Source organism: Bufo bufo, chromosome 2 (genome assembly GCF_905171765.1).
Source record: "Bufo bufo chromosome 2, aBufBuf1.1, whole genome shotgun sequence".
NCBI classification, from domain to species: domain Eukaryota; kingdom Metazoa; phylum Chordata; class Amphibia; order Anura; family Bufonidae; genus Bufo; species Bufo bufo.
Genome location: NC_053390.1, coordinates 536881176 through 536941226, shown reverse-complemented (window position 1 = coordinate 536941226; position 60051 = coordinate 536881176). Strand labels below are relative to the sequence as shown.

The window sequence follows — 60051 nt, the reverse complement described above, 5'->3', positions numbered from 1 at the left end:
TGGACTAAGGTGAGTTAAATTATTTTTTTATTTTTTTTAAACCTTCCAGCGCTGTTTTACTATGCATTCTTTATTTAGAATGCTATTATTTTCCCTTATAACCATGTTATAAGGCAAAATAATAATGATCGGGTCTTCATCCCGATCGTCTCCTAGCAACCGTGCGTGAAAATCGCACCGCATCCGCACTTGCTTGCGGATGCTTGCGATTTTCACGCAACCCCATTCACTTCTATGGGGCCTGCGTTGCGTGAAAAACACTGAATATAGAGCATGCTGCGATTTTAACACAACGCACTAGTGATGCGTGAAAATCACCGCTCATCTGAACAGCCCCATTGAAATGAATGGGTCGGGATTCAGTGCGGGTGCAATACGTTCACCTACCGCATTGCCTAAGGCCCCTTTCACACGGGCGAGATTTCCGCGCGGGTGCAATGCGTGACGTGAACGCATAGCACCCGCACTGAATCCTGACCTATTCATTTCAATGAGTCTGTGTACATGAGCGTTGTTTTTCACGCATCAGTTCTGCGTTGTGTGAAAAACGCAGCATGTTCTATATTCTGCGTTTTTCACGCAGCCCTGGCCCTATAGAAGTGAATGGGGCTTCAGTGAAAAACGCATTGCATCCGCAAGCAAGTGCGGGTGCGATGCGTTTTTCACTGATGGTTGCTAAGAGATGTTGTTTGTAAACCTTCCGTTTTTTTATCACGCGCGTGAAAAACGCATCAAAACGCATTGCACCCGCGCGGAAAAAACTGAACAACTGAATGTAATCGCAGACAAAACTGACTGAACTTACTTGCAAAGTGGTGCGAGTTTCACTGAACGCACCCTGAACGCATCCGGCCCCAATCCACAATGCCCGTGTGAAAGGGGCCTAAAGGAAAGGGCCGGATGCGTTCAGGGTGCGTTCAGTGAAACTCGCACCACTTTGCAAGTAAGTTCAGTTAGTTTTGTCTGCGATTGCATTCAGTTGTTCAATTTTTTCCACGCGGGTGCAATGCGTTTTTCACGCAGCCCCATTCACTTCTATGGGGCCAGGGCAGCCAGGGCTGCGTGAAAAACGCAGAATATAGAACATGCTGCGATTTTTACGCAAATGCAGAACTGATGCGTGAAAAACAACGCTCATGTACACAGACCCATTGAAATCAATGGGTCAGGATTCAGTGCGGGTGCTATGCGTTCACGTCACGCATTGCACCCGCGCGGAAAACTCGCTCGTGTGAAAGAGGCCTAGGGTCCCTTTCACACGAGCGAGTTTTCCGCGCGGGTGCAATGCGTGACGTGAACGCATAGCACCCGCACTGAATCCTGACCAATTCATTTCTATGGTGCTTTGTACATGAGCGTTGTTTTTCACGCATCAGTTCTGCGTTGCATGAAAATCGCAGCATGTAAACATTCAGTTTTTTATCACGCGCGTGAAAAACGCATCAAAACACATTGCACCCGCGCGGAAAAAACTGAACAACTAAACGCAACCGCAGACAAAACTGATTGGACTTGCGTTTCACTGAACGCACTCTGAACGCATCCTGCCCCAATCCGCAACGCCCGTGTGAAACCAGCCTAAGGCCTCTTTCACACGGGCGTCGTGGGAAAATGTGCAATTTTTGCTAAGCGTTTTAATGCGTTTTGCAAGTGATTGAGAAAAATCGGCATGTTTGGTACCCAGACCCGAACCTGGACTTCGTCACAGAAGTTCGGGTTTGGGTTAGGTGTTGTGTAGATTTTTCTATTTTCCCTTATAACATGGTTCTTAATACAGAATGCTTAGTAAAATAGGGATGGAGGGGTTAAAAAATAAAAATAAAAAATGTAACTCACCTCATCCACTTTTTCGCGCTGCCTGGCTCGTCTTCTGTCTTCTTCTTTGATGACCTGGGAGGAAAAGGACCTTTGGTGACGTCACTGCGCTCATCACATGGTCCATCACATGATCCATCACTATATAATAACATTTTTCCTGTTGCTTTTAATATAAAATTCTGACAAAAATGCTGTGCCAGCCTCATGCGAGCTGATATCATGAATGACCTTAGAAGCAAATAACCACAAAGAACAAGATCGGTACTACACCATCCACACACCACAATCTGCTTACATTCTTAGACTTGTAGTCCGCCAGATATAATTCAGGTGGTGGCTTTATACTGATTCAGAATAGCACATATACAAAGGAATCCAAATTAGGCCTCATGCACACGAACGTATTTTGTTTCCGTGTCCGTTCCGTTTTTTTGCACATAGGATGCAGACCCATTCTTTTTAATGGGTCCGCAAAAAATGCGGATAGCACACTGTGTGCTGTCTGCATCAGTATGTCCGTTCCGTAGCCCCGCAAAAAAAAAAATAGAACATGTCCCATGTACTAACATTGTTACAATGGATCCGCAAAAAAAAACATGTCATCCGTTTTTTTTTTTGCGGACCTCCAATTTGTAGACCGCAAAACACATACGGTCATGTGCATGTAGCCTAAAGGAAAGGAATATCCGTATAGTACTCACCATTGAAATCACAGAGATATCTTTATGGAATCAAATCCAGTGTAATACATACACATTGGTGCAGGATAGTAGGTTCCTTCTCATGGATATGCACAACTGTGTCAAAATCTGCCATGTGAACGGGCCTTTACAGTTGAAGGTGGGACATACTCCAGCAGTCCCAGGACCACGCGACAGCTGCCAAAATCCAGGACTGTCCCACCAGATCCAGGACTGTTGGGTGGTATGACATATACAGTATCCTGATGAGACCTGTTCCTTATGGATGATGGTGGTAATGATGGCATTACTCATGCTGGAGACATGCGGTGAAGTTCTTAGTAGGTTTGTCCTCCCTCAGTCCTCTGTCTTATGATGAACCTGTAGCTCAGACTTGTTGGTAGGAGAAATGCACTTTTCTCCTATACTGCTGCAGACTGTGAGTTCAATGTGTGCTGTGACTTTCAAAATGGCAGCGTCCGGTGATGTCATGTGAGATACATTGTAGCATGGCCTATCCCATTTTTCTAGGTTGCACTGAAAAGCACACAATACAATAATACATAATGCATAATACAAAATCACCATGCTGAAAACCATAATCAGTATTTATAGGAACAAACTGCAACCAGTAAAACCCTACAAAAACTTCAGGTACTAACAAGTGGCTTTACCACAGAATCTGAGCCCAGCCGCAGAAGATGCGCAGTCACATGAAGGCTTACACAGGGATCTGTGGTTAGCTGATCAACACAGCATCCTATATATGTATCAGATTGTTTCTAACAGATTCTGACTTACCATAAAATGTACTTTTATTAGTGGCGTAGCTAGAAATGACTGGGCCCCACAGCAAATTTTTGAATGGGGCCCCCCTCCCCCAGTAATTTTTTCGCAACCCCTTCCCTTCATGCCGCCCCCATTCCTGTGGCTAGTAAAGATCGCTCTCTCAGACCAGGCCCGGCAGCTGTTCCATCCGTTTTCTACACTGTCTATACTGTCACTGTATATAATTTCATTGTGTAATACTGGGCGCTGACAAAATCCTTTAGTCCTCCTCCTCCTGGATGGGCCCCTTCTGGGTCAGGGCCCCAAAGCAGCCGCTTCCCCTATAGCTACGCCCCTGATTTTTATGTTACATCAGCCTTTACTTCTAATGGTCTTTTGTGTCAGTTTTCACTAAAAATTTTCTATTCTATTCATGAACAAGAAACCTAAATTCCATAGAATAGTGCATGAAAAGGCGAACCCTCCAGAAGACCATTTTTTCACTGCAATTTTGGATAGTCGTCTGAAAGGTTTTACTGCATTTGCTTAACACAGGTAGACAGTGCAGCCAATTGTTATCCCCCTGACCCCCCCCGCCTGATACTGTAGACTACCTACTACCTATTCAGTTCACTGGAGATGGGCGGCTCCAGCCTGCAGGCTTGGGGTGTCTCCATGGAGACAAGGAAGCGTCCAAGCCAGGCCAACAGCACACAATAGAGTGGGGGCTGGGGATATCGTGTGTCATCATACCCAGCGTAGAATCCTGGATGTGAGCTGGTTACGGAGTGGGCCCAGCACAGGTGATGTTCTGCTCCTTGTTTTATAGAGATGATGATATGGACCAAGGTGGACCTATGCAGTGAAGCCTACAGGAGATGTGCAGTGAACGCCACCAGGAGATCTTCCCCCTGTAGTTTGATGGACCTGCATCTTTCCTGGTTGTGGTAGGAGGAATGAGCTTCTTTCTATTGCAGCAATGCACTTTTGTGTTATACAGCAGCCCACGGTACAGCAGTGATCTCCAACTTGTGTCTTTCCATGTGTTGCATAATTACACCTGGCAGTGGAAGGCTGGGAGTTGTAGTTGTACACATTGTACTGTTCAGCGTTAGACCACTGTCCTCCAGTCCCTCCAGCAGTTCATGTTTACATGAACTGAAGTGGAGACACTGGGATTTACAGGTATCTACTGTTACCGACATAAGTGCAAAATATCCCAAAGTGGGAATAACGTATCAGTCTTGTGCTGCCATGATCATAGTATTGCACCATTCACCCCAAATCACAGTTTAAAGGGGTTTTCACGAAATGAATGATTGATTACCTGCCCACAGGGTAACTCCCCGTCGATCAGTGCCGCGCATTGTTAGTAGCTGTGCTTTGTACGTAAATGTGACTGAGCTGCACAAAAAAAACAGAAGAGGACGAAGTGCTGACCTGTAATCCGTGACCCCTACCATATGCTCTTCGGTGGATGTTCCATGAGCATACCCCCATGATCAGAGGAGCAGTATAGGTCATCGATATTTAATTCCTGGAAATAGCTTTCAAATAATAAGGTTTGGACAGGTCACACACAATACTGCCAACTACGTATCAGCTCAGTTATTCCCACCGATTGCTCGTCATCACTACTTTTTAATGTAATCATTGATACATGAACCCCATTGTTTCATCCAAAACAAAAATTTTAAATGCCTTAGTTCATTTTTGAAACATAAAATCACATACATCTTTTAACATTCCAATGACTAAATAGAGCATTTTTTTTACTAAACTAAGGAACAGTGTTATATTCCTAAGGCTACTTTCACACTAGCGGCACGGACCTTCAGCAGGCTGTTCCGTCGGGTGAACAGCCTGTCGGATCCGCCCTGTCGCTAGTGACCGTGTGCCTCCGGACTGCCGCTCCGTCCTCATTGACTATAATGGGGGCAGGGCGGAGTTCCGGCAAAGAACGGCAGCGCACAGCGAGAGGCTGCTGGAATAAAACTACGACATGTCCGACATTTATTCTGCTGCCGTGCCTAGCCGGAACTCCGCCCCTGCTCCCATTATAGTCAATGGGGACGGAGGGGCAGTCCGGGGGCACACGGTCACCAGCGGCAGGACGGATCCAACAGACTGTGAAAGTAGCCTAATAGTGTAGCAGTAAATATCTTACTGGTCGACAGCCACTACTGAACTGGACCCCCTTAATGACAGAGAAGAGCCACTAACATGGAGCAGCTCCTGCTCTTTGGTGACCTAGCATTACATGGTTGACTACTCATTTTAATTCTCAGCACATAATATTATATTTTTCCTGTAGCTACCTGTTTCTGAAGCTGCATCTGTGATGCCTTAAGGCCTCATGCACATGACTGTAGTTATAGCCCATTGTGGACCCATACATTTCTATGCAGACAGTACTCAGAAATCATTTGTGTGGTCGGTCCGCAAATTATAGAACATGTCCTATTCTTTTCCATTTTAGCATTTTTTAACAGGGACTGAGGAAAGCATGGGATGCACACGGCCCGTATCCGTATTGCCATATATCCGTAATGCTTGTATCTGCATTGTTTCTGGGCAGCATAGCACTGTTTAGACAGTCTGTGTATGCTAATATCATTTAATCCAAGTCCTCCACATTGTGCATTTCCTATTTCTATGCAACTGTATATGTTCATGTAATGTGCCTGGTTCACCAGTAGGTGGCAGCAAGCATGGCAGAGCTACAGTTAGAGAGAATGGAACCCTTCTTTCCATTCTAACCCTCTCTCTAAGGAAGGGTGGAGACTAGTTAGTTAGGTCAGTCCTAGCTTACCCCAAGCTAGGTAAAGGTGTGCAGGGCCATGTCTCTTCGTGGCGTACCCAAGCCCAAAGCAAGCCAGCCAGAGCACCCTAAGCTCAGCTGGACATGGAGGCAGAAGCTTGAAGCCTCAGAAGCCAGAAAGAAAGTTCCCTGATATAACTTGAGACAGACTACAGAAGGAAAGTGCAGCATACAGCTAAAGCAAAGTTATTCAGTCAGCCTGTCAGTACAGCAGAGCCAGAGAGCAACCGATGTAGCAGAGTTGAGTTTGTTTGCCTTCCAGAGTTGATGCTCAAGCCTGCTGGGACCAAGATAAAGTCTGTAAACCATTTAGAGAAATGTTAAAATGGATGGATGAGAGGGGCACACCGACAACTAGAATCACAATGCAGACCAGCCAGTATGTGAATAAGCTATTTATTAGCAACTTAATAAAATGAAGTAAAATAAAATGAGGATCCTCAAAAATCAATCATTTAAAACATACACTTTGTAAAACATATAAAACCAAGGTAGTAGTATCGTAGGATACAACAATGGCACTGATGGATAATAATCTTAGCTGATTGTAGCAGGTTTTTCTAGGAAACAATTCAGGTACGCAGGTCTATTGCGCAATGTCTCTCTTGTTACTTAAAGTTCCGGCTAAGCCGATATTTATAAGTACATGTAAAGTCTTTGTGGTGTTAAGTCTTCACAGCATATAACAAAGATTCTGCTGCTAAACTGTACTGTATATGGACAAACTACTCACAGTTTCGGTGTAATGAGGCGGCCGAACACTTGTGCTTAGCGTGGCGTCCCACGTGGTACAGCACCGATGGTATGGTTTTGGATCCGCTTTTTTATACTGATGAGTAGATCTCCAGAGCAATGCAAACACTAGGTATAGGCGCCGGGGTCAAGTGTTTGTCAAGACCCAATAAGTTATTCGGCGTTGCTGTGTGTCTTTTATCCAAACACAAGAAATCATATGTTTTCTTCCTGTGCGCTGTGTGGAAGCGCTTCTGAAGATTCAAAGACGGTGCGCAGATGATAGCCTGCGGTAGTCTCGAGGAAAGAAAGAAACCGCAGGCTATCATCTGCGCACCGTCTTTGAATCTTCAGAAGCGCTTCCACACAGCGCACAGGAAGAAAACATATGATTTCTTGTGTTTGGATAAAAGACACACAGCAACGCCGAATAACTTATTGGGTCTTGACAAACACTTGACCCCGGCGCCTATACCTAGTGTTTGCATTGCTCTGGAGATCTACTCATCAGTATAAAAAAGCGGATCCAAAACCATACCATCGGTGCTGTACCACGTGGGACGCCACGCTAAGCACAAGTGTTCGGCCGCCTCATTACACCGAAACTGTGAGTAGTTTGTCCATATACAGTACAGTTTAGCAGCAGAATCTTTGTTATATGCTGTGAAGACTTAACACCACAAAGACTTTACATGTACTTATAAATATCGGCTTAGCCGGAACTTTAAGTAACAAGAGAGACATTGCGCAATAGACCTGCGTACCTGAATTGTTTCCTAGAAAAACCTGCTACAATCAGCTAAGATTATTATCCATCAGTGCCATTGTTGTATCCTACGATACTACTACCTTGGTTTTATATGTTTTACAAAGTGTATGTTTTAAATGATTGATTTTTGAGGATCCTCATTTTATTTTACTTCATTTTATTGAGTTGCTAATAAATAGCTTATTCACATACTGGCTGGTCTGCATTGTGATTCTAGTTGTCGGTGTGCCCCTCTCATCCATCCATTTTAACAATCAAGCCATTTTAAAAGATTGGGGATATCTTTTTTAGGGGGAGCACCCATTCCATGCTAATAGAGGGTGAGCCAATCCAATCAACCAAATCCATTTAGAGAAATGTTTATGCAAAGTAAAGCTGCTTTTCAACTTCATCACAAGGTCTGGACTCAATTTATTCTTCATCCCACCATTCAACTACCCCCTTTGTCTGCCTCAGAGCCAACGCCTGGGGTTCCAGTGTATCCAGGTAGGAGCACCGTGACACATGCACAAAACATTAAGGGACATCATAGGCCACCCTATATCACTCGGCCAGTCCTACACCTGGGTATCACCAACCACAAACACCATTTCTTAAAGGGACTCTGCCCCGTTGTTGCTTCTTTGCAACTGGCATCACGAAACACTCATCTCACCTCAAAGGGACCCCTTGCGGACTGCGTCTTTGTTGCACAATCATTTCACCTGATGAATGAGTGTTTCACTCGTTTATCAGGTAATCTGTGGCACCTTCACACGGGCAGATTGTTGGAAACAAAAATTTGCAGGAACGTTTGTTCCAGATAATCTGCCCAATTATCTGGGCATCTAAATCCACCTTAATGGCAGGGCTTTCAACTGGCACTGTTCAGCAGGATAGTGCTCCCCCACACATAGGAATGTCTCCACAAGATTGTAACACTTCCTTGGCCTGCCTGGTGGCAAGATTTATCGCCAATCAAGCATTTATGCTGTGATACCAGCTTGAGCAATCCACAGGATGTACAGGCCCAGCTGCAACATCTGTGGACAAATGTACTGCAGGAGACCATTCAGAACCTGTATGCCTCCATGCCTAACTGTATCTCATCTTGTATCCAGGCTAGAGGTGACCTAACAGGGTACTAGAACCTCCTTTCAATGGTACAGTTCTCCCCAATAAACATATACTTCTGCTCTAATACTGTAATCATTCCAATCACACATAAAGTTGAATTCAATTCCTTCAACTCCTTCTTGGTGTCACGTCAGACCATTAAAAACCATTTACATCAGCGTGGTCTGCATGCTAGATGACTTGCAAGGGTACCAGACCACACCACCAAGCACAGGCATCATTGTCTTACATAGGCCAGGGAGCATCTACTCTGGAGGAGGGACCAGTGGACCTCAGTGCTGTCAACTAAAGAAACTTGATTCACGCTGAGCAGAAATGATGGCCGCTAACGATGCTGGAGACATCAAGGAGAGCGCTGTGCATCAGCTGCAGACGAGCCTTTGGTGGTGGTGGTGGTGTTACAGTGTGGGCAGGTGTGTCTAGTCAATACAGAACTGCCCTACACTACGTGAATGGTACACTGTCGAGCCCATTCTACTTGAATAACATCATTAATCCAGTCATTGTGCCTCTGCATGAACAACACAGGCCTAATTTCATCTTCATGGATGCAGGGATCTCAAGTCTCCCTGAAGTTCAGGGAGTCTCCCGCTATAATAGCGGCTCCCTGACACCCACATGTGAAACAATATAACCCTGAAAGTTTTACTGATAGCAGAGCAGAGAGATAAGAGAAGTGACAGGACAGAGTTTAGATTACAGGTTGAATTAACCCTTTAGGGTCAAATTGGCTTCTCAAGGAGATATATATGTTAAAGGCATTTTCTTCTGTCTCATTCAGTAGCTATAGAACTATTGAGAGAGATGTATTTTTTTTAAATACATTTACACATTTAACCCTCCATTTTAATTATATTATTTACCCCAGTGTTAAATCCTCCTCCCCCCCCCCTTCCCCCCGGATGCTTGTTTTTTTCCTACAGTGGGGTAGATAATTACACACTTGCTTCTTGTCAGCTCAGCGAATGAACCGAAGATTCGATTCATGAATCGGTTCATTTGAATGAACTGATTCAAATGAACCGATTCATGTGAAAGATCCGAACTTCCCATCTCGAGTTTACTCGCAGTAAACCTTTCCGGCAACCTGTAGCAGTGTCCCCTTCTTGGCGCGTGCGCACAGTGCAAGAAGAAGCCGATGCCAGCAGTCCGCAACGGCGCATCAGGCTGAGCCTGTGCGCACGCGCGGGATCTCAAAGCGGGAGGAGGGGGAGGGAGGGAGAGGCGGCGCTGGGCACGAACGGCGATGCGTGCGGCCGGGCACCATGCATCCACAGACCTCCCCTGCTTGGGCACCTTAATTCAATGATTGACAGGTTAGTAAAACCTGTTTTTCCGCAGAATAAAGTCACAAATAGCTTCTATAAGGCCACCTTAGAAATCAGAATGCTACCCTGGACATGAGCAGATGTTTAGCTCACAGGGCTTATAGGTGGTGACAGAATCCCTTTAATCTCATACAGGGTAATGAGCCCCGTCCTCCACACCATAGAGCAAAGTGTGCAGATACTGATTATGTTTGGAAAATGTAATAAAAAGTTCGTGAAAGAAAAAAAAAAGAAAACCTCCCTGAAATGAGAAGTGCACCTCCCTGAAATGAGTTTTTGCAGGTTGGGATGTCTGTGGATGACAATGCACCAGCTCATCGAGACTGGGGTACCTCAAATGGAGTGGCCTTCACTTTCCCCAGACCTGAATCCCATTGAAAACCTATGGGATCAGCTGAGTCGCCGTGTAGAGGTTCCTAACTCTGTACCCCAGAACCTCAATGACCTGAGGGTTGCCCTTCAAGAAGAGTGGGATGCCATGCCTCAGCAGACACTAAGTCAATTTGTGAACAGCATTAAACGTCGTTGTCAAGCTGTAATTAAAGCTCAAGGCCACATGACAAGTTATTGAGACATTGACATTTTTTGTGGGGGTATACGCACCACTGTTGTTGGCTTTTGTTTCAATAAATTGTTTGAGATGAGGAAATCACCATTGCATGCTTCTACTTAAATGCCCTACTTTCATGATATAATATCACTGTAGGGTGGACTTTTTAAGTTTTCCATAAATTTCACCCGAAAGCCAAATATCCCTAACTTTTTATGAGTAGTGTATGTAGGTTATGGGACTTAATACATGCACAAATAATAAAACAGAATAAAAAAAAGAGAATTTTTTTTTTTTAGCATGAATAGGGCCTTACACCTTATTCACATGTTTGTGTTCATGATGAAATCTGTGATAATAATAATAATAATAAAACTATATAGCATAGCGCCAACATATTCCGCAGCGCTTTACAGTTCAGGGGTTCATGTAATAACAGCCATAAATAACATAGTAATTAACATGTCAATAATTACAAGAGGAATGAGGGCCCTGCTTGCAAGAGCTTGCAATCTATGAGGAGATAGGGGTGACACAAAAGGTACAAGATGGTCAATGATTCATCTGTGTTTGGCCTGTGGCCATCCGTGTTTGGTCTGTGTGTTCCTTTTTTGCTCTCAGTGTGTCCTCCACGTTTCACAGACACTGCGCAGCTGAAAATTTATTTTCAGAGCCTCTCCTCTTAATGGTCCATGAAACACGGATGGCATCTGACTTGCTTCCATGTTTTTCACAGACCCATAGTCTATGATGGGCGTGATGGATCCATAAACACAGACAAAATAGGGCATGCTTCCATGTTAAAACACGGATGTGTGAGTATACATATTAAAATGTGGGTACTTGTGTAGTGCGTGGAGAACACACGTCTGTGAATCACTGACATATGAATAAGGACCTCGCACCTTTACTGACGAGTCTGCTTTAGTAACTACTTACATTCTCAATGTGATAACAATTGTTATGTTCTGCCATTCCTCTATTATTCACGCTAGAAGTTTACAAATACATTTCCAGTAGTATGCAGTAAAAGTACTGCTGGGTATTACCAGTAGCTGGTGTGTCTGTCTGTCTGATCAGTGCTGCTGGTGTCAGACACATCCCCAACTGGTAACACCCAACTGTACCTTTAGTGCAAGCTCCTGATCATTCATTCATAAACTTCTAGTAAACATAACAGAGGAATGGTACATCATAGAGACATAAGAATAGATGCTTCAGAATTGCTATTACATGGGGAATGCAAGTAGTTAATACAACAGACATGTCAGGATGGTGACAGCTACTCCTTAGTGTCATGTCATCCGTGATGTAACCTGTCATCAGTTTTATTCAGCATATTTATTCTCTTTCAGATGTTACCAGGACAATGGCTGGCAAGAATCTTCTAACCTTAAGGTACAGTACAAAAAAAAAAAAACATTATTAGTGGCAAAAGGACATGAGCAAAAAAATAGTTATTTTTACAGAAACCTATAAATGGTTATTAGTGATAGAAATGTCATCTTTTGTGCACCATAATATTTCCTATCTATAATGCAGTATCAAAATTATCTGAAAAAATGAGGATAGCATTAATTTATAGCATTAGCTTTTCTCCCCAACAAGTTGTAGAATGGTATTTATGTAGTTTAGTTATATCTAGGGTGACATTTTTGGTCTATGAGTGGTCCAAGGTTGGGGTTGGATTATTATTCATGCTGTACAGTAGAGTGTGATCCAGTGATCCTTTCAATACTGATATACATGTGTTGTAGCCAGGGGCGTAACTACCATAGAGGCAGACCATTCGACTGCTATGGGGCCCAGGGCAAGAGGGGGCCCAGTTAGGATCATCCCCTCTTCTACTGGGCGTGAAAACTTGGTCAGCACTCTACCCTCTAAAGGAACAACTTTTAGCAAATGAAGCAGTGGAAAAATGGCCAAAGAGTCATTGAAAAGGGTTTAGACAGAAACCTTTCTGTTCTGTGGGGGGCCTGGTTTGATCCTTGCTATGGGGCCCTTACTTCTCTCTGTACTCCACTGGTTGTAGCTCTGTGCTGTATGCTTGGATTTAAGAACACTCAGATATACTGGACTATTTAAAATGTGGGCTTCTTTATAGTTTAAACCAGATCTTTTGATTTCATTTACATTAGTCGAGATACTTAGGTTCAGATTGGAACAGGCATGATCCTATGTTAAATCTTCTGATGTAGATCCAGTTCCATCACTCCTTTCATTCCAGGTCCAAATCATATGACACCATACCTGATTCCAGTATGTGTAGTATCATACCTGACTACATAGACACAGACCAAAACATTGATTTTTTTTTAGTTTGTAGATTGAACATTAATTTGTACTTAATTCCCTTAATTTCTTAGGGCTGAGTTGGATGAGCAAACAAAAGAGATCCAGAAATTACAAAAAGAAGTGGAAAGGGCCACACAGAACACTATAAATCAGCTGTCAATATCTTACCGGGAGCAATGCTGTAAGCCTAGCACTGCCAATAACCATAAGGCGCCTAGAGGTATGTTACGTGTCTACACTGAAAATAAGCACTATGTTGACTTCACTATATATATGTAGTGAGACAACTTTTGTTTTCTTCACTTAGAATCAACTAGATCAAGTTCGGCAAGATGCAATCCAAGTTTGCTCTCATCAGTCCCACTTCAGGCTTTACTATTACAAACTTCCCCAAGCGCTGGACAAAGTGTGGACCTAGAGGAGTCTAGCTTACCAGGGAAATGTAGCCTCATGCAGGGTACATGGGATGGAACTCGCTGTCCTGTTAATATACACAGTGACAAGACGCAACGAAGGCTCGAACAAGTAAGTATGACTGTATCAGCAGCATCAGTCACTCTCTTACATCCTCATGCATTTTAGAATAAGGTGTGAAAATATTTAAAGGGATTTTCTTCAATTTGAATATTGATGGCCAATCCTCAGGAGGGGCTGAGTAGTTTTGGCATCAGAGTTCCTGCAGAACAGCTGAACAGTGGGGGGTTCACGTTGTTAGATCCCACCCACAGTGGATCTGCCCTTATACATCCACTCCAAATAGCGCAGATTTGCTGCCAGATTTCACCTTTAACATTGCAAAAGGTGAAATCTATGATAAGTTTCGCAACATCTATTGACATGCTGCTGATTTAAAATCCACACCGCATGTCAAATTATATTAATTCCAGTGTGGGCAATTTCCGCAGCGTGTGGATGAGATTTGTGAAAATCTCAACCACTTGACTGCTTCTGTAAATTCAGCGGATTTTCTGTGTGCAATTCCACATGTGACCGTAGCATTAGGATCACAATAAGCAGATCACAAATCATCCCCATTGCTGGCGGGATACCCTGTGATCAGCTGTAATCTGTGGAGAAACCTTACATTAACTTTTGAAGTTTCCCTGCATGACCACCACAAGGAGCACACTGCCCATTCACATCAATTATCTGTCCGTGTAATAAAGGAGAGTAAAGTCCTCAAGAGTAAAGGCCCTTTTACACGGGTAGATAATTGATTCGATCGTTTGAAGGACACCCCTTCAGATGCACAGAGTACAGCGTAAAAATTTGTGAGTTAGATCTTAATATGACAGACATGAGGTAGTTAAACAAAAAACCGCGACCCCAGTCACAGTGATGTATGGGTTTTGTGAAGTCAGACTAAAGTTCCTACATATCTTTTTTATGTTCCTCTTAGAGCAACCAAATTCAAGGCCTGCAACAACCTCATGAAATGCAGTCAACCAGTGGGGTACATTTGAAAATCCAGAAACTGATGAGAGAGAGAATAGCAGAGGTGGATATGAGGTACGTGTGATTACTACTTTTAGGATATATATTCTAGCATGTACAAATTATTGGCAGATCTATTAAAAAGATGGTGGGTGTATAAACATCCTCTATACAGCCCTCACACCTGATAAATGGGCTGAAAGGGAACAGGGCTTTCCACTACAGAAAGGAACGGCATATGGCTAGTACATGCTATCACCTTCTGATTGATGGGGATCAAAATGCTGGGACTTCAGGGCTCCACTTCTAACTAGGTCCTGATGCTCTTTCACAATATTTTTCTGCACATTTATGCTTCTGGCCACCCATTGTGGCGGGAACTATGTTACAACAGAGGTCGATTCCTGGGCCGCAGGTGGGTGGGAGCACCACTGTGCAGGGAATAAGCCAAGGGGACTTCAGGTCCTTTGTATTCAGACTTGTTGGGGTTCCCACACAGATCAGAATGTAAGCCTAGTGATATGCCATAAAATTATAAGTTGGGAATACTTCTTTAGGCCTCTTGTACACGAACGTGTGCGCCCTGTGGCCGTGCTGCGGCCCGCAAATTGCGGGCCACAATGCACGAACACCCATCGCGGGGCAGCCGCAGCGGATCGCGGACCCATTCACTTTAATGGGTCCGCGATCCACCCATTCCGAAAAAAGATAGGACGGGTTCTATATTTTTGCGGAACAGAAGTATGGGACGAAACCCCACGGAAGCACTCTGTAGTGCTTCCATAGGGTTCCGTTCCGTGCTTCCGTACTGCACCATTCCGCATCTGCGGACCCATTCAAGTGAATGGGTCCGCATCCATGATGTGGAATGCCCACGGAACGGCGCCCGTGTATTGCGGATCCGCAAATGCGGTCCTCAATACGGCAACGGGACACCTACGGTCGTGTGCAGGAGGCCTTAACATGTACTCTATGCATGTCCACTCAAATAACAATCTCTGGTCAATAAGAAATGGCAATATAATCCACCCAATTGGGCGTGTATGCAGTAGGTTGTAATAAACGCTAAAATGCAAGCATCATGGTGGTAGCCCATTCCACAGAGGCTTGTCCCCTTGATTGTCTAGAGAGATTTTGTTAAAGAAGACCCACGGGTTAGATCAGTGGCTACATAAAGGTAACAATGTGGATTCTTGTTGGCCCACTGCTGCTCACATGGAGGCGTTGAATTGAGCTTATTTAGAATGAGCCATGTTCTCACAACTGCACTTGGAAAGTAGCTCTCTCCAGTGCTACACTATTAGGGCTGATGCACACGGCCGTTGTGCGGCTGTTCCGTGCATTGGGGACCGCAATTTGCAGTCCCCAATGCACGGGCAATGTCCGTGCAGCGGCCGGGACGGATCCAGACCAATTCAACATGAATAGGTCCGTGATCTGTCCGCACCACAAAAAAAAATAGAACATGGTCTTTTTTTTTTGCGGTGCGGAGACACGGCCAGAAACACTACGGAAGCACTCCATAGTGCTCCCGTGGGGTTCCAATTCGTGCTTCCGTTCCGCATCTCCGTGATTGCGGACCCATTCAAGTGAATGTGTCCGCATCCGTGATGCGGAGTGCACACGGGCCGGTGAAATACGGCCACGGGCACACAATGAGCTCCAAGTATTAGCTCCCCAGTTGGTGCGAAATAGCAGGATGACAGGACATGCTGGGAGTTGAAGTTATGCAACAGCTGAAGTATCACATATTAAAGACCACTGCTACAGAGCATGAGATGGTCAGCCTGCCAACTGAAGCATCTGTGGTAAAAAAAAAAATTAACAACCATTCTAAGCAAGTAACACCCTCATGACATTTGGTACTTTTATTACTATTATTAAAATTATGTTTTATTTTAGACATTTTTTAAAATAATTTATGGTGATGTTTTAAAAGTTCCCATACCACTACTTACTGCATAAAAAAAATAAATCATAGTTCGTAAAACCAATCAATCAAAATGCTTGCATATTATGCAATATCTTCTAAGCACCAACTGCTACAGCAGTGCTGTATAGTTAGTAGTGGCTTCCCCTGGTGATAACAGCTGATCTCTGAGGATGAACAATCACCTGATCGCTCTATAGCTTGTCTTTGGGGGACAATCTCTTTTTTCAGAGAATATGTCTGTTAGGCAGAGTTCACACGACCGTATGGCTTTTTCATTGTTTTGCGGTCCGTTTTTCACAGATCTGTTGTTCCAGTTTTTGTTTTTTTTTCCGCTGTGTTGGCGTTTTTCCATTCCGTTTTTCCGTTCCATTTTTCCGTTCCATTTTTCCATATGGCATATACAGTATACAGTAATTACATAGAAAAAATTGGGCTGGCCATAAAATTTTTAAATGATGGTTCCGCAAAAACGGAACGGATACGGAAGACAACGGATGCATTTCCGCATGTGTTCTGTTATTTTTGCGGACCCATTGACTTGAATGCCACGGAACGTGATTTGCGGTCAATAATAGGACATGCTCTATCTTTCAACGGAACGGAGAAACGGAAATAAGGAAACGGAATGCATACTGAGTACATTCAGTTTTTTGGGCGGAACCATTGAAAAGAATGGTTCTGTATACGGAACGCAAAAAACGGCCCGTAAACGGGGGAAAAAAACGGTCAAGTGAAAGAGGCCTTAGGCAGAGTTCACACTTCAGTTATTTGGTCAGTTATTTCCATCAGTTATTGTAAGCCAAAACCAGTAGTGAAGCCTACTTAGAGATCAGGCATAATGGAAAGCTCTGCACCTGTTCTGTTTTTGACCCACACCTGGCTTTGGCTCACAATAACTGATGAAAATAACTAACCAAATAACTTAAGTGGGAACTCAGCCTTAGTCCTTGAAAGAAATTAAAGTGTATTCTTTACTGCAAAATCTAGTAGGAGAATTATATAATTGTATAAATATTTCATGCAGACCAAAATGCTTAATTAGTCAAGAAGAAGGAAATAAACTAGACACCAAAGTGCAAGAACTAGAGACTACTAATGTGGTTCAGGAGGAGATGCTGAAACAGGCACGAATTTACACTGAACTTTTGAAAGAGAAATTACAGAAGCAGGATCAAATACTCCAGGACACCAAAAAAGCCATCTTAATTTACAATGAGCATTCTAACAAGAAAGTAGAAGTCAACTTTGACCTCAGCAACCTTGGGAAAATTGTGGTCCAAACACTTCAAGAGCTTTCTGACGAGGTGTCTTTTTTCAAAGGAAAATTTCAGCCTGTAAGTAAACTTTGGTTATTTTCTGGTTTCTTGTTTTTTATAACTTAAATTGTGTTTCGTACAGATGAAAAATCAATGACATGAACATAGACCTCCATTTTGACCAAATATTTTTTGTCTTGGGATCTTTTGCAGAGTCTGAGTAGACAATTTACTGTAGGATCAGTGACATGTAGTGCTGAGACAACACTGCTGTAAATTTGGACATGCCCCTTTTCATATGGCCCAGTGCCCCCATAATAGTGATAGCAGGCAATGTTATTTATTTTATTTGATCCACAGTCTTCTCCATACTTTACTGTGCTGATCCTTCCCTTTGCCCTGCTTAGTTCTAGAGTGTATATTCTCCTCTAGGGATTGTGTGAACTGGTCAAAATTCACATCAATGCTCATTTTACAAGAAAAAGATGACGACAGGCACACTGAACCTATGAGGAGCAAGCTTTGTCTTCAGGTTTGTGTAGAAGGCAGCAGGAAAATAGCTTGGTGGCCTTACATCAAGATCTAGTGGTACCCACTTTGAAGGCCACTGGTAGACAGTGATCGACTATTTGACCACCACTAATATAGACCATAATCACTTCTTTGTACAAAAGAACACATTATATCATAGTGGTGGAGATTTTTCTTTTTCTTTAATCATCTGAACAATTGGAAGATGTGTTTTAGGCCAATCTAAAGTTTTAATTTCATGACCTTCACGCTATATACAATCTGTATGTCACAGGCAGAAGATCAGCTTCATTTGCTGAAAGGCAACTTAAAAGAAAAAGAGGCTTGTATGAAAAAGTTTCAAGAAAGGTGAGTAAGGTAAAGTAAGTCTTTAGCTTTACAAGGGTTTGTATAAAATTAGAAATACATAACTGTTTTCTTCCAGAAACAGGGCCACTCTTGGGTATGGGCTTTGTCTTGGTAATGCATTGTAACCCTAATATTTTTTGTCTAAAGACACCCCTTTAGATATTTAAGTAGCTAAAAAGTCTATAAATTCTATTCTATTTAGCGAAAGGTAAATATTGTGTTTCAACCCTTTTGGAGCTAAAAGTGTTAAAGGGGTTGGCCCAGCTCAGATTTTGATGGCATATCACTAGGATATGCTTTCAAAGTCAGAATGGTGCAGGTCCCACCTCTGAATTGGGCCCGAAGTGAAGGAGAGCACACCGCACATGCGAAGGTGCTCTCCATACGCTGCTATGGGAGTTCCGAAAATAGCCGAGCAAGCATGCTTGGCTATTTTCGGAAGTCCCATGGCATAAATGGAGAGTGCGCTGTGAATGTATGACCACCTCTCTATTCACCTCTATGGGACTGATAGAAATAGCCTAGCTGGCTCTCAGCTTTTTTTGGAACTCCCATAACAGTGAATTGATTGTGGCCGCGCTTGCTTGGTGTGCACTCCACTTCGGTGGGCCCATTCCGGAGATGAAGGTACTAGTTCGTCCTAGAGATATGCCATCAATATCTGAGATGAGACAACCCCTTTATTAATTGATGACCTATCCTTAAGATAGCAAATCAGCCGATCATACACAGGCAAAGCAGCTCACCCATAGTGGTAGCTGTGTCTGGTACTGTAGGTTCCCCCATTTAGTCCCACACCAGGCACAGACACTACAGTCGTGGCCAAAAGTTTTGAGAATGACACAAATATTAGTTTTCACAAAGTTTGCTGCTAAACTGCTTTTAGATCTTTGTTTCCGTTGTTTCTGTGATGCAGTGAAATATAATTACATGCACTTCATACGTTTCAAAGGCTTTTATTGATAATTACATGACATTTATGCAAAGAGTCAGTATTTGCAGTGTTGGCCCTTCTTTTTCAGGACCTCTGCAATCCGACTGGGCATGCTCTCAATCAACTTCTGGGCCAATTCCTGACTGATAGCAACCCATTCATTCATAATCACTTCTTGGAGTTTGTCAGAATTAGTGGGTTTTTGTTTGTCCACCCGCCTCTTGAGGATTGACCACAAGTTCTCAATGGGATTAAGATCTGGGGAGTTTCCAGGCCATGGACCCAAAATGTAAACGTTTTGGTCCCCGAGCCACTTAGTTATCACTTTTGCCTTATGGCACGGTGCTCCATCGTGCTGGAAAATGCATTGTTCTTCACCAAACTGTTGTTGGATTGTTGGAAGAAGTTGCTGTTGGAGGGTGTTTTGGTACCATTCTTTATTCATGGCTGTGTTTTTGGGCAAAATTGTGAGTGAGCCCACTCCCTTGGATGAGAAGCAACCCCACACATGAATGGTCTCAGGATGCTTTACTGTTGGCATGACACAGGACTGATGGTAGCGCTCACCTTTTCTTCTCCGGACAAGCCTTTTTCCAGATGCCCCAAACAATCGGAAAGAGGCTTCATCAGAGAATATGACTTTGCCCCAGTTCTCAGCAGTCCATTCACCATTCTTTCTGCAGAAGATCAATCTGTCCCTGATGTTTTTTTTGGAGAGAAGTGGCTTCTTTGCTGCACTTCTTGACACCAGGCCATATTCCAAAAGTCTTCGCCTCACTGTGCGTGCAGATGCGCTCACACCTGCCTGCTGCCATTCCTGAGCAAGCTCTGCACTGGTGGCACTCCGATCCCGCAGCTGAATCCTCTTTAGGAGACGATCCTGGTGCTTGCTGGACTTTCTTGGACGCCCTGAAGCCTTCTTAACAAGAATTGAACCTCTTTCCTTGAAGTTCTTGATGATCCTATAAATTGTTGATTGAGGTGCAATCTTAGTAGCCACAATATCCTTGCCTGTGAAGCCATTTTTATGCAACTCAATGATGGCTGCACGCGTTTCTTTGCAGGTCACCATGGTTAACAATGGAAGAACAATGATTTCAAGCATCACCCTCCTTTTAACATGTCAAGTCTGCCATTTTAACCCAATCAGCCTGACATAATGATCTCCAGCCTTGTGCTCGTCAACATTCTCACCTGAGTTAACAAGACGATTACTGAAATGATCTCAGCAGGTCCTTTAATGACAGCAATGAAATGCAGTGGAAAGGTTTTTTTGGGATTAAGTTAATTTTCATGGCAAAGAAGGACTATGCAATTCATCTGATCACTCTTCATAACATTCTGGAGTATATGCAAATTGCTATTATAAAAACTTAAGCAGCAACTTTTCCAATTTCCAATATTTATGTAATTCTCAAAACTTTTGGCCACGACTGTAGTATGTATAAGCTTCTTTGCCTGCGTAAACAATGATGGTTCCTACAAGCTCCATGGTTCTTTCACTGTGCTGATCCCAGTGGTCAACCATCACCCCCCCCCGTCCCTCATCATTAAGCAATGTTAACCTATACCAAGAATAATTGATCAATGTTTAAGTGCTGGAAGACTCTTTTAATTGAGTAGGATACACTGCTCTAGTCTTGTTTATTAGCTATTTTCCTTAATTTTAGGATACACAAATCTGTCTTGTGCTGGATACTGAAGATAATCTTATATACACCAGACTCATACTGTCTCATAAATAATTATTTTACAGTTTGCATTCTAAATTTGAGATAAATTTCTTTTGAGTTAGAATCTAAATATTTCCTTATTTTCTTTTCTTTGGATCAGCTATGACAATCTAGTCAATGAACATGAACAGGAGAGGGCGCTGTTGGAAGTTGAAATGAATTCTGTCACAGGCCATGCAAAGAGTATCCAGACTCGCTTGGAATCATCTCAGTAAGTTTAGGTTTCCCGTCTTATACATGAAATGAATTTAGCATCATCATTTATGTAAAATGTTCAATACAAAGGCGGGCTATACTATTGTCAGCACAAAATGGGGCATAAGTATCTGATTGCAGGGTGCCTCCACAGATCCTGAGAATAGGCATCTCGTTTCCTTGTATGAATGGAGCAGCAGGTCATGCTTGCAAGCTACCACTCTATTCATTCTCTATAGGACTGCCAGTCCTAGCATTCGACTATTTCCGGAAGTCCCATATAAAATTAACAGGTCATAACTTGCTGCTGCATTAAAACAAGGACCCCCGATTATCAGGATGATTGGGGGTCCCAGTGGTCAGACCCCCAACAATCAGATTCTTATCCCTTATCCCGTGGATAGAAATAAATTAAACTTTTGGTAAAATGTCTTTAAGTTGACAGTGATGCTTCTGGCCACCTGTGCAGAGAACTACCTCACAACCCCTTTCACTTGAAAGAACCTATGTTGCAGTTATGTGCTCATCTTGTTATAGTTTAAATAGTTTAATATGGTTATAGTTTAAATATGGTCTAAGCTCGAATATTCCTGCATTTCTTGCTGAATCAATGTCTGATTTTCATTCTGCAGTCTTTACTTCAAGCATTTTACAGGAATTTGACATATTTTTTTTCCCACTTTGGGACTTGAACTTTTGGGGGTCTAATCCTTTACAATGCATTCCAATACTTCTGTATTGGAATGCATTGGCTGTATGAGTAATACTGTGTGTATTACTCATACAGCTTCCGGCCTGTGAGATCCAGGGGGTCCCCCCCACAGCCCCATGGGGACCCGATGGCACTACCACCACCGCAACTTAGAAAAGCCGCAAACCGCAGGTCTGAATTTAGCCGAGGTGCCTGCTCAATGATTTGAGCAGGCACCGGGTTCCGATCACCGTCCGCCAGGCGGTGGTGATCGGAACAACTCATGACGGTACCGATACGTCATGGGTCCCTAAGGGGTTAAGAAAATGAAAATACTTATTATAAATATATTCCCAAATATCTTTTATTATTTATTATGGCTTGTTTTCTCTGGGGAGCAATCATTAGGGGAAATAAAATGGCCACTGTCCTATTATTACACACAAAACCTGTTCTGATCACACAGGAGAACAAGTTACTCCACAGCGCTGGGGTAAAGAGCTGCCTCATCCTCCTCTCTACTCTGCTTGTCAGGGATTATGATCCTGAATACAGATGATAAGATCTTCACCTGAATGTCTGTAGGAATGGAGATCATGATGAGACATGAAGTACAGAGAGAACAGATAAGACAGACTGTGGTAATGTGGGGCTGTGGTAATGGAGACTGCCTACAAGTCCTGCTGCTCATTACCTCCACCTCCTCGCTGTACTTCATGTCTCTTTATCAAATCCATCCCTACAGAGATTCAGCTGAAGATCCTATAAAGTAATATTTAAGCATTTTAATTTTCTAAATTCCCGGAGAACCTTTTAAGGATGATGATTGGCTGCAGCAGTCATGTGCGCACATGACCGCTGTTGTTTCTAAACAAACAGTGGCTGGAGAACTGGAGGAATGCCACAGAGAACAGTGCTGAGAAATGGTTTAATATGTAAGGCTACTTTCACACTTGCGGCGCCGGAACTGCCTGCCGGATTAGTCAATCTGCATGCAAACGGACTGCATTTGTAGACGGATCCGGATGCAGATCCGTCTTACAAATGCATTGCAAGAACGGATCCGTCTCTCCGCATGTCATCCGGAGAAACGGTTCCGTTATATATTGTTTTCAAATTTTTACCGGTCTGTGCATTCCGGCAACTGATCCAGAATTTTGGACGTAGAGAATACCGCAGCATGCTGCGGTATTTCCTCCGTCCAAAACGCCGTTCAGTGACTGAACTCAAGACATCCTGATGCATCCTGAACGGATTTCTCTCCATTCAGAATACATGGGGATAAAACTGATCAGTTCTTTTCCGGTATTGAGCCCCTAGGACGGAACTCAGTGCTGGAAAAGAAAAACCGCTAGTGTGAAAGTATCCTAATGTAGGGGTTGCTCAAGATTTTTAATTATCTTATTCAACCCATTTAATATGGGGTGGACATTACCTGTAAATGTTATATTGTTAGATTTACATTGATAATTATTCTGACAGGACTTTTCAAGTTAGTAAATTGCTGTTTTGTTTTTTCCTTTCAGGGTTCAGAATGCAAAGCATGTGGAACATATAGCCGATCTTCAATCAAAAATATCCCAGCTACAAAGTGACCTGCGAAATTGTAAAAAAACTTACAAAGACAAGGTAAGAAAATATAATACTGTACTAAATAGTAATACAGAGACCCTGTCAAAAGACAACTATGGAAAATCCAACAACTTCACTGGATATCTCGTAAACTGTGTACTTAAAGGGGTTATCCCTTGAATAATGTAAAAAAGGAAAATCAGACATCATATAGTACATGACAATCTCTTTCTAAGGGCTCTTTCACACTTGCGTTGTCCGGATCCGGCGTGTACTCCATTTGCCGGAATTACACGCCGGATCCGGAAAAACGCAAGTGAACTGAAAGCATTTGAAGACGGATCCGTCTTCAAAATGCGTTCTGCGTTACTATGGCAGCCAGGACGCTATTAAAGTCCTGGCTGCCGTAGTAGTAGTGGGGAGCAGGGGAGCAGTATACTTACCGTCCGTGCGGCTCCCGGGGCGCTCCAGAATGATGTCAGGGCGCCCCATGCGCATGGATGACGTGATCCATGCGACACGTCATCCATGAGCGTGGGGCGCCCTGACGTCACTCTGGAGCGCCCCGGGAGCCGCACGGACGGTAAGTATACTGCTCCCCCGCTCCCCACTACACTTTACCATGGCTGCCAGGACTTTAGCGTCTTGGCAGCCATGGTAACCATTCAGAAAAAGCTAAACGTCGGATCCGGTAATGCGCCGAAACGACGTTTAGCTTAAGGCCGGATCCGGATTAATGCCTTTCAATGGGCATTAATTCCGGATCCGGCCTTGCGGCAAGTGTTCAGGATTTTTGGCCGGAGCAAAAAGCGCAGCATGCTGCAGTATTTTCTCTGGCCAAAAAACGTTCCGGTCCGGAACTGAAGACATCCTGATGCATCCTGAACGGATTTCTCTCCATTCAGAATGCATTAGGATAAAACTGATCAGGATTCTTCCGGCATAGAGCCCCGACGACGGAACTCTATGCCGGAAGAAAAGAACGCAAGTGTGAAAGAGCCCTAACAAAGCTAGAACCAGCCCTGTACCTCACATGGCTCCAGAGATCTCCACATATAGCAAGCTGACAGCTCAAGGGGAGTGTCTTTTCTGCTGCAGCTCAGGGGGCATGTCCATGCTCTGCCTATCACAGCTCAGGAGTCAGTTGAAGGATGAAACTGAGCATGTGCGGCCATCTCTGTGAGCAGGACAAAGAAATAAGAAACTAAAATAGTTCCGGAGCCCAGCACCGCCTACCAGTTAATTTAATCACTGCACTTGCCCTGACGTCATTCCTTCCAAGCGCCGTAATCTCGCGTGCGCAGGGAGCCGGCGCATGCACAGTTGGATCGATGAAGCCTGTGCCAGTAGTCTGCACGGGCGCAGACTACTGTGTACACTGCACCTGCGCGAGATTACGGCGCTTGGAAGGAATGACGTCAGGGCAAGTGCAGTGAATAAATTAACTGGTAGGCGGTGCTGGGCTCCAGAACGATGGGCGCGGCCGGGCTTCAACGGATCGTGGGACAACCCTTTGGGCTCCTTATCAAGGTAATTTACATAGCAATAAAATCGCTTTTTTGACGAATAAAAGACACACAGAGCAGTAAGAGTGGGATCATTTAATACAAAACAAGGAGACTGATGGGCACATATGAATATCTCTGTAGGGTAAATCCTGGTGACAGAATCCCTTTAACTTTGTGGTGATTAATAAAGATTGCTATATTTTTAGATATTTGATGTGCGATCTGTTTCTATAGTCCTTCCTGCTTTTTTGTGGTAGCATCATTATTATTATGGACTAGAGGCTGATATTTTAGTGTGCTCCCCTTTTTTTATATTAATCCTCACTATTCATGACTTCCGGGCTTCCCTGAGGCTGATTGTCAGCTTTTAGGATGTGCACAGTATAAGCAGATTCCTCTTAATGTTATGACCGCTCAGTATATATATGTATATAAGGACAGCACTTGTCTTGTTAATTCTACATTTGCTAAATGTCAGTTAAGAGTCTTATATGTCATCTGATAACATTACAAAAATGATCTCACTTGCCATATATACTAGTGTCTGCCCTTTTCTCTATCTTGGCCTGAGACCAAAACTCTAGTTCCATCAGGCCAGCGCTATGTTTAGTCTGGTTGCATCACTTTACTAGGGTATTGCAAGTTTCTTTTTTTAAAAGGGTCAATAAGAACCCTGTGACCCTTACAACATTTCTTGCAATCACTACTAAATTATTTGTCTTTCAATTAGGTTTAGCCCTTTTTTTATTTACACTGTTCACTCTTTTGAACCTTTGATTCTGACTAAAGGGGGGAATTTATCATGAAGGGAATATTTCAAGTTAGGTTTGCTTGAGTCTGCATTAATGTGCTTTATGCCAAATTTATCAAATGTTGCATGTTATTTGATAAATTTGCCTCATCCTTAGGGCCCTTTCAACCAAGCGTGTCCCTTGTGGGAATCACGCTCCATGTGAAAGATGGATTGTGCGTTCTGAACTTAAAGAAGTGCAGGGCATTATCATAATTGATAATGCTGTGTGCCTCTGCCTGACCTTTCTGTTACAGAATCATACTGACATAAAGGTCAGGCATAGGCATACAGCATTATCAATCATGATAATGCCCTGCACTTCTGTGAGTTCAGAACGCACAATCCCTCTTCCACACGGAGCGTGATTTCAGCAAGGAACACGCTCGTGTGAAAGAGCCCTTAAACATAACACTTTTGTCTAGAAAAGCTCCTCCGGTTTTCTTACTCCACCATCTTACTGGCATGAAATTGCTTATTTTTAGTGATTTTTTTAAATCTGGAGTGAAACTCATTACCTTGGCTAACCACCCCCACTTTTCCACCCATATTTCAAATCTGGAGTTAGTGGTATAAAAATTAAAAAAAGTCGCAAACTTTTTGAGCAAGTAAAAGATCCAAAAGCCCCATTTTTAAATTTTTTGATAGTAGAATTCTGGAGTGAAGGCATGGTAACTCAGGGTCTTAATCTGATATATATCGTGACTGATATTAGCTGCCTGTGTCTCTATAAGTAGATGTAATTCTACTGTAGCTAGATTTTATTTTTTTATTTTAATGAATATTAATTGTATTTCTATTGGTCCAGATCTATGATCTATAACTGGTACAATGAAAAAAGATAATGCTGGATGGAAGCTGGGTGTCTGCCACTTTTATTATCTTTGATTATATATTGTGCTTGTGTTATAGGGGGAAGAACTAAAAAAGCAACTATCATCTATCAGTGGTGCACTAGAAGACCTGCAAAATAAACATGCTCAGTGCAAGCAAGACTACGGTGGCCAAATCCTGCAGTTAACTGTAAGACGGCAGTACATGATCTCACTGTACTCTGGTCTTTCAACTAAATTATTTTGTCTGCAGATCATTATTTGAATGAATTTTCAATGAAAAAAATCAAGTATTAAGAGAATTAGGAGCATGATCAATAACAATAGCCAGATATTCTAATGGTAATAATGAAAATTGCCTTTCCACTTGCAGGAAGCTTTGAACACATGTGAAAAACAGCTGAGGTTAGAAAAGGAGCGCAACAAGCAATTACAGGATCGGGAAATGGTCAACTGCCTAACCAACGAAAAATTACAGAGAGAGCTGATTGAGTGGAGGATTGAGGCAGAGAGGCTTCAAGCAATGGTAAATATGGTGATGGAAGACAGTCAGAAGAAGGAAGAACAACAGGTTTGGTATTTTGTAGTTTCTTGCAGAGTCATGTTACTGCATTTAAATTCCTCGACCTCACTTCAAGCAGAGTTAAGAGTTGTCTGGATTTTTTTTAAAATTTGTGAAAAGTAGATATTTCTCAAAAATTTGATTCGGACAGTTCGCCGAATTTTCCCCAAAAATTGGATTCGATCCAAATTTATTTGTAACGAATCTCGTTAAAAAACAGCTATTTCCTGGCAGCAGAGATCCTGTATAGTGGTATAAAACACTGTGCTTTGCAGAAACACGCATAGGAAGTCTTCTGTAGTAGTGAAACAATACTGTGAATCAGTATGACACGCAGATGACAGGCGTCACGCAGTTATGGGGCCAAAACAGGCCAAATAACTCAAGTATGAACTCAGCCTTACAGGTCAATGTTAGCACCAGGTATAAAGAACCGGGAAGAGGCCCAAGATCCTACTATAGCGCACTCCCTTTACAAGTAGAGCTCCCCTGACAGAGTGGAGATGGTAATAAAAGCAGGCTTCGTTCAGCTGTAGAACAAAAAAATGGCGCACCATAGGGTAATAACGTCTTAAATGAGTAATGAATGGTATCTCCAATGAATGGAGGCTCACCTGGTAGAGTTGTGCTATATTAGGCACAACTCTAATGTAGACATGTGTCAGGTTGGCATAAACCCCTCACGGCGGATGGTATGCAGTCCGGGATGAGTACTTCTGTTCAGGGATGCCTGGAATCCCTCAGAAAGCCAGTAGTTCAGTAGAGAAAAGGAATATTAAGCAAGCGGTACAAGGCGTTTCGGGGATATACCCCTTCTTCAGGTACAAATGACTTGCAAGTCATTTGTACCTGAATAAGGGGTATATCCCCGAAACGCGTTGTACCGCTTGCTTAATAAAAAAGAACCCTCATTCTAATCCAACCACTGGGTGGTTTTTGCGCTGTGGGAAATTCCTTTTCTCTACTGAACAGAGTGGAGATGGTGTCAGCAGTAAGTTTGTGTTGACGTCACAGATTATTTTGCCCTTCTTCTGATCCGTCAGAACAATAAGCCCCAAAAAACAGATCCTGTCTGTTGAGCTCCCACCTTCACATGGTCAGTAATCCTCAGTATTGCTAAGGCCAAAAAAAACAAAACAGGAGTACATCCAAAACAGAGATGACATGTGAATGGAATATTTGCATGTCTTCTGTGTTTTGTACCCACTCCTGCTTTTGGCTACCAAATCATAAGTCAATTCTGATGCAAAATAGGGACCATGCCATGCAGGTTTTACAGCTGCTACATAGACAGGATCCGTTGTGTGTCTTTTTTTTCCTGACAGATCAGAAAAAGGGTCAAATAAATGGTGATGTCATCCAGTTCAAAAAGGCAAAATAGTGGCGTGAGGATGGTGGGCAGGGTGGCAACAGCATGAGAAGTCCACAGAGTGGTGGGGTGGCAGCAGCATGAGGAGACCACAGAGTGGCCCAATGACAGAGTGTTGAGGTAGCAGCAGCATGAGGAGACCACAGAGTGGTGAGGTGGCAGCAGCCTGAGGAGACCACAGAGTGGTGAGGTGGCAGCAGCATGAGGAGACCACATAGTGGCCCAGTGACAGAGTGGGGAGGTGGGAGCAATACCAGTACTATCTGAAGATGGTGGGTAGCAGTAGGAGCTTTAGAATAGTAGCTGAAGCAGGTAGCCAGAAGAAACAGGTCTCTTTTGACAAAGTTTAGGTGTGGCACCATAGATGATCTAGACCCTGGCTGATCCACGCCTGATTCATCGTCACAAAGTTCAGTTTCTCCAAATTTTGGGTGGACAACCGAGTTCTCCTTAGGGTAACTAAGGCCCCCACTGCACTTAACACCCACTCTGATGTCACACTGCTGGCCAGGCAGGAAAACTTGTCCAGGGCAAACTCAGCCAGTTGCGGCCACAAATCGAGTTTGTCTGCCCAATAATCCAGGGGATCTTTGATGTGGGGTGGTAGGGTGCAGTTCAAGTATGCCACAACCTGCTGGTTCAGGTTCTGCTCTATGTATACCTGCTGCTGCTGGTCAGTAGTTTCTTCAGTAGATGGGTGAAGAAAACTGCTTATCAGCGACTCTAGACTTAAGTTGCTGCTGATGGAGCTGGTACTGCTCCTGTACCCCCCACCTCGGCAGCTATGGCAGTAGAACGTGAGTGCAGAGGGCCCCGGTCAGACCTGCGTGAGGATGGGTGATGGCACACATAGGCAGCGGCCAACTGACTACATATGTAGGATGTCTCAATAGTAGTTCAATTTGTTCTCCCTCTCAGCGGGTATAAAAAAGGCCCCCATTTTGGACAGGTAGCGAGGGTCTAACATGGTGGAGAGACAGTAGTCATCCCTCTGCCGAATGGTCACAATTCGGCTGTCACTACGCAAGCAACTGAGCATGCATTGGGCCATTTGCTCAAGTGACTCGGAGAAACTCCCTGCCTCCATCTCCACTGCATACTGCCACGGTGTGTCCAGATACCACAAAGCGCAAGGAAATTCGACTTCTGAAATTTTCAGGATATTCGGATCGAATTTCACTTTGTCAACTTTGATTCGCTCATCTCTACTGAAAAGTGCAGGAAAGTTGACAAAATAATTAAACAAAACCACTACCTTTGCAATGCACAGCAGCTCCAGCTTTGGTGGTCCCCACTTTCCCTGCTGTCCCACGGTGATAACACACACTACATCCATGTGACTGCTGCAGGCAATCACTGGCCTCAACGGTCAGGCCTATGATTGGCTGCAGGGGTCACATGCATGTATGGAACATCATGGGGCCATAGGGGGTGCAGTTCTGGAGTAACAGAGGATAGAACAAATAACTGTAGTGTTTTTTTAATCAACTTTTCCTGCATTCTGGCAAGTTATTAAATCCTGGACAATCCCTTTACAGGGGTTTTCCAGTAATAATGATTTTTTTTTTAGCAAGTGCCCACAGCCTGTCCCTTGAAGCAGTAGAATCATACTTACCAGATCCACACCACTCCAGTCCTCAGTGCTGCCTCCGCTTCGTCCATCTTCCGCTCCCTGCCTCCGTTTCTTCTGGGGTGCGTGGACATGGTCACATGCACTGCTCCAGCCAATGACTGGCTTCAGCGGTGATGTGCTGCTTGTGGCAAGAACACTGCTAAAGTCAGTCATTGGCTGGAACAGCACATGTGATCATGCTCATGCACTACCAGATTCCAGCACGGAGGACTGGAACAGTGTGGAGCACATAAGTGTGAATCTTCTGTTTCAGGGGGCAGCCTGGAGGCAATTCATTATTACAGGAAAACCCCTTTAAATAATACAATGGTTCAGTGGGAGCTGCATAATTCTGTATGAAGTAGGCTTCCTCTAGCTTCAAGCAGACAGATTTTTTTCAAACCTTTATACATGCCTCCTTTGTTGGCTTGACTTATTTTTTCTGCACATTATACACTGCTCACATCCAGAGGTTACGAGCACCCTGCAATCCAGCAGCAGTGGCCGTGCTTGCACACTATAGGAAAAGGCGACTGCCGCTTTAGTGGCTGGGACAATGGGAGTGAGCATAGGCCGGTGATTTTACCTAAAGGCACCTTGCAGAAGAGCGTTCCGGATGCGTTGCAGGCAGGTTCAGGGAAACCTGCGCCAGTTTGCACGCAAATTGTTTGCGATTGCGTTGCGTTGCTCAGTTTTTTTCCGCATGAGTGCAAAGCGTTTCAATGCGTTTTGCACGCGCGTGATAAAATACTGAATGTTGGTACCCAGACCCGAACCCGGACTTCTTCACTGAAGTTCGGTTTTGGGTTCGGTGTTCTGTAGATTTTATTATTTTCCATTATAACATGGTTATAATGGAAAATAATAGCATTCTTTAATACAGGTTCTTCTATCTTCATTCAGCAGGACCTGCACTGACGTCACTGCGCTCATGAAGTCAGCACAGGTCCTTTTGCGCAGGTCCTGCAAGAAAAAGAAAGAAGACGATAACAGCTGCGCGATCAAGTGGATGAGGTGAGTAATTTTTTTATTATTTTTTAACCCTCAATGGACATTTTACTTAGCATTCTGTATTAAAGAATGCTATTATTTTCCATTATAACAATAATAAAGTAAATGGACTTTAATGGGGTCCCGGGGCTCATCCTTATTTATTAACATCATCTCCTTAGCAACCATCCGTGAAAATCGCATTGCATCCGCACTTGCTTGCGGATTCAATGCGATTTTCATGCAGCCCCATTCACTTCTATGGGGCCTGCGTTGCATGAAAATCACAGAATATAGAACATGCTGCGATTTTCACGCAACGCACAAGTGATGCATGAAAAACATCGCTCATGTACACAGCCCCATTGAAATGAATGGGTCAGGATTCAGTGCCGGTGAAAGGGGCCATAGTGTGCCAGCCCGGCCACCACTGTAGGGTGGTCGTAACCCCTGGAAAAGAGCAGTGTATAATGTAATGGAAAAATTATCAAACCAACAAAAAAGGCAATATGGACAATAACAATACATTAGTGAGTGACTTGTAACTTTCTCTACATGATGAATGGCAATCGCTGAAGTGAGACAACCCATTAACAAACACACTTGGACTAATTTGTTTTCTCATGAAATTGACGTTTTTAAGTCACTACAGAAAAAGCTATTCAATAGGTGCCATGCTACCAATTATAAAGAAAATAATTTGATTGTGCTTATGATTTTGTAGTATTATTTCCAGCAACGTAAAACACATCCAATATTGATGAATAAAACATATTTTTAATGTCTTGAAAGTTGAGAACTATCCAGGTGAAAACAGCAAGCCTGAACTGTGCATCTTCCCAACTGGAGTCCATTAAAGATGCTCTGCAGAAAACTTCAGATGAGTTGGCAGCCAAAAGTCAATGCTTGGTCCATGCTGAGAAAAGTTTGGTAGAAACAAGAACCCTTCTGGTTGAAAAGGATAAGTCATTACAGAGTGTCCTCGATGAGCTGAAGAAACTGCGTTTGTATGCTGAGTCCAAGAAACGTGAGGTCCAGCAAATGAAAGCAGACAATGAGAGAATGACAGAGATGCAAAGAGATGCCGACACACTAAAGCTGCTCCTAGTAGAAAAGGATAACATGATAGTAACTCTTCGAGGGCAAATTGAAGCTATGACTCAAATGATTGGACAACAGAACCAGAAAGTGGATGCTCTGGAGGCAGAGAAATCTCAACTTTTAGATGAAGTAACTGTTAAAAAATCTGAACTACAGGATTTACTGGTATGTCATTGCTGGCAAATGTCATTGCTGTCTATATGGTTTTTAGGGCATTCAGAGAATTTATATAGAAGTGTTCCATTCCTTCCCTCACAGCTGGTCAGCAGCTCTGAGAAGCAACATCCGTCAGCTCTCTTGTTTAGCACTTTTGGGAGAGGGGCATTTATTGAGTGTAATTTTACTCTCTCTTTTAACTCTATTAGGGTACTGATATCTTAACCACTTGGGGACCTCTTTAAAGCTGCCACTTTATTTTTTTCAGTATTAAAACGCAAGAAAAACTATACAAGTATGGTATCATTGTAATTGTACTGACCTGGAGAATTAAGGTCACTGGTCAATTTTACTGCAGAGGGGATGCTGTAAAAGAAAATCAAAACATAAAACTGTGGCAGAATTGCGTTTTATTTCCAATTCCACCCCATTTGGAATTTTTTTTACAAATTGCCACTACATCATATGCAATATTAAATAGTGCTATTAGAAAGTGTACAACTTGTCTGGCAAAAAAGAAATCCTCATAAGGCTATGTAAATGGAAAAATAAAAATGTTATGGTTTTGGGAAGGTGGAGAGTGAAAAATGAAAACACAAAAGTGGAAGATCGCAAGGTCCTCTACGGGTTAATAGGTCTTTAAATTGTGCATGGCAAGGCTTCCACCATAGCATTTCCTGAAGCGTTGTACTGTGAACTATAGCAGCTGTTCAGCTGAATTCATTGGACTGGATGTCTGATGGCTTGGTCTCCAGCCCCTCTCACTGCTTTCCTGAACGACCTGCTAAGCTGATTTATGACATCAAAGTGGTCACAAGTCAGCTTAGAATATTATTCAGAAGAGGAGAGAGAGGGGCTGGAGACAAGCCATGAGACAATATCGCTGACTAATATGACTGAACAGCATTCTGAAGTTTGCTGTGTCTTGTGATACATAGAACCTGCAGAAACCAAATAAAGCAAAAACATAATAAAACCCTATTACACAAATTATTTTTTGGTAAAAAATATATGCATTTAACAAAAAGCCCAAAGGTGTACATAACCTTTAAGATGTTGTTCAGTAAAAAAAAAATGATTTCCACTTGCTACTGAACCACTAACGTCTGGTTCCAGAAAGTAAAGGGATTGAATCGAACATGCTGCGATGTTTCCTGAATGCAGAAATGATGGGTCAGGATTCAGTCCGGATGCTAGGTGTTTGCTTCACGCATCGCACTTGTGTCAAAGAGGCCTAAGTGTTAGAACCCATAATATAATGTAACTCTGAAGAGTATAGCAAAAGGCTTGACAATTAATAGACACAGACGTAATGTATTGCTGCTCAGCCCCATTCACTTTAACACTCATACTAAAAAAAATTTTGTCGGTTAACAATGTTTCATCCATAGTTAAGGGCTGAAAAGAAAGAAAAAAGAATAGCAATGCTGGAAAAATTATGCACAGGACTGGAACTAGAGAAAAGTAAACTTGCTAACACCAACACAAAGAAGATTCTGGCTGCCAAGAAGATGAAAAAGGAAAGAGATGAAATTATGGCTGAGCTTAGAGAAACTCAGAGAGATCTTGCAAATTTAGCAGGTATGTAATTGTGTAAGATAAGGTATTTCACTAGCAGCAACTATGTCTAAACTTCAGGGAAACAGAGGGGGAAATTGCATAGGATGAATGTTTCTTATGTCAGTCTCAAGAAATACACTAGCATATAATGTGCCAAAGAGGAGCACACATCTTAAATTCTGTAGGTCCTTACACCAGAAACGGAAATCTATGCCAGCTAGAGCTGGTGGAATTTATGCCAGTTTTCTATCCTCACACCCCAAACCTAGGTTATTATAGACAAAATCAAACAACTTGCTTAAACAGAATAGGACAATGTAATATGTGTTAGATGGAAATGTACATATTGTAGCCTACTTGAATGTATATACTCAATGGGGCACATTTACTATTTCCCATGTCAATTTTCTGGTGACAAAAAGTTGAAAAATGTTGCGCAAGCCCCCACTTGCGCAAAAATGTTTGTGTGTTTTTTTTTCCATTATCCCCTCCATTATCTAGTAATTTTGCAGAGTGGACAGTCCATTTAAAAATTAAATCATGTGAACAGATGACCATTCACTTAAAGATGTTTCAAATGAGACCGTAAAACAGGGGTACACAACCTGTGGCCCACAATGCCATTCTGCACAGCCCCCAAGCATGCCAGTCTGTGTCTGCTGGCATGTATTTTCCATGTCAGAGACAAGAGGAGTCGCTATAGCATACTGTAGCTTGCTGTACTATGCTGTTTCTGTAGCCACTGTTTCCTGGTGCCCGGGGCTTAGTCCCATCTCACCTTAGTAATGGCAAAATGAGAAAACCCCTTTAATTTTTTTCAAGTTTCTGATTGGGTAGCTGCATCTATGGTGTCCAGGTTTATACATGGTATATGTATTAAATTCTGCCATTATTTTTATCCAAGTGTTTTATATGTTTGCCAATGTGCTGAAATGTGCATTTTTAAAATTGCTTTTATAATTTATTTAACTTTTATTGGGAAAAGATTTCTCCAGACATATAAAAATAGAGATGAAAACTTGTGATTTTATTTGTATGCTATAGAGGACTATGAAACCTTGAAAAGAGAATATGAGAATCAGACAGGAGACAAAGGGAACACAGCTACTATACTCAAGATGCAACTAAAGGCAGTAATTGCTGAACTGGAGCAAACAAAAAACACCCTGAATACTGTGGACGAATGTGATGGTCATGGTAAGAAGCTTTTTCTGTCTATGTTTAAAATATTAGGTATGTTTTTTTCTCCTGTTAGAGTATGTTCACATCTGTACTGGAAGCTCCACTAGAAACGTCCAACATATTCCATTGTTTTTTTTTTGCAGCACTATTTTTCACTTTACATCAACACTGTGATGGAACCCAACATATCCCATTGTAATTAACTGGGGTCTTCTGATTCCATCTGTGTACATCATGCAACACATCCAACACTGCAACTTTCAGGGCTGTAGAAACTATGATGAACTGAAGCTCAGTAGGCCCCTCATGGAAATATAACATGCTGTACGTGAATAATATTGACCCCTCAGTGGTAGGTTCATAATAGCCAGGGGAATAATACAGGACTGCAGGTCTGCACTGAATCTCCAGTAGGATAGCATATTTGCAGAGTTAGTGTTTTCCGTTATCTTTTGGATATGATAGGGGTTTGATCAAAGGCGTTTACAAGATTAGGAAAACATGGCTGCTTTCATCCAAAAACAGTACCACACCAGTCCACAGATTATATGCAATATTGCAGCTCAAAGCCATTCCATGGACAGGTATGGCATTGGTTCAGAAGAAAAGTAACCATGTTTTTGTAATCCTGTATAATCCTTTTAAGACATACTCAAGACCATGGGGGGAAATTATCATGAGGGGAATATTTGAAGTCAGTTTTGCTTGAGTCTGTGTTGAAGTACTTAATGCCACATTTATCAAATGTCTCATGTTGTTTCATAAATTTGTCTTCTCCTTAAACCTAACACTTTTAAAGCTACTCCAGTTTTCCTACTCCACCCTCCTACTGGAGTGAGATTGTGACTTTTTAAACAAGTCTTAAAAGGGTTATCCAATCCCTATAATGACCCCCAGAATGCCCGGGCCCCTCCACTAGAAAATACTTACCTGTTCCCCGGCACCCACGCCCCTACGTATTCTTGCATGGCCACCGCTGCATCTCCTCGTTGCATGGATCAAAACATCTGCCGACGGGGAAAGCAGCCAACAGCAGGTGCCGGGGAGCAGGTAAGTATGCTCTAGAGGAGGAGCGCAGGCATTATGGGGGTCATTATAGGGATTGGATAAGCCCTTTAATAAATCTGGAGTGAAACTAATTACACACCCACTTTCCCAACCATATTTGAAAACTGGAGTGAGTGTCGTAAAAATGCAAAAAGCCACAAACCTTTACAACCCAGAATTCTGAAGTAAAGGCACGATTAATCATGGCCACATGTTTTGACCTGCTTTTATTATATGTGTATTTCAGCTGTTAAAATTGCAACAAGAATGCAGAAGAAAATCACTGCCAAGAGGGAGCAGATTGATATGTTACAGAGCAGGGTACATTATTTGGAAGAATCTTTGTCTAATGCTACAAAGGTAACTTTTTTGTAGAACTACAGGAAACGTTATTAGGAAAATGTAATTATTTTATAACCTATAATATATTTAATGTATGCCAGAAAAAAAAAGAAAAATAATAAAAACCCTTGATTTGCATACACTTGAAGGTTAACTGCATACAATAGCCTGATAGTAATAAGCTTTTGTTGATCTATCCATGTTGTAGAAAGATTACATTCTGAATGTTGATGCACAATTGGGCTCATGTGTATAAGGCTACGTCCACATCTGCATTTTAGCATTCCGGTACTTTTTCCGGATCCTAATAAAGTGAATAAGGATTTGGCAGGCCCCAGCTGTGTCCAGCTATGCCAGATATGGTAGTTCTCGTACTCTTCTACCAGAACACTAAAACTAAGATGTGGAAGTAGCCTAAGTGTCCCAAAAACATCAGAAAATATAATTGCACGGTTCCCCAAATACTAACCATTCCAACATTTATTTCAAAGGATGGTTTCTGAGTTGTCACAATCTTGCCACGTGTATGTCAGCTCTGCTGCTTATTCATACATAACACACAAGTTGGACTTGAAGACAGCACCTTTCTAAAAAGAAGTCTCGGCAATGAGCTCCATGGGTCTGGTTTCGCAAACGTTAAGCTGTTATTGCCAGGGACGCCACAGACAACCACACATTTCCTCTGCAGAAATCATTGCAGGGAAAGTATAGTATTATATGGCTGCCATTCAGGTGAATAGCCATCCATCCATAGAATTCATGGACATGCACGGTCCACCAGAGCAGTAGCTGCTGTTATAGAGCAACTCTTCCTTCTGTGATGTCCATATGCTCTAATAAGGCATTGGGTACTGTTTATGGACAGGAGTTGCCTTGCTGAGAAAACCTTTTTAATGCCTCATGATATAATTTTTTTATTGTAAGGAAAAACATATTCTAAAAGTGGAGAAAAAAAAGTTAATGCAGGAATGTCTTCATGAAGCATCTGAGAGGCAGAAGCTTTCTGAAGCTGCTGAGATCCTCAAGACTGAAAATAATACCCTTAAAACGAATGTAACAAGAACAGAAGGTGCCCTGGAAAAGGTAACTAGCTGTATTTGTATTTGCTTCATATGCTGGTGATTCCCAATCCTTGTGTCATGGAGCCCTTTGATAAAAAATGCTTCTTTCTAGGGAACCCTTTTTCCAAAGGTCCCTTCCCAATTATTGCCTGCTTGGCCTGCCTATGCAAACGGCCCTTTACATTGATAGAACATATAATATATTTATGATTAACATTTCTAAGCTTTCTAGAAAACTTACTCCACAGCCCTGGGTTTAGTTACTGTTTTCTTTTTAAGATATACATTCCTGATCAAAACTTTAAGACCATTTGAAAAACGCAAAAAATCTAATTTAACAAGGTTCCAAGCAGAGCTTCAACATGCAACAAGAAAAAATTAGAGTGAGACAAAACATTTTTTGAGCATTCAATTAATTGAAAATAACGATTAAACTGAAACAGGCTGTTTTTCAGCTGATCCAAATTTTAGGACCACATGCCTTTAAAAGGCCAAATCTGTGCAAAGATGTGGATTCATTGTCATTTTCTGTCAGGTAGTCACACGTTGTGATGGCAAAGGCAAAAAAACCTCTCCTTTTTTGAACGTGGTCGGGTTGTTGAACTGCATAAGCAGGGTCCTGAGGACGGCGATACAGATGACTGGAGATGAGCACTTCCACAATGGAAGCGCTCATCTCCTCTCCGGGTGACACGTGTCCGACTCCTGCCTACAGTTAGTTGCGGGCTGGCGCCCCTAATGACTCTATGGAAGTGCCGGCCCTGCTTACTAGAGCGGCGGCGCAGCATGAGGGTCGCAGCCAGCCACTTAATCAACGTTTTAGTTTTTTTTAAACCGCACGGTTCCGGCGCCCCCTGCTAAATTGCGCCCTAGGCGGCTGCCTAGGTCGCCTTACAGGTGGCGCCGGCCCTGGCCGGAGGATCCAATTGGCTGTCCTTCAAGACACTGGACGATCCTCGACCCAAATTAAGGCCCTTACTGGTGCTGACTGCAGCCCCATAACCATCAGACGGCATCTAAGACTGAAGGGCTTCAAAAACAAAAAACGTCTTCAAAGACCTTGTCTCCTTGAACGCCACATAACTGCTTGTTTGGACTTTGCAAGAGAGCACCAAACATGGGACATTCAAAGGTGGAAGAAAGTTTTATTCTCTGATGAGAATTTTTTTTACTTTGATGGTCCTGATGGTTTCCAACGTTACTGGCATGACAAGCAGATCCCACCTGAGATGTTTTCTACGCGCCACAGTGGAGGGGGCGCCATAATGATCTGGGGTGCTTTTTCCTTCAGTGGAACAATGGAGCTTCAGGAAGTGCAGGGCCGTTTGACGCTGGCTATGTCCAGATGTTGCAGAGAGCATTCCTCATGACTGAGGGCCCTCGTCTGTGTGGTAACAACTGGGTTTTTCAACAGGACAACGCTACAGTACACAATGCCCGCAGGACAAGGGACTTCTTCCAGGAGAATAACATCACTCTTCTGGCCCATCCTGCGTGTTACCCTGATTTAAACCCAATTGAGAACCTTTGGGGATGGGTGGCAAGGGAAGTTTACAAAAATGGACAACAGTTCCAGACAGTAGATGGCCTTCGTGCGGCCATCTTCACCACTTGGAGAAATGTTCCCACTCACCTCATGGAAATGCTTGCATCAAGCATTCCGAAACGAATTTTTGAAGTGATAAACAATAACGGCGGAGCTACTCATTACTGAGTTCATGTTTGGAAGTTAAATTTCTGTTTTGGGGGGGTTTAGTTTTTTTTTTGAGGTGTGGTCCTAAACTTTTGATCAGCTGAAAAACAGCCTGTTTCAGTTTATTCGTTGTTTTCATTAAATTGAATGCTCAAAAAATGTTTTGTCTCACTCCCATTTCTTCTTGTTGCATGTTGAAGCTCTACATGGAACCTTGTTAAGATCCAGCCATGCTAAATATGATTTTTTGCCATTTTTCAAGTGGTCTTAAACTTTTGATCAGGACTATATATATATATATATATATATATATATATATATATATATATATATATATATATAGAAAAACGAACAGCACTCCTGGAATCCACAGAAAAGGTTTTTCTTTATTCACCCATGTGATGCAACGTTTCGGCTCTGAACTAGAGCCTTTCCCAAGCTCTTGAGAAAGGCTCTAGTTCAGAGCTGAAACGTTGCATCACATGGGTGAATAAAGAAAAACCTTTTCTGTGGATTCCAGGAGTGCTGTTCGTTTTTTTATTTATATACCAAGGGGTAAGCAGCTCATTCCCCAGTGAACGTGCACCCAACCTTTCTAACTATTTTTTGTCAGTGCCGCCATTCTTCTATAATATATATATATAGTGTTAATATATAACTAAATACATGGATAAAGCGTTCACATGGACTGACTGATCTCCTTGCATTTTTGCATTGCAGACTATGTTACAGTTGTCTGAATGCCAAGCAGTAATCCAGCTTCTGAAGCAAGAAATAATGCGCCTTAGGTTACACCATACACTGGACTTACAGGCAAGTAATAATTCATTACCATAAAGCCATTTTTTGTTTATGAAATGTATCATAGATGCAATAGCAAAACCTGCTCAGTTCTACATATGAGACCTCTGAGGCTGTTTATTAGTGCCGTTTTAGCCTTGGCCTACACACAGTCTTTGGGTAGCGAGACTAATTCAAATGGTCAATGAGCAGCCACTGCAGTGTAAGCTACTAGTTTCATTAGGCAACAAAAATACCAATAAGAAAGACATGTTATGTTGCTAAACCATCATTAGCCTTAGGATTACAGTAGGGCTTCTATCTTGTTTTACAGCCTAGAGCTATTCTAAATCATGGCTGATATTTGGTTTCATTTGAGCTAATGGTTGACATGGAAAATGCCCATCTTTTGACTGACCTTTATTCCACATTGTCTACTTATAAATTTATCACAGCCATCCATTCTTGGAAAGAAGCCTGGTTTTATTGCCAGAAGCTGCCTGCAAACCTATACAGAGAGTTATTTTCTGTACAGGATCCTTGGTGTCTCATGACCATAATAAAGCCATTGTAAGGCCTCGTAACGACCGTTGTGTGTTTTGCGGTCCGCAAATTGTGGATCCGCAAAACACGGATGGTGTCTGTGTGCGTTCCGCAATTTGCGGAACGGCGCGGACAGCCATTAATATAACTGCCTATTCTTGTCCGCAAAACGGACAAGAATAGGACAGGTTATATATTTTTTGCAAACCACGGAACGGAGCAACGGATGCGGAAAGCACACGGAGTGCTGTCCGCATCTTTTGCAGCCCCATTGAAGTGAATGGGTCCGCACCTGAGCCACAAATACTGCGGCTCGGATGCGGACCAAAGCAACGGTCGTGTGCATGAGGCCTAAGGGAGATGTCCATATGAAGTGTCCATGTATTTATAAAATTGTGGGGTCAATGTTAGTATAACTTATGGTATTTGGATGGCATCATTCCTCAGGGAAAGAGTTACAGTTTCATATACAATCATTTTCTAAAGATTTACAGAATTTCTAGTCATTACTTCTTGCACTACATTCATTATGTGAGGCCAGATCTGTACAGTATATTCTGTTGCATTCTAGAAGGTGCTCATTTTATTCCCCTTTGATCATTATAGGCAATTTGACTAGTTTGTTGGATAGCTAATGGTCAGACCATGCCAACCATATGGAAAGGATTTCTAGAGGATTGAAATCGAGTAGAAGTTACATTTCATTCATTTAGTGACTTTTGTGTGCTGTTTCAATTTTTGGCAGATGTACTTTAGCTGCAGTACTAGCCACATGCTAATGCCAAAAATATTATTAATAAGTTACCAATGCTTATTGATGAAAGCCTATTACAGAATATTTTAAATGGTAACTGTGATTCTGGGTAATTTTTAACACTGTGTAGAGATAGGGATGTTAAGCATTTTGTAATATACTTTGTCATGGAAAGGGTCTCCTTAGTAACATTCTGAGTGTTGCTAAGAAAAGTCCTCCTTCAGTGTCTACTTAATGCTTAAGACAACTATGTGGCACATACAGAGGCAGGCTTTTCAGCCTGCCTCTTAGCTCACTACCCCAGTCTCTGCCTCACTATATGTGCCCTATTGCTGCTGTGTTCCTACCTATGTGACTTGTTGCCAGCCCTAACCTTTGACAGCTCTGTACATGTCTCTCTTCCCTGTGCCTCTCTGTTACTCTGTTACTTGGACTGCAGCTGTAGTGCAATAGTTAAAATCAGTCAGTTGGGCTACAAAAAGTCGCAATGTGGCCGAGGCCTAACTCACTGGTAAAATATCTTGGTAATTTTTAAATCACATCTGTTTAGATGATTCTATGAACATAAGGGGAATTACTCTTGTGTTTTTCAGGAGCTGAAAGGACCTGTGTCGGATCTACATGGCAGATCACTGCATCTAGGGACTGCAATGTCCTTGCACCATTCTATAGACCTCTCTCATCCACAGAACAAGAAGCAGACGTTTTTCTGTGATGTCATGAAAATAAGTGAGGTGAGCATATATATAGAATTTAATACAGTATATTCCAGCAGGCAATTTTACAAGATGTACCCTAGATGGCACTGTCTTCATTATTGACTCCCAAATTGTAAAATTTACTTGTTACTCGCACTCTTACTGTAATATGTGTGTCATCTGTATAAAGATTATGTATGAAGAAGTGAAATTCTCTTGACTTGGTATGATGATTTTACTGAATTTAAAAGGCAGTAACAAAAAGCCTAGTACCAATCAAATCCTGTCATTCAATATACTGGTAACCAGTGCTTTGTATAATGTATGATTGAGCAGATACAGTTGCAAGAAAAAGTATGTGAACCCTTTGGAATTATATGGATTTCTGCACAAATTGGTCATAAAATGTGATCTGATCTTCATCTAAGTCACAACAATAGACAATCACAGTCTGCTTAAACTAATAACAAACAAAGAATTAAATGTTAACATGTTTCTATTGAACACACCATGTAAACATTCACAGTGCAGGTGGAAAAAGTATGTGAACCCCTAGACTAATGACATCTCCAAGAGCTAATTGGAGTGAGGTGTCAGTCAACTGGAGTCCAATCAATGAGATGAGATTAGAGGTGTTGGTTACAGCTGCCCTATAAAAAACACACACCAGTTCTGGGTTTGCTTTTCACAAGAAGCATTGCCTGATGTGAATGATGCCTTGCACAGAACAGCTCTCAGAAGACCTACGATTAAGAATTGTTGACTTGCATAAAGCTGGAAAGGGTTATAAAAGTACCTCTAAAAGTATTGCTGTTCATCAGTTCACAGTAAGACAAATTGTCTATAAATAGAGAAAGTTCAGCACTGCTGCTACTCTCCCTAGGAGTGGCCGTCCTGTAAAGATGACTGCAAGAGCACAGCGCAGACTGCTCAATGAGGTGAAGAAGAATCCTAGAGTGTCAGCTAAAGACTTACAAAAGTCTCTGGCATATGCTAACATCCCTGTTAGCGAATCTACGATACGCAAAACACTAAACAAGAATGGATTTCATGGGAGGATACCACAGAGGAAGCCACTGCTGTCCAAAAAAAACATTGCTGCACGTTTACAGTTTTCACAAGAGCACCTGGATGTTCCACAGCAGTACTGGCAAAATATTCTGTGGACAGATGAAACCAAAGTTGAGTTGTTTAAAAGAAACACACAACACTGTGTGGAGAAAAACAGGCACAGCACACCAACACCAAAACCTCATTCCAACTGTGAAGTATGGTGGTGGGGGCATCATGGTTTGGGGCTGCTTTGCTGCGTCAGGGCCTGGACGGATTGCTATCATCGTTGGAAAAATGAATTCCCAAGTTTATCAAGACATTTTGCAGGAGAACTTAAGGCCATCTGTCCACCAGCTGAAGCTCAACAGAAGATGGGTGTTGCAACAGGACAACAACCCAAAGCATAGAAGTAAATCAACAACAGAATGGCTTAAACAGAAGAAAATACACCTTCTGGAGTGGCTCAGTCAGTATATATATATATTGTGGGGATTCGCTCTGGTAGTTGGGATACGCGGGTGCAGTACAGAGGCAAAATAAAAGTTCGTAATTCAAATGTCCGTGTTTATTCACACATAAGGTCAAACAAAAACACATCCCAAAGATGCTCTATTGGGTTGAGATCTGGTGACTGTGGGGGCCATTTTAGTACAGTGAACTCATTGTCATGTTCAAGAAACCAATTTGAAATTATTCGAGCTTTGTGACATGGTGCATTATCCTGCTGGAAGTAGCCATCAGAGGATGGGTACATGGTGGTCATGAAGGGATGGACATGGTCAGAAACAATGCTCAGGTAGCCCGTGGCATTTAAACAATGCCCAATTGGCACTAAGGGGCCTAAAGTGTGCCCAGAAAACATCCCCCACACCATTACACCACCACCACCAGCCTGCACAGTGGTAACAAGGCATGATGGATACATGTTCTCATTCTGTTTACGCCAAATTCGGACTCTACCATTTGAATGTCTCTACAGAAATCGAGACTCATCAGACCAGGCAACATTTTTCCAGTCTTCAACAGTCCAATTTTGGTGAGCTCGTGCAAATTGTAGCCTCTTTTTCCTATTTGTAGTGGAGATGAGTGGTACCCGGTGGGGTCTTCTGCTGTTGTAGCCCATCCGCCTCAAGGTTGTGTGTGTTGTGGCTTCACAAATGCTTTGCTGCATACCTCGGTTGTAACAAGTGGTTATTTCAGTCAACGTTGCTCTTCTATCAGCTTGAATCAGTCGGCCCATTCTCCTCTGACCTCTAGCATCCACAAGGCATTTTCGCCCACAGGACTGCCGCATACTGGATGTTTTTCCCTTTTCACACCATTCTTTGTAAACCCTAGATATGGTTGTGCATGAAAATCCCAGTAACTGAGCAGATTGTGAAATACTCAGACCGGCCCGTCTGGCACCAACAACCATGCCACGCTCAAAATTGCTTAAATCACCTTTCTTTCCCATTCTGACATTCAGTTTGGAGTTCGGGAGATTGTCTTGACCAGGACCACACCCCTAAATGCATTGAATCAACTGCCATGTGATTGGTTGACTAGATAATTGCATTAATGAGAAATAGAACAGGTGTTCCTAATAATTCTTTAGGTGAGTGTGTATATATATATATATATATAGGCATGCAAATATTTGGGCACCCTGGTATTCACCCTTTAACCATGCACAGGGATCTGGACTTCACGGCAGGGGAGCAACCAGACTGCTACCTCTTGGGATAGTCCCAGTGTAGTTGGCATTCACTGATACTGGAACTGCAGCTATTTGGCAACACTGAACAAAAGGCACTAGGAGAGCATGCAGGCAGGGTAGTGGTGGATGCAGACACAAGGCAGACAGGAACCAAGACTTTAGCACAGACAGGGAGACAGACTAGGAGAACTTAAACATGAACTGTGAGGTCAGCAGTAGGCTTGTGCGAAATGAGCTTCAGATCCTAGATCCGAAGTCGATTCGTTCAAAAACGTTGTTTGAAATGCTGTTTCCGTACAGCCTTAAAATGTATTGGCTCTGTGGAGGAAAACTTTGTCGCCAAAAGTTGCGTGAGACTTCGGTGAAAAACGTTGGCATTCCTATCTGCTTACTTAAAAACATTTTAAAATAGGAATCCAAGGCTGGCTTCGGTACTGGCTGGTACCTCGGTACCAAAGCCCACTTCAGATTCCTATTTTTTTTTTTTATTGAATAGGCAGATAGGAATACCAAAGTTATTTACCGAAGTCTCTCGCAACTTTGGGCGAAACAGATTTCCTCCACGGAGCTAATATATTTTAATGCTGTACGGAAACAGCATTTCAAACAACGTTTTTGAACGAATCAACTTTGGATCTATGATCCGAAGCTCAATTCACTCAAGCCTAGTCAGGAGCACACAAGCTGGATGGGTACACGGCAGGAACACAGATGGGAACACAGGCTGGGTAACAAAGGTAAATCACAAGAAGTAGCAGAAGCACCTCCAACACCTTTGCTGGTCACATGGAACCTTTAATCTCAGGCACCCTCTGCTTGGAGAGGGTGGCTTAAATACACTGGGACCTTCAGTCATTTGCTGGGGAAGGTTTAGTGAGTGTGGGCAATGGCCCTTTAAAAGACCAGACAGGAGTGTGACAAGATGATAGAGGCTGCAACATGTAGAGGACGCCGGATTGCATGGTGAGTGGCGTGGTGTCCGGCCCACAAGGGACAGCAGGAGAGTGGTGAGCACGAACTGCAGACCTAACACTGTTACTGTGAACAGTTAAGCAAGTTTAAGATGAAATGATCTTCAAAAGGAATAAAGTTAAAGATAAAGCACACTTTTCAACATTTTAAGCAATATCAGTGTATTATTTTGGTTTTGTACAATTTTAGAGTGAAAAAAGGAAAGGAACAAAAGTATGGAAATCCAAGGAGATTTGAGTGCTCAGATAACTTTGACTAAGGTCTCAGACCTTAAAGGGACACTGACAGGGCCAAAAAGCATATTAAGGTATATATATGACCGTACAGGTCTTATAAAGTGTATAAGAATCATGTAAGTATCCCCCCTGTCCACCTTATAACTACAGTAATGTGAAGTTTTATAACCTGCTGGAATCGGGTTCAATCTGCCCAAGGGGCGGTGTTTCACCTCAGCTTGCGCCCAGCCAGCCTCGCCACAACTGCCATTTGAAGCGCCGCCCAGCTCATCAATATTCACTTCGCTGGGCGGCTAACTAGTGTCCCCGGCTATCTTCAGCGCATGCGCCCGGCACCCTCACTGGCCGGGATCGCATCGCGCCTGCGCACAATCTCATTCTCAGAGGCTGGCTAGTGTCCCCGGCTATCTTCAGCGCATGCGCCCGGCACCCTCACTGGCCGGGATCGCATCGCGCCTGCGCACAGTCTCATTCTCAGGCGCGATGCGATCCCGGCCAGTGAGGGTGCCGGGCGCATTCGCTGAAGATAGCCGGGGACACTAGGCAGCCTCTGAGAATGAGACTGTGCGCAGGCGCGATGCGATCCCGGCCAGTGAGGGTGCCGGGCGCATGCGCTGAAGATAGCCGGGGACACTAGTTAGCCGCCCAGCACCGCCCAGCGAAGTGAATATTGATGAGCTGGTCGGCGCTTCAAACGGCAGTTGTGGCGAGGCTGGCTGGGCGCAAGCTGAGGTGAAACACCGCCCCTTGGGCAGATTGAACCCGATTCCAGCAGGTTATAAAACTTCACATTACTGTAGTTATAAGGTGGACAGGGGGGATACTTACATGATTCTTATACACTTTATAAGACCTGTACGGTCATATATATACCTTAATATGCTTTTTGGCCCTGTCAGTGTCCCTTTAAATAGCCTGTTAGGTTAAGGCTTGTTCACAATCATTGTTAGGAAAGGCCAGGTGATGCAAATTTCTAAGCTTTATGTATACCCAAACTCCTCTAACCAAGTCCCAAAAAACAGCATCCATGAGTTCTTCTAAGCAGCTGCCTAACACTTTGAAAATGAAAATAATTGAGGCCCACAAAGCAGGAGAATGCTATAAGAAGATAGCAAAGTATTTTCAGGTTGACATTTCCTTAGTTCGAAAGTTAATCAAGAAATCGCAGTAAACAGGAACAGTGGAGGTCAAGAGAAGGTCTAGAAGACCAAGAAAAATTTCAAAGACAGCAGCTCAAAGGATTGCGAGAAAGACAAATCAGGACCCCGGTATGACTGCAAAAGACTTTCAGGACAATTTAGCAGACACTCGAGTTGTGGCACATTGTTCTACTGTTCAGCAACCCCTACACAAATATGACCTTCATGGAAGAGTCATCAAAAGAAAATCTCTCCTGCATCCTCACTAAAAAAATGAATTGTCAGAAGTTTGCCTGATGCATTTTGGAAACAAGTCCTGTGGACTGATGAGGTAAAATATAATTCTTTGTCCACAATGAACAACGGTATGTTTAGAGAAAAAAGGGCACAGAATTTAATTAAAAGAACACCTCTCCAACCATTAAGCATCAGGGTGGATCAATCATGCTTTGGGGTTATGTTGCAGCCAATGGCACAGGAAACATTTCACAGGTAGAGGGAAGAATGGATTCAATGAAATTCCAGCAAATTCTGGAAGCAAAAACAACACCAACTGTAAAAAGTTAAAGTTGAAAAGAGGATTGGTTCTACAAATGGATAATGATCCTAAACACACCTCACAAATTCACAATAGACTACCTCAAATGGCGCAAGCTGAAGGTTTTAACATATCCCTCACAGTCCCCTGATCTAAACATCATTGAAAATTTGTAGATAGACCTCAAAACAGCAGTGCATGCAAGACGACCAAGGAATCTCACAGAACTGAAAGACTTTTGCAAGGAAGAATGGATGAAAAACCCTTAAACAAGAATTGAAAGACTCATGGCTGGCTACAAAAAGCGTTTTCAAGCTGTAATATTTGCCAAAAGGGGTGCCCAAACTTTTGCTTCAGGCCCTTTTCCCTTTTTGTCATTTTGAAAATGTAAAAGATTAAAATAAATACAGTTTTTGCTTAAAATACTGTTCACAGTAAAAGTAATTTTGACCAGGGGTGCCCAAACTTTTGAATGCCACTGTATATATACAATGTTGTACAAACTTTTCAGATTTTTTAATGTTCAGATTTGAAATCTTTTTATAGTTATGTTACTATATTTTCCATGTTCCAAATGTTTAACAGTTGTGTGGAAAAGGTTGACCTTTAACTATGTCACAGGAACAGGGTTATGTGAATCTAAAAAGGATTATTGGAAACTGGCTTAGTCCACATGTGACATGGAGTGTGACAAGAAGATTTACGCCACTTTGTCCATGTAAAAAAAACAGGGGTTGTACTACCTGATGGTAACTGAGAATGTCATTTCTGCTTCTTTTCTCTATAATTCCATGTGCAATAAGCCTCTCTCTAAGACAGTCATTTATCCAATTCCAGCCTGTAACATGAGAAAACAGTAGCATATAAAATAACAAAAACAGTATAATATCATTACCGTTCTGCACCCTTTTAAAGGAGTTCTCCATGTTTTTAACACTGATGACCCATTCTTGGGATAGACTACCAATATTAGATTGGTAGGGGGTCTGACTCTCAGCACCGCCAATGATCAACTGTTCGAAGGGGCTTTGGTGCTTATGCAACCACTGCAGCTTCTTCACTGTTTACATTGGTTTGTACTTCACAGCTGTACTGCACATTTCCTAGTGGCTGCCTTATGGTCTTTAAAGATGGCGCCTGTTAAACCATGACATGTTGGTACAATGATCCGAGTAAGATATTTAAAATAAGACTCACAAATTCAGACACGTGTTGGAGATGTAAAAAATATAAAGGCACCTTGGGCCACATTATGTTGTCTTGCCCTCTCTTGCGCTCCTATTGGAGTCAGGTAGAACAAAAGATAAATGAGATCTGTAAATCTTCCTTTAAGCTTTCACCTCAGTCAGTCCTACTATGGCTACCCTCCACGGTAAGGAAACCGATCTATTTACTGAAGTATTTAATGAAATATCTCAACCACTCAGCTTCAATTCCTCTTGCTCTCTGCTCTTATGTTCTGAAGGAAGAATTGTCCATGGCCGCTAGACACTTTTAATTGTTATTGTTTAATGTTATAATTAATTTTTACCACCTCCGGAAGGTGGTTGGGCATATTAATACGCTTGAGCATGTCCTATTAGATGTATTCCCGGGTGGACATCTATAGTCCATTCTTTTGATTGTATACTTAATCTTATAAAATGTAATTGTATTTTATGCAGAACAATAAGCTGAAGGTGTCAATACATCCAGTACCCGCTTTTATGTGCCTTTAACCCTTCTCCAGACTCCTCCCCTTCCCCCCTCCCACTCCCCTGTGTCTACTTGTTATGCATTGCGACATTTTGAAGCTTATATGGCATCATTGATCTTAATGTCATTGTGTATGTAACTTGTAAAATCCTAATGAAAAGAGATTTGTTCCAGAGTGGAACGGGTTTATGCTCATTTAAGCAGACACCTGGAGGCAATGACAATGATTGGCAATAATGCCAATTGCAGACATTTAAACACTCAGATTCCATGCTAAATTGTGACCAAGGCATCTAAGCCGGCTTTCCTCGGGAGCGCTGCGCTCTCAGAGCCCGATCAGCTTCCCCGCACTGAGATTCAGGAAGCCGTTCATTCATGGTAATAGCCTGGGTCTCTCTGAAGAAACCAGCCTATTACAGCCATAGTTCTTATGGAGGCCTACAGAACATAGTGAATCTGCCATACATTGCAATGATAATTAATTGCAGTGTAAGGCTACTTTCACACCTGCGTTCGGGGCTCCGCTTGTGAGTTCCGTTTGAAGGGGCTCACAAGCGGCCCCAAACGGATCCGTCCAGCCCTAATGCATTCTGAATGGATGCGGATCCGCTCAGAATGCATCAGTCTGGCTCCGTTTGTCCTCCGCTCCGCTGAGCAGGCGGACCCTGAACGCAGCTTGCAGCGTTCAGGTGTCCGCCTAGCCGTGCGGAGGCAAACGGATCCGTCCAGACTTACATTGTAAGTCAATGGGGACGGATCCGTTTGAAGTTGACACAGTATGGCTCAATTTTCAAACGGATCCGTCTCCCATTGACTTTCAATGTAAAGTCAAAACGGATCCGTTTGCATTATCATGAACAAAAAAAAAAAAATTATTTTTTTTTTTTTTGTTCATGGTAATGCAAACGGATCCGTTCTGAACGGATCTAAACGTTTGCATTATAGGTGCGGATCCGTCTGGGCACATACCAGACGGATCCGACCTAAACGCAGGTGTGAAAGTAGCCTTAGGCAGAAGCGATCTGACGATCACATATTAAAGCCCACTAGAGAAACATTAAAAAAGTAAACAAAGAAAATTCAAAATTAGTTTAAAAAAATAAAAAAATATATATAAAAATTCTAATCATCCCTTTCACAGTCCCTCCAGTGACAGAGGTTAGAAGATCTGAGAGACTGGCTGCACGTTAGGTCATCTGACAGCCTATCTTTTTTCACTTGTTCCAGTGTTGTTGTTGGTAATGACCACACCTCTTGTCTCAGGTGTAGCTTGTTGTCATTACTGCTCCTCTGTTTAGTCTGGACTCATACCATGTGGTTGATATTCTCTGCCTGGAGTTGGAAGAACTGGTGTGTGGTCCTCATCTGAGTTCCTGCTCATCCATTTTCTATTGAAGATAAGTGTACTTCTCTTGGTATTTTGTTGCTCCCATTTGCTCGTTGTTTACTAGGCCTCAGGGAGATGCTGGTCCGTTCATCTGGGAAGGAACAACTAGTCTCAGACCCTGTCACTAATCCTAGGAATTTTCTGGGTTATTAGGGCCTAGGTTTCCAGTATATGAATATTCCTACCTTCAGGGTCTATTCATACTGACAGGAGTCAGGGCTAGGTTTAGGGTTTCCTTAGGTGGTCACCATTTCCCTTTCCCTAGCCTTTAGGCTTAGGTCCTGGTCATTTTCCTTCTGTTGTCATTCTGGTGTTCCTCTCCTCCCCCTACACTGTGACAATATCACTTTCCCCTTAATATAAATTAAGGTAAGTAAACAATAAACAAGAAAATTAACATCATAGGCATTCCTGTGTCCCAAAATGTCATACTATTAAAATATAAATGTATTTATCCTGTATGGTGACCACTGTAGCTGAAAAAAAATCAAAATTGCTGATTCGCCATTTTTTTGTCCCTTCACCTCCCAAAAAAATATCAATAAAAAGTGATCAAATAGTCATGCGCACTCCATACATACTCCACGGTATTAATAAAAACTACCGATTGTCCCACCAAAAATGAACCCTCACAGAACTCAGCAGAAGTATATATATATATAAAAAATCTCTGGGGGTCAGAATATGATGATGCAAATAAAGAAATTATTTTTTTTTATAAGTTTTTTATATATTTAAAAAAGTATTAAAACACCAGTATAGTTTTAACAGTATTAGGCCCCTTTCACACGGGCGAGTTTTCCGCGCGGGTGCGATGCGTGAGTTGAACGCATTGCACCCGCACTGAATCCCGACCCATTCATTTCTATGGGGCTGTTCACATGAGCAGTGATTTTCACGCATCACTTGTGCGTTGCGTGAAAATCGCAGCATGCTCTATTTTGTGCGTTTTTCATGCAACGCAGGCCCCATAGAAGTGAATGGGGCTGCGTGAAAATCGCAAGCATCCACAAGCAAGTGCGGATGCGGTGCGATTTTCATGCACGGTTGTTAGGAGGCGATCGGGATGGGGACCCGATCATTATTATTTTCCCTTATAACATGGTTATAAGGGAAAATAATAGCATTCTGAATACAGAATGCATAGTAAAATAGCGCTGGAGGGGTTAAAAAAAATTATAATTTTTAACTCACCTAATCCACTTGTTCGCGCAGCCGGCATCTCTTCTGTCTTCATCTGTGAGGAATAGGACCTTTGATGACACATGGTGATGGATCATGTGATGGACCATGTGATGAACGCAGTGACGTCATCAAAGGTCCTATTGCTCACAGATGAAGACAGAAGAGATGCCAGCTGCGCGAAAAAGTGGATTAAGGTGAGTTAAATTATTTTTTATTTATTTTTAACCCCTCCAGCCCTATTTTACTATGCATTCTGTATTCAGAATGTTATTATTTTCCGTTATAACCATGTTATAAGGGAAAATAATACAATCTACACAACCTTGAACCCAAACCTGAACTTCTGTGAAGAAGTTCAGGTCTGGGTACCACATTCAGTTTTTTAGCACGCGCGTGCAAAACGCATTGCACCAGGACGCATCCGGACCTAATCCGAACACGCTCGTGTGAAAGAGGCCTTAAAACTATAGACTGTAAATGTGGTATCTTTGTAATCATACTAATCCAGAGAATGAGGCTAACAGGTCAGTTTTACTGCATGCATAAGGAACACCGTAAAAACTATACCCATAAAACTGTGGCGGAATTGCGTTTTGTTTTTTTCTTCAATTCCACCCCATTTGGAAAGACCTGACTTCCCCTTCGTTGACACCCTTCTGATGACTACAGGGGTGTTGGACATTGGGCATTTGTGGGAACAGAAATGTAAAATATGTTCCTCCTCTTTGGTTGTATTTCAATGAATATGTTATTTTGTGTTCAGACTGAATTACTTTGTTCAGCTAAGTTCTCCTCTCCAGATTGTAAAATGTGCTTTAATGTTTCTACCATCTGTTAAGGATAATGTGGAAAAGCCTCTAGAAGATGTACATCTTCCTGACAGTTTACCACCCTGTAAAGATGAGACAGCTTTGAAACTGAGAAAGAGCGCTTACTGTATATCCGACCATGTTTCCAAGTAAGAGTCAATAACTTTCAGGATGAAATTGAATCCTTTCTTCTATACATTGCATGAAGTTATTCTCAGAGCCTCATACGAATTCACTAGCTGTTGTTTTATATAGCGTGCAAGTATATTTTTTTCTGCTTTTTCTTTTTGGTAGCCAAGTATTTTATTTTTTTATAAATGTCCTTTATGAGGTCAACATCTAATGATTTTTTAAATACAGATGTGACCTCATTCTTAGAGCCCATACATATGGTTATATTACAGCTCCATCTTGTACAGAATATTATGGTTGCCATAGAAGTGTGTGAGGTCTGTACTGTACCTCGATATGCCTCAAATTAAAAATAAATGTGGCATGCTCAGTCAGACCCAATATATAGAAAAGGTATTCTTCCTTAGAGGAGAGTACCTTGATATATATGGTGCCCAATAGAGTTGGTACCTGTGTGTGCATCAGCCCTAAGGCTGCAAATTAACTGAGAATAGTTAACTGCTTAACTATGCATCACTGCATTTATCTGAGGTCTTATAGAAGTTACTGTACAGATATACACAGGATTGAATAACCATTGTAATTCGCAGTAAAGATGCATGCATTCCGTTTGGCACAATATTGGTTTGATGCCACAATTTCTGATTTCAGGGAGCCAGTACCTTTGTACACAGCAGAACTGGAGGGCGTAGACAGCACTCTGTCAGTCGTTGACCCTGGTGAGTTTAGAAACACAGGTTCTGAAAGTGTATATCAACAATATAATTTTATATGTTTTAAAAACTATTTCTTCACCTTTAAATGGATTTCTTTACCATCAACATTAGTGATAATCTGTCATTTGACATCGTCTATAACAGGGCACTCCAGCTGTTCTGAAACTACAACTCCCAGAATGCTCCGTTCACCTCTAAAGGAGTTAGAAGAACAGCCGAGCATGTTTGCATGCTGGGAGTTGTGGTTTCACAGCAGCTGGAGTGCCAAAGGTTGCTCATCCCTGGTCTATAATAACACATATTATGAGGGAGAATTAAAAAAATGGTGTAAACTTATAATGGAAGCAAGTCACGTCCACATCACCATCATACAAGCAGGCATCCAATTCCTTGAATGTTACACGTGAATAAAGAAAGCCAAAAAGTATTTCAGAATACCAGTGTCAAGCACTAATTTTATTGACACAAATTATAATCACACAATTTAATCTTACTTTCCATAAAAGACATGCTAAATATAAAACTAGTAGACATAATAACTGCCTATACAATTCAGAAAATCACTTAAAGGGGTTGTCCCATTATAGCCAAGTACAAGCACTTAGCTTTCTCCTGCAGTCCCAGAGAGTTGAATGGAGCAGCGCATGTGTGTGACTGACAAGGGAATACAGGGCCCCCATTCTCGTGATCAGCGGGGTCACCAGTGGTTGGATCGTCCTGATCAGACATATTTTGCCTGTCCTGTGGATAGGGGATAAGTGTTTGTAATAAGGGAAAACCCTTTAAGTCCACAAAGTATTAACCCATATGGGCCATTTCAAACAGTGTCCCACACTGCCCAGCACTGAAGAAAAACAGTGGCTATAGTGTATTTAAGTCACATTATCCAATCTCTCTATATAAAGAATATTGGTTTTTCATAAGCATTTGGAGGCCACGAGGAAGCTGGATTGCTGGATCAGAATGTCAGTAGTTGCATGTCCACTGTTGTGGACTCTTCCAGTTATTTTGTGATAGACTTGTCCTATTAGAAACCTCCAGGTGTACTGCTTTATGCTTCTTGTTATATTTTGTTTATTTTTACAGTGAAACCATGCCATGACTCTTCTCCCAAGAAACCCACCCGTAAAGAAGAAGCTAAACCTAAATCTCCAGTCCACTGCCTGCTAACTGCACCAGCTAATGATAAGGATATCAGTGGGATGTTTGACAGCCCAAATAATGATCATGAATTAGTTCTTGGTATGTTCTTCCTCAGCAATGTTGCTCTTTCATTCCATTTTATCTCATACACTATGTGACCACTTTATTAGGTACACATGTATAATGTCAGCAGCTGAGTGCATATGACTACTTGCAGACAAGAGGTTAAAGGAAGACTAAACCTATGGATAAGCCTGACGCAGTAAATTCCGCACAGAACACAGGTGTTAAAGGGGTGGCAGAGAATCCAGAGTGGGTTAAAAAAAAAAAATAACCGATACCTCAAGGATCCACCACCACTCCCTCTATGATGCAGCCTGGGTTCCTGCTTATCTCTACTTCCTGGTCTTATCTTACAACACAAGAAATGCTCGCTCAGCCAGTTCACATCAAATTTCTATCATCCGCTACCCAAAAAACATATACAAACAGTTGCCAATGGAAGGGCATCTATTTGGATTCACTTTACATATACTTCAATGTTAAAGAAGATCTTTCATGGAATTTGTTTTGTTTAATTAAGTACCTTTACTTGCGGGGTGACCTCTGTTGATGCTGCCATCTTTGTTCTTTTTTTAAAATACACCTCGCATGCCCTGATGTGCCCCCCTGTAGTTTTTAAGCCCAGTACAGGGAGGAGGAGATGCCAAGTTTTCTCAGTGGGAGTCTCCTTCTCCCTGGCTGTGCAGCGGTCCAGTCGCAGCAGAGCACGTCCACCAAACCTAAACAAGGGTAGTCCACCAAACCTAAACAAGGGTAGCGCTTAGCTATTCTTTTGTTGTACGGGACTGGCCAACCATGTAATGTATATTACATACATGGTAAATGTTCATTCAGCAGATGTGAAAAAGGATCGGGCATGTTTAATTTCAACATGCCAATCCATTGCTCTACGATAAAAAGCAGCCAGATGTGTTTGGCAATGGTTTACTCTTCTTTTCCCATTGAGAAAAAATACATGCTTGTGTTTGGGAGGGGTTGTTAAAAATAGCTGTTGGCCGACAGCTATTGAAGGTGTATGACCAACTTAAAGTGTACCTGTACTTTTTTTTTTAAAAAGTTTGATATGTCATAGTTACGTATCATTGGTTTTGATCGGTTGGGTCTAAGTGCTGAGACCTCCGCCGATCACTCAAACAGAATTGCTCATACAAATTGCTGTCTCTCCTCCCTGCTGAAGACGGGCTCAATAGAAAGTCTATTATGCCATCTCCATCTTTCAGCAAGGAGAGTGTGAGTTCTTCTATCTCCTGATTTTTGTGATCACAGCAATCAGACCCCACTTGATCAAAACCTTTGATATGTCACAATGACTTACAGTAAAGGACAAAACTATTGGGGCAGCTTCACAGTATGCCTATAGCAGCTATTGACCTGCCTACTAAATCCATAGGCATTAATATTGAGTCCCCCCTTTGCAGGTAAAACAGCTCCCACTTTTCTGGGAAGTTTTTTTTTTAAGATTTTGCCCATTCCTATGGGAATTTTTGCCCATTCATAAAAAATAGCATTTGTGAGATCAAATACTGATGTTGGACAAGAAAGCTTGGCTATCCATTCTAGTTTATCGCGAAAGTGTTTGATGGGGTTGAGATCGGGACTCTGATACAAATGTCCAAAATGTAATTGTAAGCTGAAGCATTAAGATTTCTCTTCACTGAAACTAAGGGGCCTAGACCAACCCCTGAAAAACAACCCACTCCCAGATAGACGAGCTTGATCTGTCACTCAACAGAACATGTTTCAACTGCTCCAGTGGCGGTGTGCTATACACCAGTCTATCCGAAGTTCGGCATTGTGCTTGGTGATGGAGCGGATCGTCCATGGAAACCTATCCCATGAAGCTCCCGATGCACAGTTTTTGTGCTGATGTTAATACAAGAGGAGGCTTGGCTCTCCTCAATTGAGTCAGCAGAGTGTTGGCAACTTTTATGCACTATCCTAGTCAGCAATTGGCACCCCTGATCAAGGTCTGACACTTTCTGATTGAGTTTCTGTGGTTCCTAAATGCTTCCACTTTGCAATAATACCAATCACAGATGATCTAGGAAGGAAAAAATTTCACATACTGACTTGTTGCAATGATGGAATCTTATTACCTACGGATGAATACAGTAAGCCCTTTAGAAGGGACAATTCTTTCACAAATGTTTGTAGAGCCTAACTGCATGGCTAGGTGCTGGATTTTATACATCTGTGGCAATAGATGTATCAACACTAGTAGCCATGGGAAGAAAAGAGAGAATAGTGATTTAAGGAAGGTGAATTCACACCATGTAGGAGACTACATGGTGGGAATTCACCTTCCTCAAATCACTATTTTCTCTTTTCTTCCCATGGCAACTAGTGTTTTAAAAATGTCCGAGCAGGCCCGAAACATCACATGCACATGATAAAGTTGCCTTGCATATGAAAACAAAATAAAAATCAGCACAATACTTCAAACAAATCTCAAGGAGTGCCTAAGTTTATTTTATTTATTGTCCTCTACGGGGTTGGGACCCCACAACTAGAGCACCTGATTAACAGGACACGAGTGCCACATTCTACTAAAAATAGGACTGAATGACATACCTGAATTCAATGATAAAGAGGTGTGTCTTTTGTTCAGAACAGGAACACGTTAAATCAGGAAGTTACTTTATTTATTTTTGTTTATTCAGGTGAACCGATTTCTGGTTTTGTCAGCAATACTTACCAAAATCTGCAGAACAGATTAGAATGCCTGCAAACCATTGCCAATGATCTAGAGATGAAGAATAAAGGTAATTCATATTTTTCTAAAACACGAAAGACAAGATAATGTAGTAGATAAATACTGTGCATGTACATTCTAAATGCTCATAAAGTATCTGTCCACTAGTTTCTCATAATTCCCACCTGTTTAGGTATGACTGAACCAGAGTATTTAACGGTCCTCATCTAGTATGACGTTGCATCAGTGACTTAAAACCGTTGCCTGATTTATGTTTCGAGCCCAGAGTGCTGGAGGATGAGTGCCTTTGTTATGTTTCAAGCCTAGAGTGTTGGAGGATGAGTGCCTTTGTTATGTTTCAAGCCTAGAGTGTTGGAGGATGAGTGCCTTTGTTATGTTTCAAGCCTAGAGTGTTGGAGGATGAGTGCCTTTGTTATGTTTCAAGCCTAGAGTGTTGGAGGATGAGTGCCTTTGTTATGTTTCAAGCCTAGAGTGCTGGAGGATGAGTGCCTTTGTTATGTTTCCAGCCTAGAGTGCTGGAGGATGAGTGCCTTTGTCATATGGTTTGCCATGTACAGTTTCAGAGGGGCATAAACATGTGGTGTGCATTATAAGTTTCGTCCTAATGTGCACAGCTTAGTATTTCATGTACCACAGTGTCCTTATAGAATGACTAGCCACGGAGTGCTACATATTTCTCCTAGTACATCCACATTGCTCATTAATCCCTGAGAAGCCTACAGAGAAGTGTTAAATACCAGTAGACACAAACTCTGAAAAAGCAGATTATAGAATTTTTCCAAAGCAGAAAAGATTAGAAGAGAGAGGAAGAGCAGCTGCATTCCATGGACTATGCAGGAGTAACTGAGGGAGTCTATATCTGCTGTGGAACCATTTTTGGCTGAGACCTTTATTAAGATCCTCTGGCTGACATTTCAGTTCACTCTGGTGACATTTATGGTGGCACAGTAGCTGGCCTAATTATAGGAGAATCGTGTACACGTGCATTTGAGCATGTCCCTCTTTCCCACTTTCAGAAGATGGAAAGTACAGTATGCTTTCAGTTGCATAAGTATATTTAGTTCTTTTTCTACAAACAACATCCAACGACCAGTTCATGCCATAATGTAAATGTTAATAAACATGGGAAGACTGTAAATGAACATGCAAAGCACTGATATGATCACAAATAAAATCACTGCAGTCAAAAGAGCAGAAGATTTCTTGTAGTGTAACGTAATTAGAAAATGCACTGATAACACATTGAGAAATGCTACATTACCGAATTTGAAAAGAACGTTTCATTTTTTTCTATTTTAGAAATGTCTTCGATCTTTGGGACAGCAGATGAAAAAAGTTTCATACATGGATGAAAAGCAATCTACTGAATACGGATTTTTTTTAGAATGAATTATGTTTAACATATTCTTAAATATATAACTAATATCTGGATGTGGACCGGTGCTTGGAAACATCAGCATAGCTCCATTAGCTTGAGACATCAGTGATAACATGCTGGTGCTGAAGTTCCCACACGTAAAAAGGAGTCTTATGGACATACTTTACATGAAATGAAGTTACACAGCAACCTAGGACCTGTGGACTCAGCATGGGATTCTTTTCATTGCATGATGGAATACTATGATTTTATGGAGCCAGAATACTATTTTTGTGAATTTTTGTAGAAATATTTATTTTTATATATAAATATCTTTATAGATATGTTTTTCTTGCAATGTGTTTCCTCATAGCTCTCATTATGCAGTATGACAATATTTTCATGTTTTCATTTTTGTGAAGTGTAAAGAAAAAAAGTACAAACACTTTAACACCTTACTTATCACCGAACACAACTCCTGATAATGGTACTTTTGTTACTTATGATAGTCTATAGGCTCCAAGGTTCTGGAGTCCCATCTCCTCCACTACAGATATAAACACTGCAATAACTGCTTTCCACAACGGTATTACAGACTCCAGAGATCCACTCATGTATATCATATCTTCTGTGCCTCTGGGCATCCCAAATTATACCACCGTACTGCTCAAAAGCAGATCTAGCCAAGCTTTGGGAACTCAAGGAATTCTCTATGGCCTTCCCTCTATATCACAATCAATCCAACTGGCTGCAGAGAATGCCAGAGGGAAGATACCGGTGAGGATGGTGCAAAGTTGCATAGGAATGTCCTACATCATCACACTATGTTGCCCCAATACATGATCTTATCACACTCCATACATAGCCATTTTGAAGATACTGGCTACATCTCTAATTGTCAGATGACTCTAATATGTGGACTGGAGACTACCATAGCTGTAATCCCCACAGAGTACACATAGATCCAAGGGATTCTGCACCCTAACTCTTGCTTACTCAGAAGTTCCATAAAGGACAGGGATCAGCAACCTCCAACACTCCAGAGGTTCTGAAACTACAACTCCCAGAATGCTCTATTCACTTCTATGGGAGTTGTAAGAACAGCTGAGCATGTTTGCATGCTGGGAGT

The 60051-nt window shown here is 42.2% G+C and overlaps 1 protein-coding gene across 1 annotated transcript; it reads left to right on the top strand.

Annotated features, from left to right (window-relative positions):
• The first annotated feature begins 11940 nt into the window (after window positions 1-11940).
• Window positions 11941-59139, top strand: CCDC158 (coiled-coil domain containing 158). The gene is made up of 22 exons (XM_040419852.1): window positions 11941-11980; window positions 12949-13097; window positions 13185-13402; window positions 14277-14386; window positions 17269-17578; window positions 18306-18379; window positions 21147-21257; window positions 23459-23561; window positions 26715-26825; window positions 27009-27206; window positions 31961-32434; window positions 33817-34006; window positions 35030-35182; window positions 36462-36574; window positions 37481-37639; window positions 40031-40123; window positions 41981-42121; window positions 52829-52947; window positions 53582-53649; window positions 54733-54888; window positions 57513-57614; window positions 58865-59139. The coding sequence occupies exons 1-22, from the start codon at window positions 11952-11954 to the stop codon at window positions 58915-58917; spliced, it is 3234 nt and encodes a 1077-aa protein (XP_040275786.1). The 5' UTR covers window positions 11941-11951; the 3' UTR covers window positions 58918-59139.
• The last annotated feature ends 912 nt before the right edge of the window (window positions 59140-60051 follow it).

Excerpts from the sequence above, each read along its gene's own strand:
- CCDC158 (XM_040419852.1), top strand. The coding sequence starts at position 11,952 with ATGGCTGGCAAGAATCTTCTAACCTTAAG. Across the intron at positions 23,562-26,714 it reads AAAAAACTTACAAAGACAAG|GGGGAAGAACTAAAAAAGCA; the intron begins GTAAGAAAATAT and ends CTTGTGTTATAG. Across the intron at positions 52,948-53,581 it reads ATATCCGACCATGTTTCCAA|GGAGCCAGTACCTTTGTACA; the intron begins GTAAGAGTCAAT and ends TTCTGATTTCAG.